Genomic DNA, 60,948 nt, shown 5'->3' with positions numbered 1-60,948 from the left:
TCACTATTTGTATGTGTCATTTGTTTCAATTTATTAAAACCATTTTCCATATGTTTTCCTTTAAAGCAATAATTTTCTACGTAAAAAAATTAAATACAAAAAACAGAGTTAGATAAATGTGAAACCTTGTATGACTAATGACATTGATAATTGCAAAACGAGGGAAATATTATAACATAAGAAATCATACTACAGTCCTCATCAATATTAAAATCGAGGAAAGCATTTCAGGCCTAGACAATCAATAATGAAACATTATTTAAGTCATCAGTGTATATAATAAACATTGATAATTCAATAATGACATATTTTTCATTCCCAAATTGAAAGGGAAATATGAGATTGAGATTATCTCATTCAACTACTGTCAATGCTTACTCCATTACAGTGTATATATTCTAATAGTCCTTTACCTCTCCCAATCTTTGTAAAAAAACCGAAGGCATTTGCCTCAGCTTTCCCAACTAAGTAATCTATACATGAAAACTACTCCCACCAATTTACTAAATAATGGAAAAGGCTGATTAATTTTGCACTTCAACCAACCATTTATTGTCTGATCATAAACTAAACGAGATAATACTCACACTTTTTAACGTGTTCTTCTTAACACTATCATTTGGTGAATTTCATACTAGTCCCACCAAAGATGGAATGACATAATTTAGTAAGTCTTGCATGAATTTCACCAAATAATAAAATGTGTTAAGAAAAATGTGTCAAAAAATATATTACTATCATTCCTCCTAATTGAATAGCATATTTCCTAATTGCAAGTAATAATAGATCCAAATGAATGAGATGAGCGAAATGGTGGAGATTGATGAGATTTCTCTCATCTGAAGACAAGATGGTGACATGTATTATCACAAGGGTAAGGACAATCAATGGCCTTAACAACTGCTCGGTCGAAATACCAGTCTCCAACAGCAAGAGCAATTGCCTGCATAAATGCATATAGTTTAGACTTAGACAGGAAGATCTTAAAATTTTAAAGGGAAGCATAAGAAAATTACAAATACTAGCTTCAGAGTTCAAAGACAGAGTCCGAGAACACGATTAGGTTTTAAATTGCACTGACATGGAAGATGATAGAATCACCACTGGATAACCTACTATGTTATGATTGACTTTGATGTGAGCTCACTGGTAATGGTAACAGACCACAATGCTTAAGTTGCACAATTATAGTGCAAGGTTTAACTTTTTTACACCTTTTCTTTCTTTCTTTCTGAATAAGAACATATCATGAAATGGAATATTGCCATTGTTTCAAACAATGATGTCTTGATTCCATGGCGGAGGAACAAGAATAAATAAAGAAAACAAAAGTACTTCAATGCAATTAATACTATATATATCAAATATCTAGCTGGAAGCCCATTCTACCTCAAAGAATACGGATGAAATACTGGCAAGCAAACACCATTAAAAAGCAGATTCCATAAGTAAGCATATATGGCCAATAAACAAAGCATACATTTACAAATTCCTAGAATTTTTCTCAAGGTGAATATTCTGTGGCAAAAATCATATCATCATTAAGCTCAATCTAGTATTGAAACTCCTCCGCATACCAAGATGCAATATTCTCAACTAAAACTGCATCAGAGACATGATAAGGCACCCACCTTGTTCCCAATGACAGGAGAATTGTCAGCAAACCATGTATCCTGCCTCTCAGATTGGCAGTGAGCAAAACATGAATTTATGAACAATCCATTTTGAGGTGATCTTGAGAAGCCTTTAATAGCATTCAGCATTTGATTCCTGAATCCTGCATTAGATACAGGGAAATGACTTGTTACAGTAATTTACTGAAGACATATTTATACTTCTTGTGAAAGCTATTTCTCATATGTCAAACCACCTTGCAAATATTGGATTTGTGAAGAAGTACATTTAGCATGATTTAATCTACAATCATGCCAAAAGCCATGGGGATCTGCTGATGAAGGAGCTAAGCTTGTTTGGACCTGATGATAAACAGAAAATATTTGTTGAGTATAATATGTCTACAATTGATTTAATGCAAGATTTATCAGGAATTAAGACAACCAGGTGAAAAAATCAGACATTTACCTGCCATGAGTCATAGGCTGTATTAAGAATGAATAGTGGGGTTCTAATACCGGCAATCAAATTCTGAGGGAAGAAGCACTGAAAGAGGGGTAAAAGATACATCACTAAAAGAAAAACTCAGAGCAAGTAACAATTATGGAGCATCAAATCTTCGCACATTCATTCAAATGAAACTGATTTTTCTAAATTTTCAGAATAAAATATATTTATCATTACCGAAGTGGGATCAAGGTGATTAGTACAAAAGTGCGGCAGATTCTTTTGCACTCCCTGCAATGGATGGACAAAATATTTAGCAAGCTGTAAGAGTTATAATCATGTCAAAATAGCCAAGTTTCAAACCATAAAAGCAAATTAGCATGTGGCAGATCCTCATTTCATACTAAACAAAGGTTTTCAAAATTCAATTTAACAGCAAACAAAATAGGTTCCTGCTGAGGTTTGGTGAAAAACCTTGTGAAGATCCATGATTAAAACAGCAGTATCCAGCATGGAGTTTAAGATTTTATTTCACAATAGCTTATTTGAAATAGTTGAACCAAATACTATTAGTCAATTGTCATGATGACCATGAAATAGGAAATGTTATAGTACATTTTGCTTTCATACTTAAGGAAATTGGTGGCCTAATAAAAAAACTGAGGTACCTGTAGCCTTACAACACCACTGAATAAATTCTTGATGGTATGTCCCCTGGAGACATCAATCCTGTAATTCAAAGGGAGCGGGGCGAATTAACAAAAAAATTTAAGGACCAAAAATCCTGTGGTAACAATGGAAATGGCATTCACTGAATGAACTTCTGCAGTTAATCACATACGCATCAAGAAATAATCCTGCATCACTAAGACACTTCACTTTGGTAGTCTCTGGGAAAAAACCTCTGAATTCATCACAGTGTATAATAGTAGCCAGACCACCAGCCGAGCATCCAGAAAGAAGAGCCTGAAGCAAAAATAGTAGCATCTAACATGAGAACAAAAGATTATATAAGTAGCAATGTATGCATGCATATGTGTGTACAACCTGCTTGGCAAATCGCATTCCCTTTGACTTCAAATCTTCCATTGCAGCCAACCAAATACGCTGTCCTCTAAATTGCAGTTGCGCCACCTGTGTCAACAGACAATATTCGCAAGTAAGTATTGTCCAATGTAAAGTTAAGTGCGTTGAAGTGTCATCAACATCATGCCTCAGTTTTTATATGTTAAAATTGTGATTATCTACACCTAACTGGTAACCAAAAAATAAATGTATCTACAGCTAGCATTTGAAGAAAGATGTTACAATTATAAAAACTGAATGAAGAAAGTTGGAAGTCTGCAAAATTCATTAAGACATGTCAAAATTCGAAGTTTCAAAAAAAAGAACCGAGCTAAGAAATAAGAGAGTTAAGCAGAGGTGTTTTGCATATTCTCCTTTACAATTATCAAATCAAATCTATATACTGCAACGAATTTTATTGCAGATACTACACTAATATTGTAACGTAACCATAGTTTCTTTTATTTATTTATTTATTTCATCTTCTAGTCAGCCTCCACAGAATTAAACATCGTTTCAATTTTCAATAACTCCAAGACATCAAAATCTACCTTATCTTCACCATCCCCAGCAAAAGAGGCACCATCACAATAACGAATTTTCACTCTGTTCCAGTTGAAAAAATCTGCAACCATAAGGAAACAACATGAGGAAAAGGGGGCTGGAGATGGAGAAAGCATAAATGGAATAGTTCAGGTGATTAAACTGAATGAAAACCTGGATTATCTTCAGCACTGTTGCTTAATATTCCTGTAAAAGGTATCTGTTTTTCCATGAATGTTGATGACCCACGCCGTGTTTTCTTGCGATAAACACATGATCTAACGTCATTACACCACCCACCTCCCTGCCACAGGATTTACACTTAAATACCAACAGAATTTTTTTATAGCACAAAAGGGAAGTAGCTTCATCAACACTTGAAAACAGCCGCACATGAAATGTTCAGATCCCATATTATTTATCTGAGTATTTTCAATAATTGTCTTTTCACACACACAATAAAAGTCAATTCCGACATTACTTACACTAGAAAGGCTTATTCATTAACCTTTACACTATTAAACTTGCATGGTATATTATTTTGGTATGCAGATCTAAATCTATTAAGAAGAAATAAAAAGAAGCACGTGCTACAGATCATATTCATGTGATACCTCTAAATTAACGACCCAGCTGTTTGCTCCTGATCCATATCCCCGATGCAAATGATAACCAGGCAATGTTCCATCCAAGCAAACTGTCACAGCAAAAGAAAAGAAATATATTTAGCTAAATTAAAGGGCTACAAGTTCTTAACTATCACCTAATAATAAGGCTCTATATATGCATTTTTTAGGTGATACAAGTGGTAGAATGGGGAGACACCCTCAACACTATTAGACAGGACGCCAATGATAGATTCACTTAGAAGATTACTGCACGTGTTCAGACCGTAATTTCGTAAGCAATTCTACCATGTTGCAGCAACTCAACTAGTCCCTAGGTGTTTAGGGATCTCCCATAGAGGGTTGTCTACGAAGCAGAGAAAGTTGCATCACAGATTCAAATCCACACCGATGAAAAAGGTGGGAATTTGTACCAGATCCTTAACCACTAATATTAACCCGCATTGGCTCTATGTATGCTTTAGTTTCTGAGTGCATGCCTTCATATTTTTAGTCAATTAAAAATTAATTGACATGCAAGAAGACTTTCAACTTTCAAGCAATTTTTAATTAGATAAAGTACATTCTAAATAACAATGGATCTTACTAAAACAAAAAACAGAGCAACTAATCAACAACTCTGTTTCCCAAGCTCTCATTCATGAGATGAAAAACAAAGAGGTAAGAGTTATAGTGTACCTGCTCCTTTGGCAGCAGCACTTTGAATAAGGGTGAGTCCAACCATGAGAGGAGTCCTCCCAAGGAGGGATGAATGTGCCTGTTCTTGAGACTCCAACGAAGAGAACTCGGTTTCATTGAAGTGGTGGTGGGGGTAATATTGATTGGCTGAAAAGGCATCAACCCAGAAACTGAAAACAAGTGCTGCAACAATGCCAAGCCAGAAGAGGTTCCCCGTTCTCATTCTGGCTCTGCTGCTGCGTGTTTGTGAAAGAAACAGCACACAAATGCACAGTTGGAACAACAGAAGGAGCCAAAAGGTGGCGTTTTTCCTTGGTTAATTAATGGCACAAACTATGCACTATGTGCCAAATACTACAAAATAGAGAAAGAGAAATGTGGTAAGGTTCATAATAATACTAAGGAGAGAAGAGGGACATATTTATAGACAGTGAACAAACAGTGTTTGCCGGGCTTTTTCAGCTTTTAATTACAGCCTGCGCGTTTCGGATCTTATGTTTAAGGTTTGATTCAGTAGCAAGACCGGACAAAATTTGCGCACACTCTGTTAACTTGCTATTGCTATTATGGAGTTAAAAGTATAATTTTATTTTAATAATTACTATTGAATAATTGTGTTTGTATCGATTATTATTACGTAAATTATTGAAATAAAATTCTAATTTAATTAACACACAACACTCAATTTTTTTTTTATAAAAAATAAATACGACATTGAAATTGTATAAAGCCGAATAAGCTGATTCACGGGCCACTCAAACGCACGCCCAGCTCGCGAATCACTATTTCACATTATAGTTTTCTTTTTTTCTTTTTGCTGATTTCACATTATAGTATTCTACGTTCAAGTTGGGGTTCAGTCTAAAAAAAAGTTCATGTTGGGGAAATTTTTTATAACAAATCGTAATAAAAAATATATTAATGTTTAATAGATTAGAAAAATAAATATATTTTATTACATACATTAATCCTAAATATAGGGAAAATACATTAAAAAAAAAACACTCGAATTCTATGCCTATGGCATAACCTCTGGCACGTAAAACTAACACCATATTTTGTTAAAAAAAATTAATTAATCTTTACAACTTCAACTTAAAAAGTTCAGAAGTTGGTTGAGTTATAGGTTAAACGATCCATCATTTCAGTAACATCAATTAGTTATGTGACAAGAATTAGACGCGGACTGAATCAAGTTCTTGTGGTACCCAATTTAAAATCCAGAACTGCCGACAAAGTCAGAGAAAAATAGAGACATGGAGCTTGATTTAAAATTTGAGTAATCTTTACTTTCAAAAAAAATTCCAAAAAAAAGAGTAATCTTTAATCACTTTTTATATTCCCAAAATTTGATGCCATGCCAAATTTGGAGTGTCCGAGACGAACAAAATGCTTTTTATTTTACATTCCTTCTTCTGCTACTACGGTTACCAAACTCGTTTTCAATTCCCAGTCACATTCTAATTGTTTGGTTACGCTTACACATCACGTTATCAAGGTTACAATTTTTTTTTAGGTTAAAAATCACGGATGTCACATCATTATTGAGTTAGATGTTAATCCTATGGTGTATGACTTTTATTAACTTTAAAAAAATTTACATGAGGAGAAAATTTAACATGATTTTTCTGTTATCGATCCAACAAAATTTTACACCATTAGGTCAATCTTATACTTCATCAAGGTTACAATTTAAAATGTGCTGCTGAGATTAATCTAGAAACACACTTTAGAGTTATAAAAACACACACTTTAGATACAAATTGTTAAGTCTCTTATATATTTTTCTAATATCCGTTTTAAGTAAAAATGTAAAATAACCATCAGCATAAAAAAATAACTATGAACTGAACACACGCTAATTGGTCGAGTGATTAGTAAAGGCCATGCAGTTAGGAGTGACATTCTGCATGCTCAGTAATATCTTTTCAAATTTGAATGAAGCCCGCGTCAATAATCCACAAAAAACGACACTTGGTGTCTTCGTTTCGTTCACGCAGCATCTCCTTGAAGACACCTAAACATACATTCACGCGAGTTCGCACTCTCCTCCACGCAACACAAAAGTAAACCAAGTTTTGGGCACATTAATGGGGCCTGAGCTGAGCCTGACTTGTGCTGAAGACTCTAGTCAAGTGGATTTGGGTTTATCGATGACTTGATTATTTTATTAAGTTGCGTATTTTTCATGTAATTTTCTACGTCTTAATCAAATTTATCGATATGAGCTGGTCATGAAAACTTCATTTTAGTGCCAAAAATATACTCAAGTGAAGTGACCTTATAATTATCTACGTCTAAATTGCTACACTGTGAGTAACTGTCTTTTTCGTAATGAAATTTTCATGAAATGATGGCAATTGAACTATTTATTTAAGTTATTATATGCTGTAACAATTGTTTTAAGTTACAGAGCTATAATTTGATCGATCATTTCTTTATATATATATATATATATATTTCTCATCGAAGTTAAACGAGATGGTCAAATTATTATTAATCATAATTTTGTCTGTGTGATCACGTGCTATAGACACAAAGATTAATGGTGAACAGCAATCCATGGTCTTGAATCATAATCGATCGTCACTACTATTTTTTACTATTTTGTTTTTATTTTTAGAATAAAAAAATAAATAGAGAGAAGGGATAGAGTAGGTGCATGTGAGATCTGCTATTTTGAAGTTTGAACGTTCCTAATCACGTACATACATACATGTGCATCAGCATCTCTAAGAATAGTTGGCAATGGCAAAGACGCGCACACAGCTAGCAAGCCCACCAATGTTGAGCAGGCCCAATTTCTCATTAAGGAAAAAAAAACACTTGAAATTAATTCGGATTAAAAGTATTGAACCTTTTTTAAACAATTAAAAAAAGTAATCAAATATATTAAATATTTGAATAAATTACACTAGCATCTCCTTTGTTTTTTTTTTAAAATTGTATTCGACACTCCTCCTTTTTTTCATCCTAAAAAAAAAAATTCTTTAATTGTTTATCTCACATTATAGTCAGACTTTCTCCCTCCTAAACATCGTTTAATAGTTTATCAGATAAAAAGTAGGCACATGTTGGTCACATGACTTTTAATGAAAATCTATATATAAAATACCATTATCTTCTTCTTCACACTATCACCCCATGTGTTTTTTTCAAATTACATTTGACACCCCTCTTTTTTTGCACTCTACAAAAAATCTCTTAATTGTTTAGCTCACATTACACTGAGATCCCTTCCCTCCTAGATACTGCTTAATAATTTAACAGAAAATAGGCACATGTTTGTCACATGTCTTCTTCCTCTTAACTCCATAAAAGACATGATACCAACTTGAAAAATATTTTAACACTCTTCCTTCTTTTTCTTTTTTTTTCTCTAATTGGACATGAACCTAGTTTTTTATTGGATGTGAACTCACCTTATTGGTACGCATATGTTAACACCCTTTCTTCTTCTTTTTTTAGTTCGATTTTTTTGGTGCATGTTGGGTTATTTGGTTACGTTTTTGTTGGACTTGGTCTCAGCAATGTCTATTGATTGAATATGGTCATTTGTTTCAAATTTTAGTATTTTGCTCATGCATTTGTGTTTTTAACTCGTTTCTTTGTAATATTTATTTTTTATCATTAGGTATTTGATATAATGTCTCAATTAAGAGCTACACTTCTTCACGTGCTAGCAACAATGAAGTAAAAGTCAAATATTAAAGAAAAAATTTGTATTCTCATAAGAAAGGTCCATTCACAGGATCAATTATTAATTTATTATTGAGTATTCAACAAAGAAGAACAATTTGTCTGCTCACATATTTATTTCAATTGACGTTAGTCAACGACATTAATAGAAGAAAGTAAAAAGAATCTAATCAGAAAAATGAATATCGAATACAATTTAAGAAAATTACAGAAAATACAAGTGTAATTTACTCTAAATATTTTGTAAGAGATAGCTAAATGTGAATTATTACAAATGTCTGTCTGTCTGTGTGTTGTTTTTGTTTTTGATTCGCACATACAAAAAAAAACTATATTTTGTAACTGATAATCTCAATACTCTCGATAACCATATGACAAAATAGAGAAACGGCAACCTACCATAGAGGAAGAAGCAGCAGACAAATAGAAGAACAAATTTAGGTCTGGCCAGGCCCACATTTAACCTTTTTTTAACATAAGCCAAATCCTTGTCATCGATCACTGCAACGCAGATCCACAAGTACTATTTTATTCTCAATGGTTTGAAGCTAGCCCCAATTACTAGCAAAAATTAAGAGTGATATATTAAAATTAAATTTAAGAGTTCAGTCAAGTCTGTTCGCGATCTTATAGCAATTGTTAAACAGCCTTGTAGCTGCGTCGGTGGTGGTACACTAATTCATCTTTTGGAATTTTTTGCTAAAAAGTCAATGTTTTGTTAATTAATCTGTATTGCTGTATTCTTTGTCCTTGATCATTATTGAAGTGTAATTAGAGTTTGTATGTAAAAAAAAAAAAAAGTTAAAAAAAAACTGTTTTTGTAGGTAGATAAGAGGTGGTGTCTTTTAGCTTGTCTCAAAAAAAGAAAGAAAAAAGAGAGAGGCGTCTTTTATAGCTGATATTTTATTTGAGGTGCATGTTCTATGGATTAACAAATAAAAAAAGTCACGTTATTAAAATACTTAAACTATTTTATTTGCAATAGAAGTTCGTGTAATTAATTTTGTATATGGAAGTTAAATTAATTTTACACACAACATAAAATTATAATAAGAAATTCTTTATATTTATTAGAGACGTAATACAAAAAAATCAGTTAATTGTTTTCGCTTAATGACTTAAGTTTTGGGGGTTACTAATTTGTAACGTGGTACTAGAATCTTTATGCTCCAGTAAATTAAAGTTTGATTCTGAAACATGTATATCATCTATATTTTAAGTCCAAAGGATCCTTTGTCAGAGAAACATGCCATTCGTGTATTTTCGTCTAACAAACTGTTTTTAAAATTATCGGTTCATGAAAGTGTGAACTATGAAGGTACTGCGCTATCCAGCTATAAGGAGAGAGGAATAGATGAGGTGCTCGAGGACTAAACCGTGCATCCGGATATATTGAATCAAAATCAAATTTATAGTCAGTTATTTAAAAAAAATAACTCATTCCATTTCCCTTGCTTCTTTTTTGTTTTTTGTTTTTAAGAAAAACAAAGTACAGGTTTCTACACATGGCTTGTCTCTGCATAATACAATGCCTTTCCTCTCCCCGACCATTGCACATATAGGTGTTGCATAAAAGAAGAAAGAATTGTACGGCAAAAAGTTTTTTTTTTTTTTTTTTATATATGCACATTATTATATTCTTACAAAATTTAGGAATTTAAATAGCTTCAATCATGTATTAAGAAAAAGGAGAGAATTCACAGAAGGTACTAGCTAATTCAAATTATAAAGAAAAATTATATTTTAGTACATTGTCAATTACAATAAAATATAGATTTTTAAGGTTAAAATATATTTTTTATTCATAATAAATATCTAATTTTTGTATTTATTTTTTTAATAATTTTTTTTTATGTTGAGCACTTATAAAATAATATTTTTATTTTTGTTCTTGATATTTTGTTTTAATACCCGATGAATTAATGAATTTTATGTTTGTTTTCTAATAAATTAATGAATTTTGTGATAGTCCTGACTAATGAAAATTGATCAAGAAGTAAATATAAAATTGACTAATTTACCTAGGAATAAAATTAAGTGTCAATGACCAAAAACAAAGTTATTGTTTTATTATGTACTTAACACAAAATAAAAATTTATTAGGAAATAAACACAAAAATAAAATATTTATTAGAGACAAAAAATATATTTAAACTTTTTTAATTAAATTTATTAGAGATAATCTTAATTTGAGTAAAAAAAATCCATGACAAGGTGGGCATGGGAAAGTTACTAAAAGGGGGTAATATTTTTGTAATTTATCAAAAAAAATTAAATTAATATTCAAATAAAAATAAGTAATAAGATATGTTACGACTTCTATAGTGAAATTGTAAATATTTTTATGATTAATATTTTTTTTTAGTTTTTATGTGAAGTCCTAAATTGGTGAAAAAAGAATGCATACTCCCAAAAATCTTATCCCTATTTTCCCTTTTGCTCCTTCTTACTGATCAGTGTTTTAAAGTCAACCATTTAAGGAAGAATTTTAGATTAGGAGGAAGATGAAAAAAGAATGCATAAATAGAGTCAACAACATGATAGATAACGCTACTAGTACGTGAATTAGTTTGAGGTCAACTAGTCTCAATTTCACTATAGGATCAACAAATGAACATTAGACTGAGCCACCTCAAATGACATGAATCACGTGCAGGAACACTTGCACACATACAATTTTTAGGAGGATTGTTTGGGCCAAAATGAATGTTTGTGGGGGTACAGGTAGAATTTGTAAGGTGCAAAAAGAATAGAAGTTAATTTCTGAATTTCAGTGGCCGAGTGAGCCTTCTTCTAAATCTTCATTGCTTTCTGTTTTTGGTTGTTTGGGCCAAAGTTCCAATTGTTAATAGGCCGTATTTTTATTTATGCTATCTTCATTGCTTTTCTGTTATATTTTTTTTTCACCCTGAATTGTCAACAGAAACATGATTCTATTGTACAATTTTCATCACCCCCATATAACATAACAAAATTATAATTCCACACTCCGAATAACAATGAAATCATGATTTCATTTTGTAATTTTAGTTTCACCCCATTGTATAATGGAATTATACTTTAGTTGTGTTGTTTTTCAAAAAAAAAAAAAAACACAATGGAAGTGAGATTTCATTGTGTTATGGGTTGAAAATTACAACAAAATTGTACTTTTGTTGTGGTGTTGTATAAAACAAATAAAAATCACAACACAAGTAAGATTCATTTGTGATTCTCAACCCATAACACAAGGAACTGTACTCTCATTGTCTATAAAAAAAACAGAAAAAAATGCAAGGAAAAAGAAAATGTGTGGTGAGAAGAATGGAGAAAAGGGTGGGAAAAATGTTTTGAGGAACACTTTTATCTATTCCAATTACTTTTCAAAAAGTGATAGTGAAAATATCAAGTCCCTTACCTTATGGATATCACATTGCTAATGGCGAATAAAAGATATCACCTAGTTATTTTTTTAATGACACCTACCTTAATTAACTTTTTCTTCTAAAAAAAATTAACTAACTTTTATGGTAAGTTCTTGATAAACCCAGGATCCTTAAAAAAAAGATATTACATTGCTAATGTCGTAAATTTGAAAGGCTCCAAAATTTTATAATAAAATAATTAATCATATTATAAAGTATATTTACATATTGTTATATTTTTAAGAAAATGTCATGCACATTATAAACTATTTTACATTATGATTACATTGTTAGAACAAATCTCCTTTAACCTGTGATATTACAAACTACAAAAGAAACACAGGTTTTTAACAAAATGCGGAAATTACAGATCAAAACATACCTCCAGCCATTGCTATGAAGAGTTTCTTGTTTTGGTTCTTCCAAGCTCTCTCTCTTCCACTCTCTAGATGGTGTATAAGACTGAATTCGAAGGGATGAGCTCAGGGACCAAATTCATGTGCTTATATAGGCATTCTACCATCAAGAATGCATTTATCAGCCATTACCACTCATTATTGGCTGTCACAATTCTTTATTGGCCATTATCATCCATTAACAACCATTCAAAATGGCTTTCAAAACTGATGAGCGTTACAAAATTTCAAAATGTTATGACCATGAATTATTACATTCTCCCACTTGGTCCAAACATTTTGACTTAATGCTCAATCTTCTTAAGAAATGAATATATGAATCATAGTGATAGTTCCTCTTATAACGAGTAATATCATCTATGTATTACAATATACTCAATTTCTCAAGCAGTATACTTAAAGTGGTAATAAAACTTCATGAATAAACCCAATGTTTATTCTTGGTCCAAAACATAATTTTTCTCAAATAAGTCAATGTGCACCAAAATATGAGAAAATATCATAATATAAAAGTTTCAATTTTTACATATATGTATACAATCATAAATTGGAACCAAGTCTCATTCTTTCTACATGATCCTTAAATTTAAATGGTGGCATGCCTTTAGTTAAAGGATCTGCGATCATCAACTCAATGCTTATATGCTCAATGACCACTTTCTTGTCTTTTACTCTTTCTCTAATGGCTAAGTACTTAATGTTGATGTGATTACTTCGACTTCCACTTTTGTTATTCTTAGCCATAAAGACAGCAGTTGAGTTATCGCAAAAAATTCTTAAAGGCCTTGAAATAGTATCAATTATCTTCAGCCCAGAAATGAAACTTTTAAGCCATACACCATGTGATGTAGCCTCAAAACAAGAGACAAACTCAGCTTCCATGGTAGAAGTAGCAGTCAAAGACTGCTTAACACTCCTCCATGAAATAGCTCCACCAGCCATCATGAAAATGTACCCAGATGTTGATCTACGAGAGTCAACACAACCAGCAAAGTCTGAGTCTGAATAACCAATCACATCTAGATTGTCTGTCTGTCTATACATAAGCATGTAATCTTTGGTCCCTTGAAGGTACCTCAACACTTTCTTAGCAGCTCTCCAGTGGTCAATACCTGGATTACTCTGATATCTTCCTAACATTCCAACTGCAAAAGCAATGTCAGGCCTTGTGCATACTTGAGCATACATGAGGCTTCCAACAACTGAAGCATAAGGAATGTTTTTCATTTGTTCCCTCTCAAAGTCATTCTTTGGACATTGGTTCAAATTAAACCTATCACCCTTCACAATGGGAGCAACACTTGGTGAACAATCTTTCATCCGAAATCTCTCTAGAATTTTGTTAATATAGGTTTCCTGTGATAGACCTAAAATACCTCGAGATCTATCTCTATGAATCTTAATGCCGATGACATAAGATGCATCACCCATATCCTTCATGTCAAAATTCTTAGAGAGAAATTGTTTCACCTCATGTAGCAAACCCCGATCATTGGCTGCAAGTAAAATATCATCTACATATAAAACAAGAAAGCATATTTTACTCCCACTAACTTTGTGGTATATGCATTGATCCATGGGGTTTTCATCAAAACCAAATGAAGAAATTATCCCATGAAACTTAAGGTACCACTGACGGGAAGCTTGTTTTAAACCATATATAGATTTATTAAGCTTGCAAACCAAATGCTCACCACTATTAGAGGAGAAACCTTCAGGTTGTTTCATATAAACCTCATCCTCTAAATCACCATTAAGAAAAGCTGTTTTCACATCCATTTGTTGCAACTCAAGGTCAAAATGAGCAACTAATGCCAAGATTATACGAAGAGAATCTTTCTTAGATACTGGAGAAAAAGTCTCTTTGTAATCTATTCCTTCCTTTTGAGTAAATCCCTTAGCAACAAGTCTTGCCTTGTATCTCTCAATGTTGCCTAATGAATCCTTTTTGGTCTTAAAGACCCATTTACATCCAATGGCCTTCGCCCCATTAGGCAACTCTACAAGGTTCCAAACTTTATTACTCTGCATGGAACTCATCTCATCCTTCATGGCATCATACCATAAATTTGACTCTTTACAACTCATGGCTTGATCAAAAGTTTCAGGATCATTTTCAGCTCCAATATTATGTCAGATTCTTGCAAATATACAATATAATCACTAGGAATAGCTGATTTTCTTACTCTAGTAGACCTCCTTAATGTTGCATCAACATTTTCTTGGGGATCATGTTGTTCAACTGGTTGTTCATCATTTTCATGAATTTGATGATCAACTTGATCTACTGGATTATCAACAACAGTTTGTGGAATGTCAATCATGTGTTGTTCATCATCCCTTTGGACTTGAGGGGTATGAATTACAACCAATCTTTCATTTGATGTGGAAGGTTGAGATTCTATATAATCAATTTCAGAACCTAAGTCCCTCAATTGATCACTCCCACTGATCAAATCATTTTCAATAAATTTGGCATTTCTTGATTCCACAATCCTAGTAATATGATGTGGACAATAAAACCTATAACCTTTAGACCTTTCGGCATATCCAATGAAATACCCACTAATGGTCCTCGGGTCAAGTTTCTTCTCTTGTGGGTTATATATTCTCACCTCAGACGGACAACCCCAAACGCGCATATGTTTCAAACTCGGTTTCCAACCTTTAAACAACTCAAAAGGTGTCTTTGGGACAACCTTGGTTGGAACACGATTTAATATATACACTGTCGTCTTTAGTGCTTCAGCCCACAAGGATTTAGGAAGATTGGAGTTGCTAAGCATACTCCGCACCATGTCCAATAATGTCCGGTTCCTTCTTTCTGCCACACCATTCTGATTTGGAGAACCAGGCATAGTGTATTGGGCAACAATCCCATGTTCTTGAAGAAACTTTGCAAAGGGACCAGGTGCTTGTCCATTCTCAGTATATCTGTCATAGTATTCTCCACCTCTATCTGATCTCACTATTTTTATTTGCTTGCCACATTGGTTCTCAACTTCAGCCTTAAAGACTTTGAAGGCATCCAATGCTTCGTATTTGTTATGAAGCAAATAAACATTCATATATCGTGAATAATCATCTATAAAGGTGATAAAATATTTCTGACCACGTGCATCCATATCTGGACAACAAATATCAGTATGAATTATTTCTAATATGCTTGAACTCCTGTTAGCACCTTTCTTAGACATGTTGGTCTGCTTACCCTTAATGCAGTCCACACAAGTCTTAAAGTCAGCAAAATCTAGAGTATTGAGTACCCCATCTGTCACTAACCTTTTAATCCTCTCAATGGAGATATGTCCTAATCTCCGGTGCCATAACATAGAGGAATCCTCATTAATATTACACCTTTTAATACCAGTTTGAACATGCATAGAACTATAAGTGGCATTATTTTGTAAACCAAGAAGATAAAGACCATTAGACAATATACCATTCCCAACACATTCAGAATTATAAAATAACTCAAATGATGTGTCTTTGAAATTAAAGGAATATCCAAACGGTACAAGCCTTGAAATAGAAATCAAGTTTCGGGAAAAACTTGGTACATAAAAAGTCCTTTCTAATTTTAAAATAAAGTCACTACTTAAAGTCAAAATGCAAGTTCCAATGGCCTCCACATGTGAGCCTAGCTTATTGCCTGATAAAATGCTTTGCTCACTTCCCACTGGTTTCCTTAGATTTTGCATACCCTGTAAAGAATTTGCAATATGAATAGTAGATCCAGAATCAATCCACCAGGTGTTAATATTAACACTAACCATATTAGATTCATAACATACTAATGAGATTGATTTACCTTTCTTCTCAAGCCATTTCTGGAACCCGGGGCAATTCTTTTTCATGTGTCCCTTCTTCTTGCAAAAGAAACACTTTGCCACCTTCTTAATATCAGCTTGAGGTGGTATTTTACCATTCCCCTTCTGATAAGCTTGAGACTTAATTGCTTTGTTCTTCCCATAAGCAATAGTCAGTAGTGCACTCTCACCCATCTCCATTACAAGCCTTTCTTCTTCCTGAACACACATGGTCATTAATTCATTGATAGACCATTTATCTTTATGTGTGTTGTAGGAAATCTTAAATGGCCCATATTCATGCGGAAGGGTGTTCAAAATGAAATGCACTAGGAAGGACTCAGACATATCAACCTCTAGTTTCTTAAGTTGAGTTGAAATATCTCGCATTTTCATGATGTACTCACGCACACCTTTCACACTGGTGAGCCGAAGAGAAGAAAACTTCATGATCAAGGTGCTTGCTAAAGTCTTATCTGAAGTGATGAACTGATCATCAATGGCCTTAAGCAAGTCTCGGACCTTTTCATGCTGGTCAACAGAACCACGTATCCCAGCCGAGATTTTGGTCTTAATGAACATCACGCTGAGCCGGTTGGATCGCTCCCACCGCTCATATAGCGCAACGTCAGCTGGGCTACTTTCATTTGTGATTGCAGGTGGTTCGTCTTTCCTTATAGCATAATCTATGTCCATCCACCCCAATTGTAAAAGAATTCTCTCCTTCCATATCTTATAGTTATCTCCTTTGAGTTCGGGAACATCACATTGAATATCAGAAAAACTAATAGTTTGAGAAACTGCAAAATTCAAATGCTTATGTCAAAATTTGAGACATACTAATCTTAATTGTATCTTTTACCAATGTAAACATACCATAAAATTGAATCTTGTGACATAAAATTGCCTGTGGGCTAAATTTTTAATTCAATAAGAAACAATTAAACCTTATGATAGAATAATCAAATTATTTGCTCAATATTCATGCTTTACGGGTACAATATGAAAATAATTTAATTTCTATTGTAAATTTTTACTTTATGATAAAATCGACAAATTATACATACATCTTGATGCCTGTGGGTAAATCATGAAAAATAATACGTCATTTTATCCCAATTAATTATACAGATATAATAAAAATTCTTGTGAGATAAAATTCATTATATAAGTATAATTAATTACAATATTATGTCTAATTCCTTATATGATCTTTAACCAACTTAATATATAATTTTAATCAAATATAGATGCTGTGGCTAATCCATAATTAATCAAAATTATAAAGATCACTTAGACATAAAAATTTATTATATGAGAATAAATAGTATTTTGCATTTCAAAATCAAGATACAATATAATTATGAATAAGATTCTCATATAATTTTATAATTGAAATATAATATTATGCATTTGATTTCATATATATATGCATAGAATAAAATGTTCTAGAATATATTCATGCATAAATTAAATCAAAATTCCAAAAACTGTAAAGCATAATGTGTATATAACGTATTAAAAACGACTACATATCAAAAAAGCTTTACTGGTTTAGTGGTCTGCACATACTTTAATGTTCTCGGAGTCAGGGTTCAACACCCAGCTGGCACAAAATGAAACTACAAAAGAAACACAGGTTATTAACAAAATGCGGAAATTACAGATCAAAACATACCATCAAGAATGCATTTATCAGCCATTACCACTCATTATTGGCTGTTACAATTCTTTATTGGTCATTATCATCCATTAACAACCATTCAAAATGGCTTTCAAAACTGATGAGCGTTACAAAATTTCAAAATGTTATGACCATGAATTATTACATACATCGTTAAACTCATTCCTACCCTTTTTTTCACACTTCTTATTTAGTCATTGATTTTTATTTTAATCAATTATACCATTCGTAATGAAAAACATGCTTGAATCAAGAAAATTATATCTCTTCATTATTTTTTTATTAGCTTCATTTATTAAGAAACAATATTTTTAATCGCTTTTATTTCAAAAAAAAATAATTTTAAAAGATTCACTTTTAAATTCTTTCCTAATTGCTTCCATGATTTATTCTATATTTATTTTTATCTTATATTAAAACATTGACTCAAATAACAATTTGCTCCCTATATAAAATATGCTATTTTTTATTTTAGTTCCTTAAATTTTTTTTTGGTTTAGTAATTGTAAAAAAAAATAGTTTTTGAAAAACTATATTTTAATCCATTATCAACTAATCTTACCTCATCAATTGTTCCTAATAAATTTTAAAAAATACATGCAACTATCTTGTGAGATTTGTTTATGATATGACAAGTAGATGAATGGTTAATTTTGTTGTTATGTCATATTTTTTATTTGACAATAAAGACAAAAAATTTACAAGAACTAAAACAAAAAAATCTTTAAAAGTGTATTTAGATAGAAGATTTTAATTGAGGAAAGTAATCTATCAGAAAAATTTAAAATTATTTAATATAAAATTCGTTGTTTGGATATTTTTTTTTAAGAATTTAAATTTTTGAAATTTTAAAATAGAATTTTAAATAACTAAAAATATGAAATTTTAATTTCTTTCTAAAACGTAAGAAATTAAAATTTTCGTCTTTAGACATTCGCACCACACCGCGACCTCGCACTCACTTTTGCTTTCTCACTCACAACTCCTTGCACTTACTTGCACTCACAATCTAGCTTTCTTTCTCAGGTTTGTCTCTCTCATAACTTTGATCTTTCTGATACCTTTGTCTCTCCTAAAGTTTGATTGGGGTCTTTTCACAGGATGTGATTTGAGTTAAAAATTGAAATGGTGAATTAAACTTTTGAATATAGTGATCTAATACAAATTTATAGGCAAGAGAAATCAGAAAAGGGAGGGTGTTATTGTAATTTACAAAGTACAAGTCATTTTTGTGTTCTTCAGGTTGTACGTGTGGCTGTAGGAGAGTTAACTAATCATGTGGTTTATACTTTCTTCTTGTTCTTGTGATCTATGTGTTTGTGTTAATGCTCAAGTTGTTGGGCTTTCAAATGAGAAATATAACTTTGTTGAAAATGAAAAAAATTATAAAAAAATTGTAATTAAAATATTTAAAATTCTTAAAATTTAAAATTCTTTATCTAAATAAACTCTAAAGGATTACTAAAAAAAATTACATTTTATAAGAACTAAATTGTAATAATATTAAAAAAAATCCACAATATAGAATGGATCAGGTTAGTTATGATTCTTTTAAGAAAAAACCTTCAAACAATCAATTTTTCACTTATTAGTTTTCTGTACGTAGCATTGGTCAGTTTTCATCAAACTTGAACCGATTAAACAATTTATCCCCTAAATTTTTTAATGATAATTTTTCTGAGTCATATAAACAGGGTATGTAACCAGTTCATTGATTTTTCAGTGGACTTTTCCTATTTGAGAAAACGTTAAAGTACAAGCACTTTAGTTTTACTGAAACTATTTTCAACAGAATATGAACAGATCTCGCATTAAAGCTGTTTAAATATGAGATAATAACCATGCATGCATGCGTGCGTGAATGTAACTGCACCTAAAATTATTGTGTCAAAAACTATTGCAAGATTTGGTTCACATACCGAATAAGTTAGTAAATAGTAAGCAATGGTATAGTATTGGTGCAATTGGAGATGCTCCTATATGTATAAAGTGAAGCTTCGTATTCAAAAACCCCAGTGCCTAATTTTAACTTTTGCTGTCAATATTGCTGAAAAAACAAAAGCAGTGTTACACAGTTGTGATGACTCTAGTATAGTGTTGTTGACTGAGGAAGAGATACGACGAGGTTTGGTCTTAATTCGGCCAACCCACATAATTTCATTCCAACTCCGACACTCCTCCCATTAGATTTCTGTTCTCCATATCTTCCCTAGGTCCAGCTTCTCCTGCTTTTCTGCATTTGTTCTAGAAAAGGAGGCTGGTACTGATTCATACTACAATGGGAACAACAACTAGCTATAAAACAAGAAAAGAGAGGGGAAAAAAATAATGTGATGTCATTGGGAGGGAGACAAGTGAAGTAAAAAGAAAAAAAAGAAGATGAAATTAGTGCGCGTGTGAGACCATTTTCTTTGGTAATGCTAAAACGAAGTGCTTGTTTGTTTGGATATGCCTTTGTAGAATTGATTCTAAATCGAACGTGATTCTATAAAATTGATTTTAAAGAAACGTGATTTTTATTTGAATACTTGTATCTGAAAATTGATTTCCACATTTAATATTATTTGGAAACTTGTTCTCAAAATCAATTTTGAATGTGTAAATTACTAAAATGGACATTAATTGTTTGGAAAAGTATTTTGTATTAAACATATTTTAAATAATTAAAAATAAAACATAATTGGAGATATTTTGTATTAGATACATAAAAATTGAACAATATATATATATATATATATATATATATATATATATATTAATAATTTAAAAATAAATAATGAAATTTATATCATATTTTTTGCACAATAAAATTTAAATTGATATTCTTTTTCTGAAATAAAGTACAGCATGTTTCTTAATAATAACTTATTTTTATATTTATTAGTAAAAGAGTATTTAGTACATGGATAGGTTGGTGAGAAAGGGTATAAATGCTAGAATAAAAATATATTACTGTTGTTGACTATTCAAAAGCAAAAGAAAAAAGGATAAAATAAAAAATATTCACAAAAATTGATTTTGTTGAATTCATAAGCTACTTTGAACAGCTTCAACATAGACGCACGTCTCCCAAACACAATCAATTACTATGCGGAATTCAAACATTTTGATCAACATCAATATTCATGTTTGCCCTAACGCGACTCCAAACATACACAAAATCTTTTTATGGCGGATGTAATTTCCACCATGTTTCCTACGAATTTTCAGTTCTTTATTGAAATGTTTTTTTTTTCATTAAAAAATATCAATTTTAACCATTAAATTTAAATGAAAGGTTAAAATTAAAAATCTCACCTAAAAATTTACCTACATTTATGGTGGTAATATTGACGCATTGTTATAATTATCACAACTTTTGTCAACATTCTAGGAGTCGTGATGACAACCATAACATAACAATAATAAGCATATACTCTTGTTGTGATTTCTGTCATTATTAACATAAAAATTATTATTATTAATGATAGTAATGATAATAATAATAACTAATAAAGATGATAAAATCACCCTTACAATATTAGTGAAATTTTAAATATATTTTTTAATCTGATCCTTTGATTTAAATTTAAAGATTGACTTTAATCATTCATATTTTTACCTAAACAAAGCATTCTCATATACACATACACAAGAAAGTAATCAAATCACACAAAAATCTCTTATGAAAAATATTATATCATTTAATAATTTTTAATTAGATAATTTTATGTCAAAATTCATGTTAAATTCAAAATTCCAATCACCTTCACAAAGTGTTACATTAATTCAAATTTCTTTGATATCCCATTATTCACAAAGTGTGTGTGAACCTTTTCACACCTGACAAATGTGACAGAAGTCATAATAGACGACACATGGTATTGTGGAATATCTCGACCTTGGACTGTGCGCCAGTTACAGTTGTCTACCTAAACATAAGTGTTATGTGGTTGTTCACCATCCTGCTATACACCATCTCTAAAACCTCCATCACCACGATTATGATGAACACCATGGGACCACTTCGAACAAGGCCTATTGCACGAGTCACGAGGAGCCTTACTTCTATTTGTATCTCCTCGCTCAATGGTTAATGCCCTGTTCAACGCCTGCTCATACATATCGTTGTGTCTTACAATCGTCTTAAACAAATACAGTAACTCTTTTAGTTCTCTTCTAAATTTTAAACAAAATAAACTATTTTAAAATAATGTTTCCTTCTTTTGCTCTTTCTTATGCAGTGAGGGAAAAAATAGAAAGAAACTAAATTGTAATTTTTTTCATTATTCAATCAAAGAAAAAATAAAGCAAGAAAAATATTCACTTCAAAAACAATTTTCAAAATTGTCTCTAATTTTTTTATTTCATTTTTTCTCCTCCCCACTCTCTTTTCTAACGGAAGGGTAATTGCTTAATGGACAAGCCTGTGCCTTATTATTGTATTGAGTATTGACTTGTGACTTGTGTATAGATTCTTTGACTTCATTAAACAATTAAGTTAACTAAGCATCTCTTAATACACAATTACAAGTACAGGTGAATAATTAATAAACTTATATAACAAAAAAGAACATGTTAAAATGAAAAAAAAAAAAAAAAAGCTCTTTGACTCTGCACACAACAGACACACGGATGGAGCCAGAACCAACAGTGCTAATCAATCATACAAGAAGGACACATGTAGGATAAGAGAGATTTCAACCACTATCTATTTTAGTGTTTCCACAAAACATGTTTTTACTTATCTAGTCCTTAATACCAAATCATGTCTTGAGCCTCCTGACTTTAGCTGTGCTTCCATTCCCTAGAGTTCCTTCCATCATCTGTTTCATCAGAGGAAGAGGGTCCCTCAGTATTGGCTTCACTTGTTTGGCTGCTTTCTTTAGCCTTAACTCTCATGTCCTTCTTCTCTTCCTCATCTTGTTTCCTTTCACCAGTCGTTCTGAGAGCCTTCAAATTCACCTTTGAATTGTTGTCTTCAGCTTTGTACTTGTACCAAGAGGCCCAATAAAGGAAGTTGAAAAAATTAAGGCAGCTAAGGATTGCTAAGAACCAATAGAACAAGTTGAGATTGTTTTGGTTTAAGTCCAAGCCATGCAACCATCCTTGTTTGCTTGGAGTGACCCTTTTGGTAACAGCATTAATGACATCCACAAAGATTGTGCTCAAGAAGTAACCAAGAGACATGGACAAGTATGTGAAAGAAGTTGATAGTGACTTCATGGTTACAGGTGCTTCTCTGTAGAAGAATTCTAGGAGTCCTACAAGAGTGAACATGTCTGCAATTCCAAATATAGCATATTGGAAAGATAACCAAAAAAGACTAATTGGCCTTGAAGGGTCCTTCCTTCCTTGGTCCCTTCTTTTCACTTCTATTATCCCAGCTATTGTCATTGAAATAGATGAAAGTACTAGCCCAACACCTACTCTTTGAAGCTGTGTAACCCCAGAAGGGTGGTGAGTGATCTTTCGTGCAAATGGCACAAAGAAGAATTCATAGAGGGGAATCAGGATGGACATGAAAAGAAGAGGGATAACTGGAATGGATGGTGCAGGCACAGTGAAAGAACCAAGTTTCAGATTCATCACATTCCCTTGCTGAACTGAGAATGTTTGAAGCTGTGCTAAACAAGTGTTCATTATAATGGTACTGGCTAATATAGGTAACATTCTGGTTAGGATCTTCACTTCTTCAACTTGTGTCACTGTGCACACTTTCCATGGCTGTGACTCAATGTTTTCTTGAAGAATGCTTGCTCTATCTAGAAACCTGATTCAACAAAAACCAGACCATTTAAAAAAAAAACTGTCATCAATTATAATATGCATGGGGAGTTGGCCATTTGAAAGAAATAAAAAAAAAACAGAAAGAAAAAAGAATTGAACTATTGAGATTATGACTTGTATTGATTGAGAAGGAAGTTGCTTTTCATTATCTCTCAGTGAAGTACACAGAACTAAGCCAACAGAAAAAAAACAAAAAAAGAGTTTGATTGCAGCTAGTACTGTTGTTTTAAAACTTTTTTCACCTAGTTATTGTTGTGAGGAACTTATTCATTTTTCTTTGTGAGTGATGTTACAAGCGGTTCAGATATATTTTTCGTGATCATTCTCTGTATGGCTGCAGCTCCAAGCGTGCAGCAGTGGTAGTAGGTCCAGAGCCCTTGGCACTACCTACTCCATCGTACATTAAGAAAAGAATCTCAAACACGCCAATGTGCTGGACCATGTATTAGTTTATTGTCTCATCGCTTACACAACATTATTAGGATGAGTGCAGCATTATTATGCAAGCTGTTAACCATGAATTTTTTAACATGTATGTAATGTATATAGACCCAAGAGTCACCTCATTTGGTTGGTGTGTGCAATCTTCTCTAATGTAGCCTCTTCATAGACCTCATAAAGTTCTTCATTAGACTCTGGCAGTGGTAACTTCCGGTTTTTAAAAGCCACAACAATAACCTGTAGCGAACAAAACATTGGTGGGTTTTATGCTTTATTGCATATATTTTGATTGATAAACTTCACAATAAGTATATATAAAAGAAGAAAATAAAAAGATAAAATGAATTGAACTTTTTTTATAAGTTAAATTTTTTAACCTATGCATAAGTTAATTTTAACTTACCTGAGCGATCCTCGAAATGGGGCTCTGTCCAGGAGTTTTGATGCGGTAAAATGGCTTGCCAAGAGCAAGGGTGAGAAATCCAATGGAGGAAGCTACGGTTATTATGATGAAGCCCCAGTGCCAAGCCTTTTGGGTGCTAACCCACACAACCCCAGTGACCCCTATAATTGATCCCAATGTTGAACTCAGCAAAAGCCAATTGAAGTAGCTAGCAAGAGCCTTTGCTTCTTGTGGGTTCTTTTCACCAAATTGGTCAGCACCAAATGCAGTCAAGGAGCCTCTCACTCCTCCCATGCCCAAAGCCAACAAATACAATGATGAGTAAAACATGACAGCTATGCCACCTTTGACACAGCTTGACTTGCCACAAAAATCTGGGTGTAAATGGTCCAGAGCAGCTTGAACCGTGAGCATTACCAAAGCCTGTCCAACATGAGAAACAAACTTTAACGTTTTTTTGTCTCATTGGACAGGCCATTGGGATTTGAAATTTTCAAATAATAATAACATATATTTCAAATAATAATACCACTACTATATATTTCTATTGTTTAGCACTTACCAGAACTTCGAGTGATCCGAAAAGCAAACATGTGGTTAGTCTGTTGAAGTAAGTGTCCGAGATGAAGCCACCAACGAGTGAGAGCAAGAAAGTTGAACCCATAAAGTTTGTCAGGGTATTGGCAGAGTTGGACAGATCAAAGTGCATCACCCCATAAAAGTATAGGACTAAGCTCACCATGTTTGCCACAAAACCCATGTTGTCCAATGCTGATAACACTGCAGGAACAAGGAAGAACAAAGATTAAGCTTCAGAACATTGAGAACAACCACATGAGAATTTGCTTCAACATTTCTGCTTACCAAAAATAAACATGGAGGCCCTGAATCCACCTTTTAGTTCTTCTTTTACTTCTTTGTCTCCCTGCACGACAAGATTTGAAACTCATCAACTAAGAAAGGAGATAGAGAATGAGCCAATGAGGGTGTTGAATGTCTTGCTTACCATTCTCAAGTTTCAATTAAAAATGGTGGTGGTGAACATATAACTCAAAAGGGTAGCTTTTCAGTTCAGACAAGGAAGGTAAAGAGAGAACAAGTTTAGCTCAATGCCTTGAAACTGTTTGGTTATGTTGTCCTCTCCTTTCTATTTATCATGCTCTCTCTCTCTCTTTCTTTTCTCTTGGACTCTGTGCTGTGCTCACCAGTTTCAAACGTCCAAACAGAAATTACGGATTGAATTATTATTGACAAGGTCAGCAAAATTTTGAAACGCAAGGGTAAGAGGTTTAAGGATGCTAATGCTTAATTATTGATGCTAAATCAATCAATGATGTTAATCAAGGCCAACATATGTGCCCCACTACACTTTATATATGTGCCTGTCTTCGCTGAACAATCCGTTTGAGGCGTTGTATCACTATTCCTAAACTAGCAAGCTTTTCAGTATTGTTCACAGGTCAAATTGAAAGGAAGAGTATACTTATAGAAACTGGGGAGTGGGGGTGGGAAGACTTTTCAGTTTTTCCCAGCTTGATGCCATAGCATGTGACCCAGTGCCAGTGGCTGGCTATATTTTCAAATTCGTAGACTATTATGTTTCTTTACAGCTGAACCGTGCATACATCACATGCTTTCCCTAATAATTAGCTCTTAATTATGTCCTGAGGATAACCTTGTTAAGGAAATAATTAATGGGGACATTGAATAGTTGGTGGTCAATTAAGTGCTTGTGTAACTGTAAACTCCTGTTTATTGGTAGTTAAATGTGTAAAACATTAAACAATCTTGTGTCTTAAGTTTAGATTTTTTTAAATTTTCATGATACTGATCAGGGGAATGAATGGGGTTGAAACTTGTCCTTGGTTTGGCACTAGATAGCATTGTCAGATGGAAAAGGATCCAATATTTTTCCTTGCTGTGGGAAAAACCACAAGTACCCCTAGAATTTCCATGTGTAATAGAGGCAAGAATTGAATTTGAAGCTTACCCATTTCTCTACAACCGACCTTCCATCCTCGAGGGACAAGTGGAGGTAGATCATTTTATTTTGGTTACCAAAAATAAAAAATAAAAAACATCGTTTTTAAGAGTACAAAGTTGAAGTATTAAAAAAATTGTAAAACAAAGAAAACTTCATATTTTGGGGGACTAAGTCACCAAGCCGGCTAGCCCTCAAAATACATGCAGCTTCAACCTCCCCCAAAGACTGTAAAAAATGTATTGGAAAAAATAAATCGAAAATCCTAAGTCAAATAATCAAACTATGGGTCACATGATACAACTCATATGATGCGGTCCTTCATGTCTCATGGAGCTCCATTGTTAGGCAAGTGTTCATGAACCTCATTTCCCCCCTCTTATCCTCTCATGGGAACTTAGTTTTGGCTTTAGCTTTTGTGTTGTAGTCTTAATCCAATGATAAAACTCACATCTCGTTTGAACTGTCTCTATCAAAATAGAAGTCTAACTTCTACTATCTCCATCATGCTAAATATTTATCTGTTTAAAATTCGTTATCAATTAGAAAGCACTCTTTTTTAATTTTGGTATGTTCCACCCTGTTTGATTGGTGTGTGAAGAAAAAATCATTTTGAAATCTTGACCTGCGAAAACTAGCCGGCCTTAGCTGTCCTGTAGTATGTCACAAGTATCCACAGGCAGTTTACTTAGTCCTTCGTAGTTGCTGAGAATAAGGACACCAGAAGTCAATATCTGTATTCAAGTGGCTTCTTGTTATAAAGAATTTATAGTGCATAATCCAAACCATGTTAATGTCCTTTGAATAGAATGTCAAAACATTCCGTGTGATAAATGTCATAAATATAGTTTATGGGAATTTGTTGAGTAATCATCGGATAAATATTAGAGAGATTTATATCAATGAATCATGAGTAATCATACCAGTAAATTTAATATCACATCTTAAACTAAAACATTAGGACTTAAATTTATGAGTTTTATCTCCACTTATAAAATAGTCAATTTTATCATTTCTATTAAATGTCAGACTTCACCTCATAATTATATTTCAACAAAATTAATATGCTTAAGTTAAATAATATTATTATGAGTCATAAGGATTTTCCTCTAAATATTTAATATAACTTCGTAATATGGATTCGAACTCAAACTTTTTCTTAAGTTATATCACAAGAATTGAAAATTAAGATATATATTTATGTTTATATTTATACAACTGAGATAGGCTGGGATTATTAATTCTATTTAAACTTTAGAAACCAGCAAATGTACTGCCAACCTGTGTGGAACTAGAAGTGCCAGCAAATTCAGAGCTTAAACTTAAAAACTAAAATGCAGTTATTGTTGCCCATATCCCACTTCTCAAAAGCATAGATAGGACTAGGGTCAGATATAGTCATAAACAAATTCTCTTTTGGTTCAATTGATCATTATCATCAAGGCTAATAGTATGTAAAAGAATTAAGTTCACTTTGATGGAAGATAAAGTAGCATTTTATTGCCGTGGTGGGCTAATCAATAGTCACTTAACTACTAGGTCCACTGTTAGGAGAAGTTGGCAATGCAGTTGAAAATTTTGAACCAAACCTATCAATTTTAGTGTGTATGATACATCCTTTTGCGTGTGTGGCTTTCTATATATGAATGAATATATACACTTTCATAAAGGCTATGTAGATGCTTCTCTATCTCAAAGGCACACTGTTATGGTCCTTAGTTCATAAATGTTCCTTTTTCATAAAGCTTGATTTATTAACCCCACCCTTCATGCCATATGCTTTTCAATGACACCGGTTCTATCACTTTTTTTTTTCCCACAATAGTCCATGACTTTTCCAAAGTGCTTGAGTGATTGAGAATGAGTTTTCTTCCCTCATCTTCTGTTCTGCTTTGTTTTTCTTCTACGACTTCCTACTTCTAGACACATGCACCGTGTTCCAGTAGTTTTCAACCTTGGCAGTTCTACTATTGTTGTTTCTTGTTGCTCACGACACCCCTGTTGTTGCTTTCTGATCATGCTGTGAGTCCGTGCCAGAATATGTCGCTTCTGCGAGTGTATGTATGCGTGTGAAATTGATTCAACATTTTTTTCTTAGTATATTTTGCAAAATGTGACAAATAAAGGGAAAACGTGTCTTAACGTTGACACGAAACGGAACTTCATCGACTAATCTTCAACTTCTTTATTTTTATTTTAACGTTAGTATTCAAATATTGATGCAAGGAATTTTTTTTTTTAAAAGTACACTAAGGTTAAGTATGAAAACTAACCATTATTCACATAAGTAGTTGTGATTTTATGTTTTTTAATCAAGTTATTTAAGATTTGATTTGTAATTAATCTTTGAGTAAGAAATAAATTATGTTAAAAGAAAAATAATTATCTTTAGTAGACTTATGATCTCCAATAAATATTTATCATTATTTTTAGTGGAAATAATTTCATCCCAATAACATATTAAAAAAAAAACAATAGCAGCTGTCTTTGGCGTGTGTGGGGTGTGAGTGTATCATATGTCGCTTCAAATTGATCATTATTAGTTTGTGTAAGCGGTAGTGAAGGGACTTCACCTTTTTCTGGGGTTCGTGTAATTGTAAACTAAAAACTGGATGGTGCCACCTAAGTGTAAAATATGCATATGAATTGTGTCTATGATACTCCATAATTATTATTGCCAAACTAACAAAAACCAGGGGAAGAATTGGGGCTACCATGTGGATTGTATTTGGAAAGTGGAATGCTTATTAAGTTACGTCCAAAGTTGGGTTAGTTCCATTGGTTCCACCAGTGATATCAGTGAAAACGGGTTTTAAACTGAGAGCAAAGTTTATCTACGAATAGTTAATACGTGAACTTTGATTTTTTATTCTGTAGATTTGAGTCTACTATTTGCATGGGATACTTTTTCTGTTATGTTATTAATTATTAATGTTACTTAAATTCTTAAAATCAGCGTCTATTGCATTCGTTATATTTTACTCTTTTTTTTATAATTTTTTTATTTTATCTTTTTCACATTATTTATTATACTTATTATTTTTCTGTTTTTCTTCTTTTTCAAAATATATACAATTAAAAAAATGTGAAAAAATATTTTTTAAGATTTATTTAAAAGCACTCACTCTATACTTTTTAATAGATTATTGATGTTTATATTTATTTTTTTATTTGTATAAAAATAATTTCATATTTAAAGGATCTATGAGCTCATATTTCATGCAATGACGTCTCACTGTCTTTCCCATAAAAAAATGGAGGTATCCAGAATCTCTTCCTCATCCTTGTTAGAAATATCTATAAATAAATAGCATTCTCATCATATCAGATAGAGATATCTAACATTATAATCTCATAAAGGAATAAATTTGTGTTCTTCGTCATTCTTCTTCTCTTTTACCAATTACATCCAAAGAATTTCCCCGCATACTTTATTTTTCTCAGTCCTTTAACAACATGCTAATACCAAGAAAGAACTGTCTACCCTTATAGAAGAAAGAACTGTATATCCTTATATAAGAATTATATATAATTTGAAATTTGTTTAATCGATTTTTCTTTATCTATTATTTCTATTATCTTTAATTATAATTATTTTTAACCAATCTAATATTTTAAAACAATTTAATTTTTTTTTTTACTAAAAGATATATTTAGATATCTTCATCTAAATAATTATTGGATTATTTTTGGGATGTTACATTTTCCCCTCCTTAAAGAATTTTGTCCTCGAAATTAGTAATACCTATTAACCATATTAACAATTAGCGTTATTAACAATTTGAGAGTGAATGTACCATAATTAATGAGGTTTGGATATTGATGTCTAATGCCTTCCTCAAGCTCCCAAGTAGCCTCTTCCGAGTTAATCCTTCCCAAACTACTTTCACCAAAGGAATTGTCTTATTCCTTAGAGTCCTAGTGCTTTTTTCAGTGATTTGAACATGCCTGGATTTATATGTCAAATTATCCTTTAATTGTATTGACTCGGGAACTATGATGTGTGAAATATCTTGTAAGTAGTTCCGGAGTTAAAAAACATGGAAGACGTCATGAAGATTTGACAATTGTGGTGGAAGAGTGTTCTGCCCCTGTACTACTTGTTATTATGGATGCGAAATCTTATCGGCAAGTGTACCGAGTCGTGCAAGTAATAATAAAATGGTAAGAAACCGAGTATCGAACTCAGGGAACTTGTTTCATTTAGTGAAGCATCATTTAATAAGCAGGCATTTGTATAAAAAGACAATAATCGTGAATAAAACTATGGTGTTTGTTATTCTAATTACTAATTACAGAAAATATGAGCAAGTGGGTGTTAAAACAGATAATTAAAAACTTTGGGTCCTTCTACTTAGTTACTTGATGTAATTAAGGGTTTTTCTCTATTCGAAGGTGTTCATGTGTTCTATGCTAAGGACAACATTCTCAAACATCGATATCTCGTATGAATGGACTAATTCTAATTAAACTTTGTTCTCGGATGTCTTGTCGAACTTAGCTTAACCGAACAACATTAAGGTCACAACATATAAAACTAAATTACCACACTCCGTGTCCAGACATACGATACCCTAGCCCGTTCTATCTAGTTCTAAGGATGCAGTACATTTTCCAATGTTAAAGCTCCTAACTTTACATACAAATGGGTGATCAAGCCACAAGCATGCATAGATTAAGCACAAATAGAAACATTGAACACATAAAAACAACTTTAAATAGATAGGATAAGGATTTACATCAAGTTCTCAGCAGAATTCCCCAACAAGAGGTTTAGCCTTCCATCACAAGACAACAACTTTGACAAGCAGAAAGTGGATTTTCAGAGAAAATAACAGATTACACAGTGGTGGGGATGTCTCCTCCACCTCTAGAAACCTAGAAATCACTCCTAAACCTAAGATCCTCCTAAAAGTTAAGGCTTTTTACTTCCTTGCTCTGTTTTGTGCCTCTATTCTCTGTTCTTCACACTTTATCCGCCAACCTATCTCTTTTCTTTCACTTCAGGCTTTAAAAAGGGCTTTCTGTTCTCGAAGGCGCGCTTAGCGCGAGTAAGTGATATTTGGCTGAGCGAGGCAGGCGCTCTAAGCGCCAGAAGAGACAGATGACTCGCTGGGTGAGTTGATGACGCACTGAGCGCGTGCTTCCGTGGTAGATTCCCTTCAAGATTCCTCTTACTCATTAAACGGGTTGATGTCTCGCTTAGCGGATGATACTCGCTAAGCGCATGGTCCAGGCTTAGCAAGACAAAAGCTGCTGCTCCTTCCAAATTTTCTCCTTTTTACCTGAAATTGAAGTGAAATTTGCATTAATTTCATGCGGAGAGCCTCTATTAAGAAAAGATAAAACTAAACAAGAAAATATTTACAATCCTACAAAAAGAACCATAAATTGGGGAAAATATATACATTTTGGAAAACTTTTCTATACAAAAGTTAGTCATAGATGACGATTAACAAAGAGCCAATTAGTAAGCAACAAACTCGACTCTTTTTAGGATTTGAAAGGGACCTATGAAATGAGGACTTAGCTTTCTAACCTTCATGGATCTTCCAACCCCAGTCTTAGGAGTAACTCTCAAGAATACATGTTCTCCTCCTTGAAATTCTAAAGGCTTTTTTCTCTTGTCAGCATAACTCTTTTGCCTACTCTAAGCAATGCAAATCCTTTCTCTAATCAACCTGATCTTATTTGTGGTTTCCTGAACTATGTTTGGCCCTATCAAGGTCTTCTCACCCACCTCACACCAACATAAAGGGGATCTACACTTCCTCCCATAAAGGGCTTCGTAAGGTGTCATTCCTATGCTAGTGTGATAACTATTGTTATACACAAACTTTATAAAGGGTAAAAACTTATCCCAAGTTCCACCTTCATCAAGAACACACGCTTTAAGCATGTTTTCAAGGGTCTATATGGTCCTCTCTGACTGACCATCCATTTGAGGATGATAAGTAGTGTTAAAACTTAGCTTGGACCCCAAAAGCTTGTTGGAATGCCCTCCAAAATCTAGAGGTCAATTTAGGATCCCTATCTAACACTATAGAGGTAGGTATGCCATGAAGCTTAACTATCTCCCTTATGTATAGGTCTACCAATTTGTCAAATTTGTAGGTGTCCTTAATTGGCAAGAAGTGAGAAGACTTGGTTAGCCTGTCCATAATTACCTATATGGCATCAAGACCCAAATGAGTCTTAGGCAAACCAGTCACAAAATCCATAGAGATTCGTTCCCATTTCCATTCAGGAACTTTTAAAGGTTGGAGCAAACCTGAAGGTTTGTGATGTTTAATCTTAACCCTTTGGCATACTAAACACCTAGATACAAAGCTAGCTACATCTTTCTTCATCCCTAGCCACCTGATACATTTTGGTTATTCCTAGATGTATAGTGAACTTACCCTTATGGGCTTCCTCTAAATTTTTCTCCTTGAGACTCCTCTCCTTAGGAACTATGACTCTTTTTTTAAACAACATTAGGCCATTGGCAGATAAGGTATAACCTTCTTGGTTCACGAATGACTGTAGATCTTGGTTTAGAAGTTGTTCTTTCTTAATCAGGTCTCTAATGTTACTACCAATCTCCAGTCTATTCAACTTCATGCTTAATGCATTCAAATTCAAGTTCCTAAACTCCTCTATCAAGTTCATCTCTTGCACCATGAAGCTAGACATGTGCAAGGACTTCCTATTGAGAGCATCAACCACTACATTGGCTTTCCCTGAGTGGTACTTTAAATCGAAATCATAATCCTTAAGAAACTCTATCCACCTTCTTTGTCTCATATTGAACTCACCCTAGTCAAACAAATATTTAAGACTTTTATTGTCACTAAAAGTCTCAAGTTTTGCACCATACAAGTAATGCCTCCAAATCTTTAAGGCAAACACCACAACTGCTAACTCAAGATCATGGGTGGGGTAATTTCCCTCATGAGTCCTAAGTTTTCTAGATGCATATGCCACCACCTTGCCCTCATACATCAACTCACATCCTAAGCCATTTTTAGAAGCATCACAATAAACCTAAGACTCACCAAATGATTAGAGATGGTAAGTCCTAAAAACTTCACCTCATTAAGCCAAAATCCACACATTTTTGGCTTCGCATACAAGTGCTCATCCCTCAAAATCTTGATCACTACCCTCAATATCAAGATATCTTCTATGAACACCACCACAAAACTGTCCAAGAATGGTCTAAAGATCCAGTTCATGTAGTCCATAAACACAACTGCAACATTAGTCACACCAAAAGGCATTACTATATACTCGTAGTGCCCATACCTTGTCCTAAAGGCAGTCTTAGGAATGTCTTCACTCTTGACTTTAATCTAGTGATATCCTGACCTTAAGTCTATCTTAGAGAACACCAACGCTCCACGCAATTGATCTAGAATGTCATATATCCTAGGCAATGGATACTTATTCTTGATAGTCACTTTGTTAAGTTGCTTATTATCCACACATAATCTCATGCTTCCATCTTTCTTCTTCACTAAGAGCATCAATGCTCTCCAAGGAAACACACTAGGCCTAATGAACCCCTTCTCCAACATCTCCTTTAATTGTTTCTTGAGCTCATTCAACTCTAGAGGTGACATATTATAAGGTGCTACTGATACAGGTCCACTCCCAGGTACAAGGTCTATGTTAAACTCAACATCCCTATTTGGAGGTAAACTAAAGACTTCCCGAGTAATATCATCTTGGAATTCGCACACTACAGGTATAGCTAACATGTTATTTTTAGCCTCTACTTTAATAGAGAACAAAAGCAAGTATCCTTGAGCCCCCTTAACTAAAGACTTAAGGCAGGCAACGACAGAAACAAAGGAATTGGACAAAAGAATCAATTGACATTGGTTGTTTAGCAATGGAAATAGTTTTATTTGAACAATTTATGACGACACGATTTGCAAACAACCAATTCATACCAAGTATGGCATCCAAACCAAACAAAGGCAAGCATATAAGATTAACAAGATAAGTCACATTGTGATCCATTAAAGGACAATTAAAGTAAGCAATGGAAGTAACAAGCTTTTCTTTAGCAGGAGTAACAACACTTAAATCAAAAGGCAATTTAGAAATAGGCAAGGCTAAATCTTTCACACAATCAAGAGATATGAATGAATGTGTCGCTCTTGAATAAAAAAATATAATTATTTGTCTTTCTTTAATAAAGCCCATACCTTGAATAAAACCATCAGACTCCTTCACCTTTTCCCCTTGAAGTGTAAAGACTTTCCCTTGGTTTTGTGGCCTTGGTTGGGATTTCCCTTCACCCCTGCAACTTCTAGCATAGTGTCCCACTTTCCCACATTTGTAGCAAGTGGTATGCACTGCGGGACACATACAATCTCCATGTATCAAGCCACACCACTAATATTTGACACCTTTGTCAGTCCTAACTCCTTGCACATGTTTCCTTTGTTGATTGTGGGCATAGGTCACAACTGCTTTTGAAACTTGTCATCCCCGCTATGGAATTTCTTCCCATCAAAGCTAGCCTTCTCCTTAGATCTTTGAGCCCTTATTGCTTGCCTTTTCTGCTCTGTTATGCGACACTTGTTCACTAGGGTAGGATAATCTCTAAGCTCCAAGATGTTGATAGAACTCTGTAACTCTAGTTTCAAGCCCTCTTCAAACTTGATAGTTTTCCAATCATTTTGAGGATTATTTTTCAAATAATGAGAAAACCTTGCCAGACTCTCAAACTTAACCACGTACTCAGAAACAGTCATCTCTCCTTGCCAAAGTTGGAGGAACTCGATCTCCTTTTGGATACAAACACTGTGAGGAAAGTACTTCTCCAGGAAAACTTCCTTGAACTCCTTCCAAGTGATATGAGCTCCCCAAGTTGCCAAACTCCCTCAAGCGTTGTTCCACCAATGCTTTGCATTAGACTCTAGCATGTAAGTGGCAAAGTCCACCTTCTGTGCATCATCACATCTCATGACTAAAAAATTTCTCTAGCTTTTGGAGCCATTCTTCCACTTCCATAGGATCTGCGTCACCGTGAAAAAATGGCGGATCATTCCTACAACATTCAAATACCCCTGTATATTGAGGGTTCAGAGGCACAATTGAGTTGGTGAAAACTTCGTTTACATTTCCATTCATTTGACGAATAGCCTCCGCTTGCGCTTGCATAACTTTAATCATCTGAGCCAAGGTCGTTGCAAGTGCATCATTTGTTATTCTTCTTTTGATCTACCAATTGTATTGAAAGAATTTTTCTGCTTTCTTTCTTTTTCTTGGTCCTTAAGTAGTCCACTAATTCCAAGAGAGATCATTTATGTGTGTGATTCTTAGAGAATGAATTGTCTACTATTATATAAAAATTGTACGTAATTTGACATTTGTTTAACCAATCTTTCTTTATCAATTATTTTTATTATCTTTAATTATAATTATCTTTAACCAATCTAACATATTATTTTACTAACATATTTTCAAAATAAAAATAACAATCTAATAATTTAAAATAATTTAATTTATCACTTCCCTTACTAAAAGATATATTTAGATATCTTTATCCAAATAACTGTTAGATTATTTTTAGGATGTTACAATTATCACATATGAAGATGCTGCTTGCAAATTTGAAACTTTTGTTTTTTTTTTCAAGAATCTTGAGACTTCTGTTATGCACTCTAAATCTTGTCAATTTCAAATTTTAAAAGGTAGGTGTAACTATATTCTTCTCATGAGTTATCATAGAAAGTTCATATCCAATTCTTCCAATAAGGTTAATTATATTTCTTTACACATAATTCATTCTTTGACTGGCATAATATCATTGATGTGTCATCATATGACTTGATATTTCAATAGCAAAAAAATAAATAAAAATATGATTGATATTTTAGTTATTTGTTAAGTATGTTGGGTCTGAAATTTTACTTTTCATAAATATTTAATTACAACCATTTAATTAAAATGAATCTTTCAAAATGCATATTTAATTATAAATCTTACATGATTTTATTCTATTTTTATGACAAGAGATTCACAATTAAATACACAATTTGAACGGTTAATTTTAATCTAATAATTAATATTCTCATTACCCATAATAATAATAATTAGCCGTATTCCCCCTTATATGAAATACCCTACTTTTGAAAGTATTCTTTCTTTTATTGAGACCTTGATTTTGAATAAAATATCATAACTATTAAAAAAATAACAGTTATAGATTTTTTTAATCCTCCAATTTATCAAGGGAAATGAAACAAAGTATGATAAAAAATTATTTTTGTCAAAGATTGAACTCAATACTACCTGAAAATACAACTTTTTAAAGACTAACAGTTCTAAGACCTAAAAAAAACTAAGGGTTCTAATTTAATATACTTCCTATTTAAAAATGATGCAAGCTTATATATTCATAAATTTTCTTTAAAAATTATATAAATTATCAAAATATAATTAAAAATATACTGTTAATACAATTATCATTGCATGAAATTTTTTGGTCTCAAGTTAGAAATCATGGGTATCCTCCAACACACTAGATCAAAGAGTAATCCTACTCTAGTGCATGACTGTCGCTAATTTAAGAGAATTTTATACACTTTGAAAATCATTGCACGAACATTATTACTAATATTCACTTAAAATACAAGTCTTAAGTAAATTATCAATACAAAATAACAATATAAGTGTCCATTTGAGTTCTATCTAACAAGAAAATGCTTATTTTAAAAAGGTAGCAATAAAGGTTTTTTTTTTTGCAAGAATGTACATCCTAATTTAGTTAAGAACTTAAAAAAAGCATTTTAAAGAGCAATTAGTTTTTTATTTTATTTTTTATGCCATTTGTTAAATTTAATATTAATTACACATAATTTCAATAAAGAAACTTGGAAAATAATAGTGTATGGGCCGTTAAATAAGCTTGGGCTATAAGTTTTAATGGACTATTTAGGCCAGATAGGGCTCTTTCTATTAATAAGTTTGTTTTTCTAAGTGCATCTCATATCCCTTCTTTCTAACTCTCAGTTACTCGTTATATCCTTTTTCTTAAAGAAGTACACCTCTTTTGTTTTTCATAAATGTCTTTCCAAAATTACATACACCTATTATGGAACTATGATTCATAGTTTTAGAAACATACTTCCAAAATAAGTATATATATTTTTCAATAAAATATCACTTATTGTCATCCTATCATGTTAAACGCTTATCTTATACTCATGTTTGTTAATCTTTATTTTCATCCTATCATTAGTGTTCTTTAAATCCTATCTAAAATATTATTTTCATCTTGTTTTTATTATTCTTTAAACCTTAATGTTAAACTATCTTCACCATATATTCATTATATAATATTTAATTTTCATCATTATTATATAATATTTTACATTTTCCTTCGCGTGACACTGTGTTTCAATATACGTTCATCACTAACTTCATATATTATACACCTTAATTACAAAGCCAAACTTTTGATGATGGTTTCTTTCCTTTAAGTGCATTCATTTATTTTCTAATCCAAGTCTACATCAACGATTCAAACTGCAACGACTATTAAGTACTTTAGTTGAGGTATGATTTGTTATCATCATAAATGTCTTTTTGGAATAACATATACCATTCTGGAAGTGTATCTATGGAATTGTGCATAGTTCCAATGATACATTTCCAGAATAGATATATGTAATTTTGGAAAGACATTTTTTGGAAAGCAAAAGGGGTGTATTTTTTTAAGAAAAAGGGTATAATGGGTAATTGAGTGGTAGAAATGAGGGACACGTGGTGTAGTTAGAAATAAAAGGTGTAAATAGTAATAGCCCATAGATAGAATGGGGGGATAAGTACAGTTCGAAAAACCCATGTTGATTACTGAGGAGTGCGCGGGAAGCCTTTGGTTCTCTCTCATTTCTCGTTCTTCTTCTGCCGTCATACTCACACCACTCTTCTTCCATTTTCATTTTCTCTGCGAATTCCTATTCCCATACACAAACCAAATGGGTATTAAGGTGTTCATTTTTTCATCAACCTATCCCTATTTTTCCCTTTCGATTTATTATTCTTGATATTAATTAGGTTAATGCCGGTTATTTTCTAGGGTTTAACAAAGCTTTTGGCGGACAATGCCCCGAAGTCCATGAAGGAGAACAAATTCGAGAGCTACTTCGGTCGCAAGATCGCCATTGACGCTAGCATGAGCATTTACCAGTTCCTTGTCAGTACTAATCTTCCCAACACAGCGTAGTTTCAATTTCAACCACGATACTAATACAGTTTAATTATGTTAATAACTTAATGTCACGTGTTTTTGTCTTGGATTTTGGTGCAGATTGTTGTGGGAAGAAGCGGAACTGAAATGCTCACTAATGAGGCTGGTGAAGTTACCAGGTATATGCAGTAATCTCTTCATAGCTGCAATTAGATAAGCTTAATTGTGATTTGTTGTTTTGTTTCAGTTTTTTTTTCTTACTATAATAAAATGTGGTTCGTTTTGTGTGATGATGGTGTTGGTTTTGTATCCTGTAGTCATTTGCAAGGGATGTTTTCGCGGACAATCAGACTTCTAGAAGCTGGGATAAAACCAGTGTATATATCTATATATTTTAAATTTGTTAAACATTTCTTTTGTTGGAACCTTTCGTGGATGATTTTTTTGTTCTGTTAATTTTGTTTGCTGATTTCTTCTAATGCTGGTGTGCAGATATGTTTTTGATGGGAAGCCACCAGATTTGAAGAAACAAGAGCTGGCCAAACGGTATTTTATGTGGATTTTTTGTTATTTTAGAGAGTTCTATTTTATTTTTTTGGAGTGAGGGTGTTATATTATTATAGAATTGTTACTTATCAAAAGTTTGTCAGCAATGGTTTTCACACTAAAATTGATACAGTTACTCCAAGAGAGCTGAGGCTACTGAAGATTTGTCAGAAGCCTTAGAGGTATATGCGTAATTTGCTATTGACTTTCCTTTTTGGTTCTTTTTTTGAGTGTAATTTCTTGTGTTAAATCAATATATTCATCTGTGGGTTGCTTTTTCTTGTCATTTAGACTGCCAATAAGGAAGACATTGAAAAATTCAGTAAACGTACAGTGAAGGTGGGTTTCTGTTTCTTAGGCTCATTTATTTGAAAAGTTTTGCACATTATGGATAGAGAAAGAAGCATGGTTTTTGGTGCATGCTGTTGAGGCCATATCTCCATATTCTTGCAGGTGACAAAGCAGCATAATGACGACTGCAAAAGACTTTTAAGGCTCATGGGAGTGCCTGTTGTTGAGGTGGCATTGCATTACTAAAGTATTTGTTGTACAGTGTGTTTACCATTTGTTTAAAGGCTTTGGTTTCTACAGGCACCCTCAGAAGCAGAGGCTCAGTGTGCTGCCCTTTGCAAAGCTGGAAAGGCAAGTTCATATCTGTTGTGTGTCACTTGTTTTATGAACTGGATTCTTGAAAACTAAAATGAAAAGATTATTACTAATCCTTTTTAAACAGACTTCATGGAAACAAAAAGAAGAACAAATATTGCATTAAATTTCTACCACTTTTTCTTATAAAATCCGTTTAAATTTCAGTTATTTTCTTCCTTTCATACCTTTTTCTTTTTATAATCCTTTCTTTTAGTATGCCTTCATATCATTTTATCAACTCATTCCTTCAAATTAATTGGCAACATTTCCTTCAATATAAACTTTCTGTAGAATTTATGTTGAATGTTTTATTATAGGTTTATGCTGTGGCTTCTGAAGACATGGATTCCTTAACATTTGGATCTCCTAAATTTCTTCGCCACCTAATGGATCCAAGCTCAAAAAAAATTCCAGTGATGGAATTCGAAGTTGCAAAGGTTCTTGAAGCTTTCAACATACTTGAGTTTTTTTACCGTTTGATCTGCTCATTGTGGTATTTATTTGGTTTCAGATTTTGGAGGAGCTAAATATGACCATGGACCAATTTATTGACTTATGCATTCTTTCTGGCTGTGATTATTGTGACAGCATTCGAGGTATATTTTTACTCATTTGTATGATGCTTGGTCTAAGTTTGGTTCTATGATTGCTGTATGAACTCTATGTGCATATATGTATATCGTATAAATAATAAATGATGTGTGGCACAGGGATTGGGGGACTGACAGCTTTGAAACTCATACGTCAACATGGCTCTATTGAAAATATACTGGAGAACCTAAACAAAGAGAGGTTTTCTCTTTTTAATTTTATTTTGAAAATTACCATTTCTTGTCTATGCAATTTAATGTGTATGAATCACATGACATAAGCTTGTGGAATAAGGTTTACCTGTTTCTCTGTTATGTTTGTGCTGCATTCCCAATTAGAAATCTGGCCCAGATATTCTGGTCCTTATAAGTTTAATAATAAGTTCATTTGTATGGCAAATGCGCCATAACTACTTGATCTTGTAATGTATTTATGTCATGATAGATTTTATTAATATATCTTATTTTAATGGAGCCCGTTAGGCATTATTAGGTTTTATCTAGTGATTAATATCAGAGTAATACTTCCTATTAACACTAGAAAAGCTTACTTAGTGTACGGATTCAATTAGCCTATCTAAATGCTCCTTTCACATGCAAGGTTCATGATTTTTAATTATGATGTTGGTCTTTCGTCCTTGGAAATACTTATGTGAGTGCATTGGTTCAGGTACCAGATACCAGATAATTGGCCATATCAGGAGGCTCGGCGGCTTTTTAAAGAACCAATGGTCATAACTGATGAAAAGGAACTTGATATTAAGTGGTCTTCTCCAGATGAAGAAGTAATAACTATTCTCTTTGAGAACTTCTAATATCTTTTCAAATACACATGGATTCACATACTGACATACATATGTTTGTTCTATCTATATATATTGTGTTCTTTGGCAAGATAACTAGATTGTATTATGTTGCATTCTTACAGGGGTTAATAACATTTCTGGTTAATGAGAATGGTTTCAACAGTGATAGAGTGACTAAGGTATGTAGAGCTCTAAATAGTATTATTATGAACTGCTTGAGTAGGATTTCAATTGCCTCTTCAGAAAGGTTTAAATGATTTCTATATGAATGTTAGGCAATAGAAAAAATTAAAGCGGCAAAGAACAAGTCATCACAAGGCCGGTAAGTGATTCTTAAGTCATTGGACATGAATTTAAACCCTTCTCTTTTCTTGTCCTACCTAACTCCTCTTTTTTCTCTTTCTGAAAACAACAGATTGGAATCATTTTTTAAGCCAACAGTAAATCCATCTGTACCTATCAAACGCAAGGTATGTGACCAATGACCATTATGTCTATCATCTCCACTAGATGTTGGCATCTAGAATTATTTGAATTTTGAAGAAAGCCTGGCAAGTTCTTCACCAGAACATTTGTGGTCAGACTTGGGTTTGCTGTGATTCAGTTATTCTGTTTTTCTCCCCAATTGATCTGCCTGAAATTAAATCATGAATTATTTTTCCTTTCATTATTTTCATCCTCGTATGATTTTATATGGATGATGAAAAAACTCTTCCATTCCATGAAAAAGTCTCATTAACATAATTTGTGTTTAAAAAATTGAGTATAACTTTTTGAAATCTGAAATACAGATATACACTATATTCATGTCTCGAATGGGACTTTGTTTTTTTATGATGATGAAAGCAACTGAACACCCAAATGTGGATTCAAAACTCTTCAGCCACCTTTTTCGTTCCCATGTTTTTTCACTTATAATTATCGGATGCCTTTCCTTCCAAATCAGAGAAAAGAACCAAAAGCAGGAAACTTTTCCCCATATCTACTAGAAATCTTAAACTTGACATGCTAGATAATTTTGGCTACACTTAATGACAGGAAATCAAATCCATGCTTAGATCTTTCAAACCTGCAATTGAGCTTAAGATGTTCTCTGTGCAACCTTCTAACTGGTCAAGACCCATGGTTTTTGGCAAGTTAAGCTTGCCAATTTATAATCTGGGTTCCAAGCTCCATACCTTTGTCTAGAGATGTCTGCTTTGGTGCCTGAAGCTGAATATCCCTGGTGAACCTCCAAAGTCATTCTGTGCTTATGCATAATCTATCTTTTAGTAACCAACATGTACAAGTGTTAATGTGATTACAGTTACTTTGCAGAATGATAAAATATAGCTTTTTACAATCTGTTGTATTATAATAATTCTTCCACTAATTTTTAATGAGTAACTTTAAAAACGATGTCAAGCCTTCTTACAATGCTCATGCCATATTTTATAATCAATAGTGTATAGCTCTTACCTTTGTTTTGTTGTTTGTGGCTTCACTTTTAATTCCTTTAGCTTATGGGTTTGTGGATCTTGTCAGTCACTATTTTAAACTTCTATGAACTCTCCTTGCTTTTTTTATTTAGAAACAAATTCTCATTGATTATGCAGAGAAGTGGAGAGTTTGTTTTATCTTTTTTGTATGTCCTTTATTCTATGTCTTTGTTAAGGAAATATCTCATCTTCCCCCCCACCCCCTCTTTTTTTTGTGCTGTTTTTCACTATTTCTCTCTAATAATGTGTTTTATTATCCAAAAGAATATTGATTTTAAAAGGCCATCAATTTGATATATATTATTAGCTGCCCCAATTGGTGTGCCAAACCTCACTCCCACATGGTGGTGGGGTGAGGAGTTAAGATTTTTAATTTGAGCATAGGTGATGATCTACATTGATGAATTGATGATAAAGTCCAACATGGACATTAAAGTTGGAATGACAGTATGAAAATATCTGCTGTTAGTAACTAAACTAACAAAATATCTGCCCTTGATCTACTTTAGAAGCACCACAATGAAGCATCATCTCTCAAAATATCTGCTGATAGTAATTAAACTAACAAAATACTACTTTTATGTTAAGATAAATCACTCAACGCAAAATACTGGAAGCAGTCAAACTACCCCAGAACAGATTACTATTCTGGTTTGGAAAGGCCATGCTTTGGCAATTTATTTATTTTTTGTTTCTTTTTGGACAGGAAACACCAGTGAATAATGCTAAAGAAACTAACAAAAAGACCAAGGCTGGTGGTGGTAAGAAGAAGAAATAGTTGGCTTTGTGTCTTGACAAGGTTAGAGTTCTTGATGTCTTTCATCCCGTTTATGTGACTGTCACTTTTGCATGCTGACATCTGTGACTGTGCCTCTATTTTCCCCTGATTTGTTGCCATTGGCATGAAGGAGGATGGTTTCGCAATACTGATGCAGTCTTCCAAATTGTAAAATATTAATATGGGGTAGATTTAATGAACTTGACTAATGTAAGCTAGAGTTCTCTCCTTCTCATGGAAGGACAAATTGAGATACGGCTCTTCATTTGATAGAGTCAGAGATACTCAAAATCCTCCATTCCTGAGTGTAATTTAACTTGTGGTTTCGTTTCCTGCTGCATCGCATGACTATTTCACTGGCTTTTGTCGATTCTGTATATTTTCACGCACGCACACAATTGTAGTTGCCAGTTACTGGAAATTTAGGTTGGTAGAAGATTCTAAACTAAACAAATATTTATTGATGTAGTTTACTTTATGAAATGGGTATTTGGTTACATCTACCTTCAATTTGTACAAGCCTTTATCCAACATATACCCGAAATGTTTTGAAAATTTTCCAATGCAATACTGTCAAAATATGGTTGAAAATTAAACATCTCTTGGGACTGGGGTATCCAAAACAATAAAGTAGGAAAAGAACTCGAGAGGAATAATGATACCACTACAACAAAACAAAATAATGAAGAAAGATGCACTGGGCTTGATCCCAAAATAAGCCAAGTCTATTTTTTTTAGCAACAACTACCAATAATCGAGTGTGCGCCAGCGCTCTTTCGAGCATAAAGGTGGGCACGTCGATATTGAAGTTTAGTTGGAGGTTCGTAATCTCTCTTCGATGTTATTATGATTTTTCGTTTCTTTTTTGTCTCTCATGAGATGTTTCCACACTTTTTTTAAATGTGGAGCTAATTTGAACAATTTTCGTTAAGCAAACCCTTACATGGTAGGTATAGTTTACCAACTGAGATCCAACTTATTGTTTTTACCAAAAATCAATCATTTCATTGTTGAAATTTTCGTACAGGAAGCATTTTGATAAATTTCTTCCTAGTTAAGAAGTCGACTAATATAATTTACAAGCTCATTTGCAACCAAAACAAACTTGGACATGTTGATCGGTAGTAGTCATGCAGAAACGGTTTTAAGCAAGCAAACCAACTCGGAAAATGCCAATATGTTATTACGAAGACAACAATTGACAGTGATTTAATAGGAAAAAAAGTCCAATAAGAGTAGATTTGAATTTGGAGGGTTATCCGTGTCTTTATCTTGGCTTAGCAGAGATTTTCGTTTCCACAAACACACCGTATCAAGACTTTTCTTATGCACTCCCAAGCCAGGGCTCTCTTATTTCATTCGAGGTACGAAACGCATTAGAGGAGGGCACAAGTCACCCCACCAGGACCACCAGCATTAACATCTTAACATGTTCCTCAACTTTATGTGCTAAGACGTCTTGAGATTCTTTGTATTTTGGATAAGCTTTTAGTAACTAATGCGAATGAATTGCCAATTGTTTATTAAGAATAGAGTCATATAGATATCGTCCCTCTACTTAATCCCTGTATTAAATTTTAAGGAATAGCAACACCATTGACAAGAAGACAGCTATACAATCTGGATGTGAAAACGAAATACGAACTAATGATGTAAAATAGACAAACTAAAAGACAAGAAATAGTCAGTAGCATAGATTCTAATGTCACACTGTCAATATAAGATGACAAAAAATTAAGGATGTGGCTTTACATTCGTACCATTTATTAGCATACATCTATCAAGGAAAGCAAGGATCAAAACTTGAAAAGGGCCCAAACCAAAACTGAGGCCCGAGGATCTGGCCCCTGGGGCCTGTGTTCCTTTGCCTTCTTGGGTTGAGCATGATCCATCTGGATAGCTTTTCTTTAAGTTTAAGAAATCGCACGGGTGTTGACAAAAAAAGAAAAGAAAAGAAAAGAAATGGCACTGGTGACCAAAACATATGAATAACAACCTCATTTGATGCTTTAAATTCATAAATCATTTTTTCTTTTTCCTTGTCAACCAAACCTTGGTTATCTGTCTTTCTATAAATACATAAAACCCCACCTTTGATTATCCTAAGACTTCCAACTACTTAGTTTGTGTTATTGAATTCTTTTCATTTCCATTTCGTCAACTTATTGCTGGCTGCCTCCTTACAGTTATAGTGTTATAGCATTTATTTTTATTTCATTAACACTCATCATATGATGGCTAACCATACCATGAAGATGGCCAACTTGTTGCTTCTCGTGACTTTGGCTCAGCTCTTAGCCACCGCAATCTCATCAGATCCTGACCTTCTTCAAGACCTCTGTGTCGCCGACCTTGCCTCAGGTACTACACCTTTTGCATCACTCTATTCTCCTTTTCCCTTGTATTTCTACAGAGCAGAGGAGCGTGCAAATTTTCATGCATGATTCATCCAACAAGTTGGGAGTGCTCCTAAAATACTTCAAAAAATCTCTTGTTTGATTTTCTACTCTGTATACTCAATAAAACTGAGTTCTGCTTCTGCCTCAATTTTACATCACAATTCAGTTTGAAAGGGAAGAAAATGAAGTTTACTTTTGGGAACTCAGTTTGTAAAATTAAGTTCATTCAAATTTAAGTTTTTAAGCTTTAATCTAAGCATGCAATAACCAACCTGGAAAAGAATATCTCTTCCCCCGCGCTTTTTCTTTTAACAGTATTTTTCCCCTTTGAATAATTAGATTTGATCCTTTTTCTTTACTCTTCTATTTTTTCTTTTTTCCCCTTTCCTTCATTTGGTTTTCTTTCAACCACGTTAACTCAACATCATTCTCCAACACATACCACTCCTACCAACTACTTTAGTTTTGCTTTTTCCTGACTCCAGTGTTTAATCATGTTAACTAGTATATTATTCCCACTAACATAATTAACTTCTATTTGTCCCTTTCCTGTTTTTATCAACAACACACGTGAATAGTTCCTTTGATTTTTTTTTTTCTTTCTAAAAACAACTTCTGCATTGTCCATAAATCTTGCATATTTTTCTAGCATGATTGGCAAGTGCAATTTTGTAGGGTAGACACTACTTATTCTAGCAGTTGAGCTTTTGTGTGATGTTGCTATACCTGTAAAAGGTTTTATATTGTCAATTAATAAAAAATCATTATTAAAAGGATTTTTAAGGTAATTATTATAAAAGTTAAACAAACTATACTCTAATGATAATTAGTGGGTGTGATTGTAATGGAAAACAGGTGTGAAAGTGAATGGATTCACTTGCAAAGAAGCATCCAAGGTAAATGCCTCAGATTTCTTCTCAAACATACTAGCCAAACCAGGAGCCACCAACAACACATTTGGCTCCTTGGTGACTGGAGCCAACGTTCAGAAAGTCCCAGGACTCAACACACTTGGTGTCTCTCTGTCAAGAATTGACTATGCCCCAGGTGGCATCAACCCCCCTCACACCCACCCACGTGCCACAGAGCTTGTGTTTGTCCTTGAAGGCCAACTATATGTGGGATTCATAACCACATCTAATGTGCTCATATCAAAGACCATTAACAAGGGTGACATATTTGTGTTCCCAAAAGGCTTGCTTCACTTCCAAAAGAACAATGCTAAGGTTCCTGCTGCTGTTATTTCAGCCTTCAATAGCCAACTTCCAGGGACACAGTCCACTGCTACAACCTTGTTTGCTGCCACTCCATCTGTTCCAGACCATGTCTTGACCCAGACCTTCCAGGTTGGAACCAAGGAGGTTCAGAAAATCAAGTCTAGACTTGCACCAAAAAAGTAAAAGCACCAAGGTGGTTAATTTGCCTGTCTTGTCTCTTGTGAAGATAAATTATTATATGATACAGGATCAATTTTCATGTGACATTTTATTAAATTAAAAAAATATGATTATATGTGACGTGAAAGTTAGTCGGAATCACTTAGATAATGTAATAATTTGTGTGGTTGTGAAGTATTTTTATACGCCCTCTCTTAATATTTTGTCACTTTACGATTCATGGTTGGAACAACTCATAAAGGGGAAGAATGTGAGCAAATGGGGATGGCACATTCATTTGTTCAATAATTTAAATTTGAACGATGATTGCATGGTTGGTAACTAAATTAACCAACAGTTTGTTGACTCGTTATTCCTGCCTTGTATTATTCTCCTTTGGAGGAATAGTATAAGTTGCTCCTCCCCAAACTTTCACTTTCTTTTTCTTTTTCATTTTCCTTTCCTATTTACTTTTCCATCAGCTAAGGTAGGCGAATTTTAAATAAGTGAAGCTTCATCGTACTAGAACCACTAAATTGAATGTCTCAACGTGTAGGAATTTGGATGGTGTGCAACTTTTTAATACTTAAGGTAAAACATATATAGGTAAATGGATTCCACCAAAACTAGTTGGGTCAAATAACTCAACAAATTAGGTTACCCCAACAATGGCACCAACCAAATCTTAATTTAGATTTTTTATCCATCAATATTAATTTGTTACCAATATTAATTTTTGTTAGCAGCAGAATCTTTTTTTTTTCCTTAACTATTCCACGCACCTTTTATATATATATAGAAACAGACTATGTCATCAATTTGAAATGACATGTAACATAATATATTTTAGTGCATGCCATCATTAATATTATAATAAAAACTTTATTTTATATTTTAAATTCATAATTTTAAGAATAAAAATATAATATAGTTAAATTTAGTTTTATTTTTTAATTTAAAAACTAAAATATATTTTCTCCCAGTATTTTTCTTTTAAAGCTCCATGATTATAACACAAACAGACATCACTCTTAGTTATTGTGCCTCTGTCGTCATCCCAATATAGTGTGGCTCGAGTGAAATCCACGTTATTTATTTATATCCTTTAACATATCTAAATAATTCCTTAGGTTATGTATTTTGTATTTCCCTAAAAAAATGTATTTTGTATTTAAAATATTCATTTTAAAATAATTACTACTTTAAACTGGAACCTTATAAACTAGTTGGCCAAACTAAATTATAAGCCAATCTAGAATGATTTATAAAACACTCCAAAAAAAATATTTTTTAATTTTATCTTCAATTTTTATTAAAGAAAGTTATGTATTTTATTAATGAGATAATAATTTAACTAAATAAAAGTAAATTTTCTAAAATTAAGGAAAATAACTTTCTTTGGATGAGAAGAAAATAAGAGAATAAATAAATAGGATACATTTTTATTTAAAGAGAAAATAAAGATAAGGAATAAAAAAATCAAAAATCAAATTTTCTCCCATATCATTTCCTCTTCATTTTAAATTAAATTGTTTTTGGTCTCTTTCCTAGTTTTCTTTCCTCTCAAACAAATAGAGGATAACATACTAGGCTAAATGGTTAATAATTCATTACTATTAATTATTCTTTAACGTTTTAAGTCAAGTATTTCCGCTTAAGCAAACATAAAATCAATAGAATTTTCGTTAAGGCTATATTGCAATTTGTCCCAAAAATAACAAAGGGAAGACTTTTCCAATTGCTAGTAAAAAATCCAGATATAATGGTTTGCATATAAACATAGTACAATGTGATGGTAAACATAAAAGTAGTTCCACAAACTTGTTATCCCCATTACCAACTTTGCTGAGTGTGAATGTGGGTTATGCTCCACACAGTTTCAAGATAAAAAGATTACTTCAAACTTGTCTGTTGCCTACCATCAGGGATTGCATATAGCACAATTGGTTGTGAGGGGCGAATGAAGGGTAAATCACACCTGAAATATCCCTTTCTCTCCAGTTGCAATACATCTCCACGCTGAAGATTTCGCATGTTGGAGTCTCCATATGCTAAAGTCTCCTTTTTGGTACATGGGTTAAGCACATCAATGAAATCCTCCTCTTCAAGCTGCAACCAAAGAATAACATAAAGTATTACTATTAGTAACACAAACTTATTAATAACATTGATTGCAAATAAATTGGGTCGGTGCTAAAACAACTCCTCATTTGAATTTCACAAGTTTTCATAGTTACAGAGAAGAAAGGAACATCAAACTAAGGATTTGTAAGGTGAGCATGATAAATAATGGTGCAAGACAAGGGATCAGGCTAGGAGGTAGTATATAAAACTGATAAATTCTTGTTAAGTTTATTGCAAACTGCGCATGTCCCCATAATATCTAATGGTATAGACAAATATCCACTTAGATAAAAGTGTCATCTTTTCAAGGGAGAGTAGTGGGTGGAGGTGAAAATGGTTTTAGTAGTAAGTACTAAGTAGTACATCTATAAATGGTGATGATGGTGGCTGTGGGGAGTGGCTCGTGATGGTAGTGTATAGGTCACAAGGTGGTAGTTTCTTATCCTATCTAGTTTTAACCTAACCCCGGTTAAGAGTTATATTGTAAACACAATAAAAAAAGTATCATCTAGATATTATTCTGTGCATGCACCACATTTTACGAGGCCAAATGGGATTGCTTATCCTATCCAATAAATTTTTTTATCTGATGTGTCAAGCTTTAGAAAATTGAAAATGACTGCAGTCTAAGACAGGGTAGACAGCAAATTCAATTCAACACATCATATTGAGACAGTAAAAACTCTCTTTCATAGGACACTTTTTCAAAGTAAAGTTTCAGCCCAATGTCAGTAGATTCACCCGACCACTGCACTGGCTTCAACAACAGGCAAGATATAAACGGTATATAAACAAAACTTTAACAAAAATGAAAATTAGTAAATTACTGTGGTGCTGTTTACTTTCAGAAAATGTATTGCAGTTTTATTTTTATTTTTAACTTAAATTACAAAAATGCCACCTTTTTTCACTTTGTTTCCTGTTCTCAAATATTTCTATAGGAAATAGTGAAACAACTTTTTATTGTTTTCACTGTTTGTAACAAAAACTTTGGAAAACAAGAAACAAAGTGTAAAGAGTTGAAAATTGGGTAATTAAAAGTAAAAATAAATAAATGAAAACAAAACATTTTCTGATTTTTCTCAAACCAAACAACACCTATTTTTTCCTTAAAAATTTATATTTCCTAAATTGTTAGTGATAGAAACCAATGGGCTTAAAATAACAGTGGATGAACATGCACCTTTTTCTTTGTAATTAGATAATCAAACTCCACTAATGTCAGGCAAACTAGTTCATCTATCTCAGGTAGCCAAGTGAGTTTCAATTTTGTGGTCTTCACAGATCCTTCAAGATGCAAAGCACCGCTCAACCCTGTGATATTTCCATCTTGGTCCTTCTCTATTTCCTTCACTATGGCATTTCCCCAATCCATCAATGTTACTTCCTCACCTGCTGATAAAGACACTGCATCAGCATGGTCAAGCCATATCCTTTTAGTATATGTTGTAACTTTATCTCCGGCAGCTTCATATTTCTTGTGCCGAGGTATGATGCGGACAAATGGTTTCTCAGGACCATCGGTGAGAGTCAACAACACACGTCTGTCTGCAATGACAGCAGTGTGTCTAGGACAGACAGGGTCAATAATCTTCTTATTAATGGTCCAGAGCTTGTCCCATTCCATGAGATTGAGATTTTTGGACGCCCCCTGCAAGAGTATCAAAGAGTCATCAACATTCTTGAGCATATGAGTAATACAGGAATGAAAACACAAATAAAAACATATCCACTGCTAAACACATTCTACTTATCATTTCAAATTTGTTAGAGAAATAGAGAATGATGCATCTTTCTTTTTTCCTTTTTTAAAAATAAATGAAACCAAAACCTTTAACATACCTGCTCAACAATAAACTGTATCAGGGCTTCAATTTTCAAACCTCTACGCACAATTCCTTGCACTGTAGGAAATCGTGCATCATCCCATCCATCAACTTTCCCATTTTGTACAAACCACAGAAGCTTTCGTTTGCTCAAAAGAGTGTATACCATATTCAACCGGCTGAATTCATAGATAAGAACTTTTCTAAGACCCATGTCCTCTTGAATGCGGTAATATTGGGCATTGCGATCATGGTATTCACTAGACCGAAGGGCATGCGTGATTCCTTCTATAGCATCAACATATGGACAAGCGAAATCATAAGTTGGATACACTTTATACTTGGATCCAATTCTATGATGGGGCATTGGATTGCAACGATAATATACAGGATCTCTAAGTGATTTGTTTGGGTCCTGCATATCCAACTTGCCACGGACACAACACTGCAATCCCCTCTCTGTTCCTGCAATCATTTCCTTCCACAGTTTTAGATTCTCCTCTACTATATTATTTCTGCATTTAGATTCTATGCCATCCATTCTCTCTTTTTGCATTTGTTCACGTGGAGTGTCATCAACATATGCTTTACCCTCGCGAATTAATTTTTCAGCCATTTCCATCAACTCAGGGAAGTAATCTGATGTATATGTAATTTGTTCATATTTGATGCCCAATGTATCAATATCTTTAATCAGGTTGTCCACAAATTCATTGCTTTCTTTAGCAGGATTGGTATCATCAAAACGCACAATAACCTGACCCTGGTATCGCTCAGCAAAATATTTGTTCAACAAAGCTGCTTTTGAGTGTCCAATATGAAGATAACCACTTGGTTCAGGTGCAAATCGCAAGCGAACTTTTCCAACTTCAGCATCTGGAAGATCTATTTCTGCTGAAGGTTTGCTTCCTCCTTTGTTGTTCTCAGACACATCTCCATTCACCTTCTTCACTTTATCAGTGTTTACTGACTGTTCTTTTGACTTGGTTGCTGTTGGTTCACCCAATCCTTTTTTGCCAGCATATACTGATGTGACTTCATTTAAGGCAGTACCATGTTCTTCCACTATTGAATTGAACCATCGTGCAAGATTTGGATATTTCTTTGACTTCCTTAGACTTTCCCATCTCTTTCCAGAACCTGCAAAAGCATAGCACACATAGAATCTATTTGAATTGCGGGTAATAACAACAGGCCATCAAGGTACACAGAATAAGAATAGAGAAATGGAAGATAGAGTATTCTTTTGCACACACTACCACAGCATTCTATAAATTTGTCAACTACGATATAGTCTTTTTGTCCAAAGAACACAACAAAGCTACACATTAAACCCAGTGGATCCTGCATAGATTGCTAAACCTAGTTTGTTGGCATGGATACAACAAAGAAATAACCTCAAAGTGAAATCATAAACATGATTTTCTCTTCCATCGGCAGGTTGTTTAAAAGTGAACTAGCAGTACCACAAGACAATAGGTGTCATTAAAAGCCTTTACCTGCAAGACCTGCCCAGATTGCTAGGTCTGCAATTGACAATGAATAACCAACCAAAAAAGTACGCTTCTCCAGGTACTCATCTATATATTTGCATGCATTCTCAAAAGCAGGGCCCAATGAGAGGATAGGAGCATAGTCCAGCCATTCATCAATCTAAAACAAAAGAAGGGAAATCAGGAAAAAAGACAATAAAGTGTGTAAACAACTAGGAGCAAAAGGGTAACACATGAAATAACTATTTGGAAAACAACTTTATTAATCTTAAGCAACATTATATATTTGTCATGAAAATTATATTCAACCTTTCATTTTCAATAAAACATCTTGCAGGATTCCTCTATGCATTACAATTATGTCACATCAGGAAAATCACCTGGCTAGATTCAAATGGATTTTGCCCATAGAAATTAGGAAGGCTGGCAACTCGCCCGATATAACGTAGAAGAGCATATGGTCCGTGCAACTTTAGCCTGCAGAGTAAATGCATTCATCAATCAATAATAGATAGTACATATGGACATATGGTTGCCCTGATTATAAGAGAATATGGGGGAAATCTAGCAATAACATAAACCCTTTATTTTTTCCTTTAAGAACCAAATTGAATAATTGATAGAATCACTTGAAAGGGTAGCCATACGAAAATGAAATTCATATGCATATAAATATGAAATATAAATATAAAACCTAAAACTCACAGCACATTACATCATAAAAATACTATATGTTTTGCATGCTTCCAAAAATGTCAATCCTACGCAAAGGGGGGCTTAAAAAAATGAATTGGCAGTCATCTACGATTCAAAACGAACTTCAACGCACATATGAATTACAATGTCACTGACTCTTGGTTTATTTTGAAGCAGTGTTGCTAGTTGTTACGCTGAGAAACGAACATTGAGGGGTGCGCAAAGTTGAAGACATTGGAGAAATAAAGAAATAAAAAGGAGATCGGAAATGTACCCATCGGAGAAGATAAATGAGGGAGGTGAGTCAGGAGAGAGAGCGGTATCAATCGTGGGAGAGATTCCGGCGAGCTTGGCGGCGGCGATTACCGATAACGGCGGAGAAGATGGGGCGAAGGCAAAGGTTTTGATATCCATGCTATGCAATTAAGACAAGACAAACTCGCTCCTTAGCACTACTCTAGTCTAGGTTAAGCACTTGGTTTTTCATTTTCACTTCTCCTCATTCTAATTTTGACTTTATTTTATTTTATTTCCTTTTTCATCCCAAGTCAAGCCCATATATATTGTCAAAGGCTTGGCCCATCGGAAGATGAAAATAAAGGGAGGTGTTTTAACTTTAAACGCAATATTTTCAATTTCAGCACATAGTTTCTATAATACTAGTCAAAATATTGCAATATTACAGCTGGCCTTCATTTAGAAGCTTGTTTCCTTCTCTTCTATGGGTTGAATTTTAGTGCAATATATTTAATGCTAATAATTTTGGGGAATTTGTGAATGCTAAGAAAATAATAAAAAGTAGTGTAAAATAGAAAAATAAGATCATGTTTGGATATCCATTAAAAACAATGTATAAGAGGATTTCTGTGTCAAATTTGTAAAAAAGAGACAAAAGCTAGTTCAACTTGCTTCAATAAAACGCAGACCATTTCTTTTTTATGGAACCAAACACACTATAAAACAAGTGATGTCAATAATAAAAATAATAATTGTTGATTGAAAAATATTAAGAAAACATTCTTTTGAATAAATTCACTTATTATTCTAAATTTATTAAGAATTATAAAATTTTGTAAGTCTCACATCTTATTTTAATGAACATTTGTTTTGATTTGATAGTTTTTAATAAATCTTAAGCAATAAAAAAATACATTAAAAAAATGTATTATTAATACTCTTCATGTTAATATTATGACAACAAAATTTTATTCCATTACTTAAAGTTAATTACATGGATCATAAGACCTTATTCGGTTTAATTAAAAGACCCAAAATTTTCAAATATCTCTTAATAATTTTTTCCCAATGTTCTTCTTAGTTTTCATCTCCCTTCTTTATAATAATAAAAATCATCTAATATACTCTTTTCATTGCTAATCTTGTTTGTATATGTTCAAACCACTCTTATCGTCTCTTTCATCTTTTCCTTGATCAATGTCATGTTAATATTTTAACATTCTGATTTATCTACTCCTACTTTCTTATTGTTATTCTATTACGAAGAAAGAGTAGAAGGGTGCACTAAAGGAGAGGCCTAACAAAAAGAGCACTAAACTAGGGTACCTCAAGGACTACCTCTAACGGCCTTGATGTTGACTTGGCAACCTTGTCCCTTGCTTGCCTGCCAATTCCAATTGTTGAATCCATTTCCACCATTTTGTTATTATCATGTTCTATAAAATTCCAAAATCTGTTATTTGTAATTTTGCTATAAATATAGGACTTATGTAATAAGTCAAGGCAATGAAAAACAACAAGTATTTCCCTCTTTTGGTTTTGGGAGGTTACTGGCCCTCTGAAGTCCAGCTCTAACCCTCTATGCCTAACATTTATGGTGCTCTCGTTGAGAGCTGCCCTCCATGGCGGAATCCACTCGTTCAAAAGTGAACTCCAACCGCTTAGAGGATGCCATCACCAAACTCACTACCCACCAAGTATCCCTCAGTGAAACCTTGCATTCCATGACCCTTAAGCTCGATGAGCTCATTCACAAACTCCATACCTCGAATTCATCTCACCATTCACCCTCATTATCCACTGCTATTCTAATCCTTGTCTCTCCATCTTCTGCGCACTGCATGAAGCTCGAATTACCACGATTTGATGGTACTAAACCTTTGGGTGGATATTCAAGATTAATCAATTCTTTGAATATCATTCAACCCCAGACCATGAATGCCTTACTATAGCTTCCTGCTACATGGAAGGTAGAGCTTTGGCGTGGTTTCAATGGATGACCCGTAATGGTCAATTCACTTCTTGGCCCGCGTTCCTTTAGAAACTTCAGACCATGTTCACCCCCTCCCAGTATGACGACCCTACTAGGGCCTTATTCAAACTAACACAGCTTAGTGATGTTCAATCATACCTGGTTGAGTTCGAGGATTTGGTGAATAGGATTGTCAGTCTTTCGCCATAATTTCTTCTAAGCTGCTTCATCTCGGGCTTACAACCCAACATTCGCCAGGAGGTACAAGCTCTGCAACCTCTGACCCTGGTCCAGGCGGCGGGCTTGGCGCGTTTGCAAGAGGAGAAATTGGTGGATGGTTGTCATTCCTTCCGCAGTAGACCACCTCCATTTCCTTCCTCCCCAGTTCCAGTGTCTCCTTCTCCCTCGACCACTCCTTCTCCCGTGCCATTGTTTTCGACACCACCGAAACCACGTGCTTCACTGCCCATTAAGCGCCTTTCGCCTAAGGAGTTGACCTTGAGACGTGAATGTGGCCTCTATTTTCAAATGCGATGAAAAATTTCATCGTAGCCACTAGTGTGCCTCCAAGGCCTTTTTGCTCATTGCGGACGATGAAGAGCCTTTTGAAGACAACCCTCCTTTATTGGAGCCCTCACTCGACCCGCCTAATACCCAAGACTCGCTTCAGGCCTAGATTAGCTTACACACTTTCGGGCCACCTAGCCCCTGAAACATTACGCCTGGTGGGCCACATTGCCTTGCAACTAGTGGTGATCTTAGTGGATGGGGGGAGTACCCACAACTTCATCCAAGAACACCTGGTGCGTCAATTGGTCTTGTCACCACGCCCCACTGCTCCTCTTTGTGTTTTGTCGTTGTGTGGTGCAAACCTTGTCCTCGGCGTACAGTGGCTTGAATCACTTGGCCCATTGTGTTGACAGACTACAATACTCTATTTATGAAATTTATTTGTGAGGGGCGCCTAATTGAATTGCAAGGAGACACAGACTCTTCTCTCCATCTCATCATCCCACCACAACTTCACCGATTGTTTCAAAAAGATGAAGCCAATGCATATTTCCATATCCACATTACCCCGACAGACCTCCCTCCACCCCAAACTACCATTGACCACCTACCATCGCCCATCCAGAACCTCATTACACAGTTTACTTACCTTTTCCAATCATCATCTTCATTACCTCCATCGCAGCCCACCAATCATTATATCCACCTTCTACCGAACTCTGAGCCAGTGAATGTAAGGCCATATTGCTACCTCATTTTTAGAAACAGGAAATTGAAACACAGGTCAATTCGATGCTACAGAAGGGACTTATTCGTCCTAGCACTAGTCCTTTCTCGTTGCCGACAATCTTGGTCCGAAAACACGATGGCTCTTGGCGATTTTGTGTCGATTATCGCGCACTAAATGCCATCACGGTCAAGGATCATTTTTTGATTCCGACCATTGATGAACTTTTGGATGAACTTGGTGGTGCGATGTGGTTCTCTAAATTGGACTTTCTCTAGGGGTACCATCAACTATTGATGCACAAAGATGTCTCCAAAACCACTTTTCGCACTTATCATGGGCACTTTGAATTCAGAGTCATGCCGTTTGGGCTGTGCAATGCTCCATCATCGTTTCAGGCGACAATGAATGCCATTTTCCAGCCGTATCTCCGTCACTTCATTATTGTTTTTTTGACGATATACTGATTTTTAGCAAGACATTCAAGGATCACGTAGCTCACCTGGAGAAAGCTTTCCAAATTCTTTTGGAAGGGCAATTTTTTCTTAAACTGTCAATATGTTCATTCGCTCAGAAACAAATTAAGTACTTGGCCCACATGGTCTCAGCCTAAGGAGTGGAACCCGTTCCTACTAAGATTCACGCCATCAATAGTGGTTGAAATCGCAGTCAACAAGGACATTACGTAGTTTCCTCGGCCTCACCGAGTTTTATCGTCGGTTTATTCGCGACTATGCTTCCATTGCAGCCCTATTAACAAAACTGGTCAATCAAGACACATTTGAATGAACCTCTGCGACAGAACTTGCTTTCAAGGAATTAAAGAAGGCGCTGACCACTGCTCCTGTTCTACATTTATTGGATTTCACCCTCACTTTTACATTGTAGACTGACGCATCTGGTGTCGGCATGGGCGCCGTGTTATCTCAGAAGGGCCATCCGATTGCCTTCTTTAGTAAGCCATTTACCCCCAAACTCCTTCAAGCTTCCACTTATGTGCGGGAACTCTTCGCCATTACTGCCGCGGTAAAGAAATGGTGACAATATCTTCTGGGTCACCTTTTCACCATTCTTACAGACCATCGTAGTCTGAAAGAGCTAATGACGCAAGTGATACAAACGTCGGAACAACAAACCTATCTAGTCAGGCTTATGGGGTATGACTACTCTATTCAATACCACTCATGCAAATTGAATGGCGTTGCAAATGCCTTATCCAGGGTCCTTGAATTCGTTCCCAGCAACCTGTTAGTCCTCTCAGTTCCATGCTTGACTTCCCTCAAAGAATTGAAACACTAGCTTTTGCATAATACGAATTTTCTCCAATTGTGACAGGAGATTATGGACCAACTTGATAAACACCTAGAGTATAGTATTGCCCAAGACTTAAACCTTAAAGGTGGTCGCATTTGGTTGCCCCTGGGGTCTTCGTTTATTCCTAGCCTGCTCACAAAGTATCACTCGTCCCCCATAGGAGGCCACATGGGTGCCTATGGGACACAATTGGCGAGATTCCTGAACCCGAATGTATCGAGGCCACATGGGTACAAACAGAGGTGCTCAATCGTCCTCGGGAAAATTCTTGAACTGGGTGGAATGGTCTTATAATACCTCGATACATTTAGGTTCAGGAATCTCGCCATACGAGTTGACCTTCGGCAAGAAACCCTTTACTATCCCACAAAACATTACCGAAACCTCCAATCTTGAAGCAGTTGATGATTTTCTGAAAAACAAGGAGGAGGTCTTTGCTGTGATATGAAAGAAGCTTTTGAAGGCACAAGTCCTGATGAAACAAATGGTAGACAAGAAACGCAGGGACGTAAATTTTAAGGAAGGAGATTAGGTCATGGTGAAATTACGGTCCAATCGACAGTCCACCATTTCAGGTACTTATTCGAAGCTTGCTAAGAGGTATTATGGGCCACTAAACTTGAGTACCTCAAGGACTACCTCTAACGGCCTTGATGCTGACTTGGCAACCTTGTCCCCTGCTTGCCTGCCAATTCCAATTGCCGAATCCATTTCCACCATTAGTTATTATCATGTTATGCAAAATTCCAAATTCTGTTATTTGTAATTTTGCTATAAATATAAGACTTATGTAATAAGGCAAGACAATGAAAAATATCAAGTATTTTCCTCTTTCGGTTGTGGGCGGTTACTGACCCTTGAAGTCCAACTCTAATCCTCTGTGCCAAACATATTCCGTTTAAATCCAATATATATATTTTTTATCATCATCTGAGATTACTTTGCCGTGTGAAATGAGCTTACTCAAACCAGTATTAACATATTTTTCTTTAATACTTAACGACTAACAGCTATTTTACACTACTAACGCAATTTCGAGTAAGTTTTATTTTATTCATTTGCAAGTTTGTAATATTTAGTATTTTTCTAAATTTTGTTATATTGTAAAAATCTTAATTACGACAGACATTCCATATGAAGAATGAGAAAAGTGTAAGATTTCGCTTGGTCATTGATCGAATTTGAATCATAAAAGTTAGGTAGAAAACCAAGGCTAACACGTGGAAATAAGAAGCGAGAGACAGAATCAGCGGTTTCTAATTTCTACGTTTCATTTCGCAACAAATGATTCATCATTGCTGTTTGATGGAGGAATAAGTAAATAAGGAAAAACTCTAGAAAGAACAGGCCAAGGAATGGGAAGAAGATTAATACATATCTACAACGTACGTTACAAGAAGCAGTTAACAAGAAACGTGGGAACAAATTAGAGTTACATTGGATGCAATTAATTTCTAGCTCCGTTCTCTTTATGATGTACAAAACAGATTGTGTTTTGCTGGTTGCATCATCTTTTATTCTTTTTTCCAAAACTTTTAACCTTTCAAATTATGGGCTGCTGCAAGTTCAGCAGAGAGGATAAAAGCTGATTTGCCTGCTTCCCTTAGATAGCGAACATCTCCATTCATCAGCTTCAGCAGCTTTCTGCTGATCAGTAGGCTAATACCCTCCTCGGATTCTAGCCCGTTGTTTCCAAACATCTGGTTCAGTAATGCTTCTGGTACCCCACTCCCACCATGTGTTATGCTACATAAATACAAAAAATAAACACTTATTTAGATGTAAATCAAGGTTATAGTGCAAGTTCCTTCTTTATGTTTTGGTTAAAAACAAAGGAAAATGTTAATGTCGACCCTTATCGGTGTCCTTAGGAAGGACACTGGTTAGCAAGACTGCATAAACAATGCAAGTTTCTTTGCATAGCACAAGCGAGCAATGTGTTGATCATGCATCAATTCATGTCACACATTGTTTCCTCCTGGCATTTAAATCACATATAAAGTGGGAATACTAATAGCCTGAGCTCTAACTTAAATTAAATAAATGAATTTTGAATTCGGGCATGGAAGAGTTACCTGAGCTCTAACTTAACGAGATGGACGGATTTGCCTAACTGTTCTTTGGTTAGAGTGCCTGCTACAACAACCTGACCTCCATTTGGAGTGAAATTGATGGAAATAAGTAAAAAGTCAGCCAATACCTGCTGAAGCCTAAGACTATCACCATATAAAGTTTCCATCACAATCTGCTCTGCAACATCATTGACTATTCGGATACTCTTTCCATTACTTTTTGTCATGACCTGACTAAGTGAGGTAACCAGAACTTCATGCAGAGTGAACTCAGCCATTTCAAGATCCAAGTAACTGTTGAACACACAGGAAAACAAAAAAAGATTACATAATTGTTATGGAAGATGCCAAGACAAATAAATGAGGAAACTTTGTATTTTTGGTCATGTTTGTGTATTCATAATTTCATACAAACAAATTAATCTAGCACTACAGAGTGATTTTGAAAGCACAGTGTGAATGAAAAATAAACATACCTATTGGATGCCTTCTTTCAAAGATGCTAATAATTGAACATTTTATATGGGTACCCTACACTCTAACAAAAGTTCAAAACATGACAAAACTACATAACAAGAACCTTGAGA

The 60,948-nt window shown here is 34.0% G+C and overlaps 6 protein-coding genes across 9 annotated transcripts in view; 2 read left to right on the top strand and 4 right to left on the bottom strand.

Moving 5' to 3' along the window:
* Positions 1-207: 207 nt before the first annotated feature.
* On the bottom strand, positions 208-5,388 carry LOC114401283 (pectin acetylesterase 12-like). The gene is made up of 12 exons (XM_028363771.1): positions 4,974-5,388; positions 4,284-4,366; positions 3,844-3,973; positions 3,678-3,751; positions 3,109-3,195; positions 2,903-3,027; positions 2,730-2,790; positions 2,299-2,352; positions 2,083-2,160; positions 1,871-1,976; positions 1,632-1,777; positions 208-943 (listed from the first exon to the last, which is right to left on the bottom strand). The coding sequence occupies exons 1-12, from the start codon at positions 5,194-5,196 to the stop codon at positions 836-838; spliced, it is 1,275 nt and encodes a 424-aa protein (XP_028219572.1). The 5' UTR covers positions 5,197-5,388; the 3' UTR covers positions 208-835.
* Positions 5,389-22,460: 17,072 nt separating this feature from the next.
* Positions 22,461-26,133, bottom strand: LOC114401668 (protein NRT1/ PTR FAMILY 4.5-like). The gene is made up of 6 exons (XM_028364244.1): positions 25,605-26,133; positions 25,463-25,523; positions 25,161-25,378; positions 24,599-25,021; positions 24,317-24,432; positions 22,461-23,737 (listed from the first exon to the last, which is right to left on the bottom strand). The coding sequence occupies exons 1-6, from the start codon at positions 25,605-25,607 to the stop codon at positions 22,753-22,755; spliced, it is 1,806 nt and encodes a 601-aa protein (XP_028220045.1). The 5' UTR covers positions 25,608-26,133; the 3' UTR covers positions 22,461-22,752.
* A 12,286-nt stretch (positions 26,134-38,419) lies between these two features.
* LOC114403360 (flap endonuclease 1-like) lies at positions 38,420-44,112 on the top strand. Of its 4 annotated transcripts, XR_003664642.1 has the most exons (19): positions 38,420-38,569; positions 38,659-38,775; positions 38,890-38,948; positions 39,087-39,146; positions 39,262-39,315; positions 39,449-39,497; positions 39,607-39,654; positions 39,769-39,834; positions 39,907-39,957; positions 40,281-40,400; positions 40,475-40,559; positions 40,674-40,755; positions 41,224-41,338; positions 41,482-41,538; positions 41,635-41,681; positions 41,775-41,829; positions 42,398-42,584; positions 43,544-43,636; positions 43,746-44,112. XR_003664642.1 is itself a non-coding variant. In XM_028366280.1 (18 exons), exons 1-17 carry the CDS (start codon positions 38,423-38,425, stop codon positions 43,613-43,615), a joined length of 1,284 nt encoding a protein of 427 aa, XP_028222081.1. In that variant the 5' UTR covers positions 38,420-38,422; the 3' UTR covers positions 43,616-43,636; positions 43,746-44,112. The 4 variants fall into 4 exon arrangements, 3 of the variants coding, with proteins under 3 accessions (XP_028222081.1, XP_028222079.1, XP_028222080.1); XM_028366280.1 differs by lacking the exon at positions 42,398-42,584; XM_028366278.1 differs by having other exon boundaries at positions 43,544-44,112.
* Positions 44,113-45,582: 1,470 nt separating this feature from the next.
* On the top strand, positions 45,583-47,609 carry LOC114403361 (rhicadhesin receptor-like). The gene is made up of 2 exons (XM_028366281.1): positions 45,583-45,976; positions 46,870-47,609. The coding sequence occupies exons 1-2, from the start codon at positions 45,847-45,849 to the stop codon at positions 47,412-47,414; spliced, it is 675 nt and encodes a 224-aa protein (XP_028222082.1). The 5' UTR covers positions 45,583-45,846; the 3' UTR covers positions 47,415-47,609.
* A 1,451-nt stretch (positions 47,610-49,060) lies between these two features.
* Positions 49,061-54,059, bottom strand: LOC114402840 (glutamate--tRNA ligase, cytoplasmic-like). Its single transcript, XM_028365529.1, has 6 exons — positions 53,804-54,059; positions 53,214-53,310; positions 52,840-52,993; positions 51,357-52,480; positions 50,698-51,165; positions 49,061-49,499 (listed from the first exon to the last, which is right to left on the bottom strand). The coding sequence occupies exons 1-6, from the start codon at positions 53,941-53,943 to the stop codon at positions 49,284-49,286; spliced, it is 2,199 nt and encodes a 732-aa protein (XP_028221330.1). The 5' UTR covers positions 53,944-54,059; the 3' UTR covers positions 49,061-49,283.
* A 5,525-nt stretch (positions 54,060-59,584) lies between these two features.
* The window catches only part of LOC114403423 (phytochrome A-like), a 5,623-nt gene continuing 4,259 nt past the window's right edge, over positions 59,585-60,948 (bottom strand). Inside the window, exons 4-5 of the mRNA XM_028366387.1 lie at positions 60,365-60,655; positions 59,585-60,035 (exon numbers count right to left, since the gene is read on the bottom strand). Coding sequence (XP_028222188.1) covers positions 59,825-60,035; positions 60,365-60,655 — 502 coding nt within the window. The 3' untranslated portion in view covers positions 59,585-59,824. The remainder of the gene's footprint in view (positions 60,036-60,364; positions 60,656-60,948) is intronic.

The sequence above is a fragment of the Glycine soja genome, chromosome 20 (assembly GCF_004193775.1).
Source record: "Glycine soja cultivar W05 chromosome 20, ASM419377v2, whole genome shotgun sequence".
Classification (NCBI taxonomy): Eukaryota; Viridiplantae; Streptophyta; class Magnoliopsida; order Fabales; family Fabaceae; genus Glycine; species Glycine soja.
This window is presented reverse-complemented; position numbering and strand designations above follow the sequence as displayed.

Excerpts from the sequence above, each read along its gene's own strand:
- LOC114401283 (XM_028363771.1), bottom strand. The coding sequence starts at position 5,196 with ATGAGAACGGGGAACCTCTTCTGGCTTGGCATTGTTGCAGCACTTGTT. Across the intron at positions 4,367-4,973 it reads TGCTGCTGCCAAAGGAGCAG|TTTGCTTGGATGGAACATTG; the intron begins GTACACTATAAC and ends TTGCTGTGACAG. Across the intron at positions 2,353-2,729 it reads GTGGTGTTGTAAGGCTACAG|GGAGTGCAAAAGAATCTGCC; the intron begins GTACCTCAGTTT and ends CATCCATTGCAG.
- LOC114401668 (XM_028364244.1), bottom strand. Across the intron at positions 25,022-25,160 it reads TCGGATCACTCGAAGTTCTG|GCTTTGGTAATGCTCACGGT; the intron begins GTAAGTGCTAAA and ends CATGTTGGACAG. Across the intron at positions 24,433-24,598 it reads CCATTTCGAGGATCGCTCAG|GTTATTGTTGTGGCTTTTAA; the intron begins GTAAGTTAAAAT and ends TGTTCGCTACAG.
- LOC114403360 (XM_028366278.1), top strand. The coding sequence starts at position 38,423 with ATGTTGATTACTGAGGAGTGCGCGGGAAGCCTTTGGTTCTCTCTCATT. Across the intron at positions 38,949-39,086 it reads GAGGCTGGTGAAGTTACCAG|TCATTTGCAAGGGATGTTTT; the intron begins GTATATGCAGTA and ends TGTATCCTGTAG. Across the intron at positions 41,339-41,481 it reads GGTCTTCTCCAGATGAAGAA|GGGTTAATAACATTTCTGGT; the intron begins GTAATAACTATT and ends GCATTCTTACAG.
- LOC114403361 (XM_028366281.1), top strand. The coding sequence starts at position 45,847 with ATGATGGCTAACCATACCATGAAGATGGCCAACTTGTTGCTTCTCGTG. Across the intron at positions 45,977-46,869 it reads TGTCGCCGACCTTGCCTCAG|GTGTGAAAGTGAATGGATTC; the intron begins GTACTACACCTT and ends AATGGAAAACAG.
- LOC114402840 (XM_028365529.1), bottom strand. The coding sequence starts at position 53,943 with ATGGATATCAAAACCTTTGCCTTCGCCCCATCTTCTCCGCCGTTATCG. Across the intron at positions 52,481-52,839 it reads AATCTGGGCAGGTCTTGCAG|GTTCTGGAAAGAGATGGGAA; the intron begins GTAAAGGCTTTT and ends ATGCTTTTGCAG. Across the intron at positions 51,166-51,356 it reads TACAGTTTATTGTTGAGCAG|GGGGCGTCCAAAAATCTCAA; the intron begins GTATGTTAAAGG and ends ATACTCTTGCAG.